Source organism: Malus sylvestris, chromosome 9 (genome assembly GCF_916048215.2).
Source record: "Malus sylvestris chromosome 9, drMalSylv7.2, whole genome shotgun sequence".
In the NCBI taxonomy this organism is placed as follows: Eukaryota; Viridiplantae; Streptophyta; class Magnoliopsida; order Rosales; family Rosaceae; genus Malus; species Malus sylvestris.
In genome coordinates, this window is record NC_062268.1 from 18,255,342 (window position 1) to 18,326,564 (window position 71,223).

At 38.6% G+C, this 71,223-nt stretch overlaps 5 protein-coding genes, 1 long non-coding RNA gene and 1 pseudogene across 12 annotated transcripts; 5 read left to right on the top strand and 2 right to left on the bottom strand.

Annotated features, from left to right (window-relative positions):
- Positions 1–809: 809 nt before the first annotated feature.
- LOC126582234 (uncharacterized) lies at positions 810–4,655 on the bottom strand. Its single transcript, XR_007609312.1, has 2 exons — positions 4,580–4,655; positions 810–993 (listed from the first exon to the last, which is right to left on the bottom strand). It is a non-coding gene; the product is annotated as an uncharacterized LOC126582234 (long non-coding RNA).
- A 799-nt stretch (positions 4,656–5,454) lies between these two features.
- Positions 5,455–8,585, top strand: LOC126582233 (nuclear poly(A) polymerase 4-like; annotated as a pseudogene).
- A 3,407-nt stretch (positions 8,586–11,992) lies between these two features.
- LOC126582232 (nuclear poly(A) polymerase 4-like) lies at positions 11,993–18,059 on the top strand. Of its 2 annotated transcripts, none has more exons than XM_050246290.1 (12): positions 11,993–12,586; positions 12,675–12,752; positions 13,649–13,756; positions 13,963–14,025; positions 14,126–14,287; positions 14,946–15,059; positions 15,177–15,239; positions 15,335–15,664; positions 15,809–15,973; positions 16,062–16,874; positions 17,264–17,337; positions 17,428–18,059. In XM_050246290.1, exons 1-12 carry the CDS (start codon positions 12,452–12,454, stop codon positions 17,450–17,452), a joined length of 2,130 nt encoding a protein of 709 aa, XP_050102247.1. In that variant the 5' UTR covers positions 11,993–12,451; the 3' UTR covers positions 17,453–18,059. The 2 variants fall into 2 exon arrangements, with proteins under 2 accessions (XP_050102247.1, XP_050102248.1); XM_050246291.1 differs by having other exon boundaries at positions 11,995–12,586; positions 17,267–17,337.
- Positions 18,060–20,391: 2,332 nt separating this feature from the next.
- LOC126582773 (hexokinase-1-like) lies at positions 20,392–25,687 on the top strand. 6 transcript variants are annotated; one of them, XM_050246966.1, is made up of 9 exons: positions 20,392–20,755; positions 21,231–21,381; positions 21,471–21,653; positions 23,607–23,681; positions 23,840–23,995; positions 24,179–24,277; positions 24,375–24,513; positions 24,666–24,747; positions 24,985–25,130. In XM_050246966.1, exons 1-8 carry the CDS (start codon positions 20,487–20,489, stop codon positions 24,731–24,733), a joined length of 1,140 nt encoding a protein of 379 aa, XP_050102923.1. In that variant the 5' UTR covers positions 20,392–20,486; the 3' UTR covers positions 24,734–24,747; positions 24,985–25,130. The 6 variants fall into 6 exon arrangements, with proteins under 6 accessions (XP_050102923.1, XP_050102924.1, XP_050102920.1 ...); XM_050246967.1 differs by having other exon boundaries at positions 24,895–25,010; XM_050246963.1 differs by having other exon boundaries at positions 20,393–20,755; positions 24,375–24,505; positions 24,985–25,418.
- Positions 25,688–26,627: 940 nt separating this feature from the next.
- Positions 26,628–27,598, top strand: LOC126582776 (uncharacterized). Its single transcript, XM_050246969.1, has 2 exons — positions 26,628–27,163; positions 27,261–27,598. Exons 1-2 carry the CDS (start codon positions 26,680–26,682, stop codon positions 27,350–27,352), a joined length of 576 nt encoding a protein of 191 aa, XP_050102926.1. The 5' UTR covers positions 26,628–26,679; the 3' UTR covers positions 27,353–27,598.
- Positions 27,599–28,513: 915 nt separating this feature from the next.
- LOC126582777 (uncharacterized) lies at positions 28,514–29,935 on the top strand. The gene is made up of 2 exons (XM_050246970.1): positions 28,514–28,650; positions 29,112–29,935. Exons 1-2 carry the CDS (start codon positions 28,614–28,616, stop codon positions 29,597–29,599), a joined length of 525 nt encoding a protein of 174 aa, XP_050102927.1. The 5' UTR covers positions 28,514–28,613; the 3' UTR covers positions 29,600–29,935.
- A 3,619-nt stretch (positions 29,936–33,554) lies between these two features.
- Positions 33,555–39,281, bottom strand: LOC126582775 (uncharacterized). The gene is made up of 2 exons (XM_050246968.1): positions 38,553–39,281; positions 33,555–33,729 (listed from the first exon to the last, which is right to left on the bottom strand). Exons 1-2 carry the CDS (start codon positions 39,228–39,230, stop codon positions 33,583–33,585), a joined length of 825 nt encoding a protein of 274 aa, XP_050102925.1. The 5' UTR covers positions 39,231–39,281; the 3' UTR covers positions 33,555–33,582.
- Between the last annotated feature and the right edge of the window lie 31,942 nt (positions 39,282–71,223).

Consider the following 71,223-nt stretch of genomic DNA (forward strand, 5'->3'; position numbering starts at 1 on the left):
TATATATATATATATATATATATATATATATATATATATATATATATATACACTCCATCTATTTGTATATATGATTTTTTATTATTTTATGACTCAAAGATTGTAAGGATAATAACCCCAAGGATAAGTGATAAATAAATTTGGCCATAGTGGAACTAAAAGGGTAATTCTATGGTCACTATCAGTGAACCACTATGTTGTAATCATATTTTTCTCCGTTTGTAAGACAAGTTAGCAACCATAATATTATTGTTTATACATACATCATGTGAAGGTAAAAAACGACTGAATAAAGTCAAACATGAAAGTCAAACCTGAAAAAGGACCTTTTGAAGTTCCAAGAGCTTCCTTGCAGTTGACGTTATTCCTTGTAGTTGACAATTCTTTGGATGCTCCGATCCGCTGGGATGGAGAATTCAGAGGGACCGAGTGCTGTGGCGGCCAGTCAGTATAGCTTGACACAACCAATATCGTTAGCGGGGCCTACCGAAGCCGATATCCAAAGCACGTTAGAGTTGGGGAAGGTTTGTACTATGGCATTCGTTTTGATTTGCAAATATATTTGGTTCTAAATCGCAAAATACAAATTTCAATAGTTGAAATGGTTTTTTTTTTTTTTTTTGCCAATCAATAGGTGATATGTTGAAATGATCACTTTTCGAGACTTTGTCAATATGTCATGAATATTATTTCAGCAGTTTGAATTTCTCATATCTTTCGTTTCATCCTATTTCCCAATTTTCTGGTTATGACTGTTTATATCATATTTAGAGCCTCATATTTAGACCTCGTATAAATACTCGATGGACTTAAATGTAATTATGTAATAAAGGAAAGGGCAAATATGTAATTAGGGGAGGAGACTTTATTCTATAAAAGGGCCTCCTCACCCTCACAAACCCTAAGTCTCTCCTATCTAGAGCAAAGCTCTCACACTCTCTCCCTCACAAATACTCTTTAGATAAATACAATTAGTGTGGACGTAGCCCAAACCTTGGGGTGAACCACGATACATCTTGTGTTATTTACATTACATGCAAATTCACGGTCGGATTTACGTTGTTCCAAGACCTTCGGTTTTGTGCATCAACATTTGGCGCCGTCTGTGGGAATCGATACGAAAAGTTGTGTCGGTTCTCTTTCATTTTTTCATATCCACCGTGGATCTGCAAAATCTACAAAAAAAAATCCAAAGCTTTCCCAGAAATCTAGATACCCCCGCATAAACCAATCTTTCTCTCTGCAAACAACCACTACGTAGCAATCAGAAAACATATCAAAACAAATTACAGGAACCAAAACAAAAAAAATCCAAAAAACCCATCTCACTGTCTCTTTGTGCTTCACATGCTCTCATCCTATCAAAATCCATAAGAACCAAGACAAAGAAGCTCATTGGCTTAGGGTGTTGGTGTTTTTGGTTCAAGTTTTGTACGTTCTGAGCTGCCTCGTCTCCGCCAATGAGATCATCCCAGCTCACCTATGTGGCGCATTTCGTCGTTTCTCTCGCGAGCCAAAATATAGGATTGAATTCCTGCATGAAGACTCACATTTTTCATCCTGAGGCAGGAAATCCAAGCCGCCGTTGCCCAAAACGGTGGAGTTGAGAGCTCTCCATGCTGTTTTGGTTCAAGGAAGCAGCCACTGGCCGCCTGCATCTCCCCGATGCGCTCCCACCCTGACATACCCTCAAATTTTAATAATTCAGACGCCATTCGGGCTCCGTTATCATCCACAAAGAACCAGCTAGCGCTGATTGAAGGCCATGTATAGCATATACATGCTATGTGGCAGAAAATTATACTTGGTTACTATCTTACGTCTCTCATTCCCAGGGCGACAGAGTCGGTGCAAAGTTAATTCGTGAAGTTTCACTAATTTGAATCATGGACCACAAGCCATGACTTTGGAGGAAGAAATCTGCAGATAAAACCAATTCAGCAGCAGCAGAAGGAGACAAAGTCAATGTCTCAGTCAAAAGAAATGAAGATGAGGTATTCTGAAACCAAGTATGCGTCCCCTCTGTTCATCGCCGACCATTCGCCGATCATTTTTCCAACTCGGGGAAATACGAAGTTTTTCCTTAGCTTTAGAGGCGTGGGCCCCTACCACCTGTTCGACGGGGAAGGAAGACTCCACTCCGTTAGGATCTTTGGAGGCCGAGCGGTACTCTGCAGCAGGTATGTCAACATCGGTGCTCAGTGCACCGTTGAGTGTGACACTGGCCACCCTATTATTCCCAACGTCTTCCCCGGCTTCAGCGGCCTCACTCGACCCGACGAGGTCAGATTTCCGACGATGCCAACGCGATCCACCTCCGTCATAAACCGTTGCCTGAGCCGGAGCTGCACTAACAGGGCCTTGCTCTTCCATGGTCGCCCACGCCACCCTTCGCAGCCACAAACCCGTACCTCTATCCAAGCCGCCGATGGACCCCAGGCACCTGCACTTATGTTAAAGCAAGGCACAGACTTTATGAAAAGAAAAGGAAACAAAAGCAAAAACAGAAAAGGAAAAAGAAAGTAAAAGCAAAGCAAAGCAAAAGCAAATCTGCTTCTGCTATTCCACATGCTTGCAAAGCATCATTGGTTCAGTTTTTGGAGAAGCGCAAGGAAAGGGAAAAGAGAAAGCAAAAGAAGAAAGCAAAGAAGAAAATAAAAGCAAAAGCAACGCACCGACTGCTTTATTTATTTCTGAATGATGTAATTTATTTTTCGTACCTTTCGGAGACATCTGTATAAACCCCATCAGAGGGTAATAAAATAAAATAAAATAAAGCAAAGCCCAAAATAAATTGGCTGGAATGTTGTGTGGAGAGCGAAGGCCCATAAGCCTAAAATAACACCAACTAGGTCATCAAAAGTACACCTGATACTCCACAATTATTCGGCAACCCGTCGCTACTACCACCAACCAGGTGATCAAAAGTATGCCCAGTACTCCAAAATTATTCGGCAACCTGCCACTATTACCACCAACCAGGTGATGAAATGTACAACCCGTACTCTAATATCATTTGGCAACTAGTCATTCATGCCACCAACCTGGTGATGAAATGTACAACCCATACTCTCCTTCATGCCACCAACCAGGTGATCAAAAGTACGCCCAATACTCCAAATTATACATGAGCATTACTCATGTCATTCATACATAAACATTCATGAGCATTACTCATGACAATCAAACATAAACATTCATGAGCATCATTCATGTTAACATTCATGAGCATCACTCATGACAACATCCATGAGCATCACTCATGTCAATCAACATAAACATTCATGAGTATCACTCATGTCAAACAGCTTCAAAAGCTTCATTTACAGAGCTCTAGCTTCAAAAGCTTCATTTACAGAGCTCTAGCTTCAAAGCTTCACTTGCAAAAGCTTCAGTGCAGGGTATACAAATACCACCTCCGAACAACCGCCACTTCGGCCCATACATGGATTCAATTTGAAGTCTCCAGCCAACAAACTCTATTAACCGAAGACTTGGGGGACTACATTATGTACGCACATATTGGGCCTCAACTGGGCCTCATGAAAAATATTTGGGGGACTTAGCCCATTACTTATGTATTGAGGAACAAGCCCTTATTCTATAAAAGGGATTCCTTCACTTTCATTAGAGAGCACCCATTGTTCATGTACTGAGGAGCGAGCCCTTATTTTATAAAAAGGACTCCATCACCATCATTAGAGAGCAACGCCGCCAGCTGAGCAACCGCCTCGCCGCGAGCATCACTCCTAACCCATCACTTATGTATTGAGGAGCGATCCCTTATTCTATAAAAGGGACTCCCTTACCACCATTAGAGAGCATTGCCGCCTACTGAGCAACAGCCTCGCCGTGAGCATCACTCCTAACCCATCACTTATGTATTGAGGAGCGAGCCCTTATTCTATAAAAGGGACTCCCTCACCACCATTAGAGAGCATTGCCGCCTACTGAGCAACCGCTTAGCCGCGAGCATCAACTCTAGCCCATCATTTATGTATTGAGGAACAAACCCTTATTCTATAAAAGGGACTCCCTCACCATCATTAGAGAGCATCAACTCTAGCCCATCATTCATGTATTGAGGAGCGAGCCCTTATTCTATAAAAGGGACTCCCTCACTTTCAAACGCCGCAAGCCGAGACAACCAAGGCAACATAAGCCACGAGCCGAGCAGCCTCGCAGCGTGTGCTACTTCTAGTTGAGCGTCATTTCAGATTGAGCACTGCCTCATATCGAGCATCTGTTCAAAACAACATCTAGTTACTTCGTCCCACACATGGACTGAATTTCAAGTCTCCAGCCAAAAGACTCCCTTGACTGAAGACTTGGGAGACTACTGTTTATACCATATTTAGGGCCTCATATTTAGACCTCGTATAAATACTCGGGGGACTTAAATGTAATTATGTAATAAAAGAAGGGGCAAATATGTAATTAGGGGAGGAGCCTTTATTTTATAAAAGGGCCTCCTCACCCTCACAAACCCTAGGTCTCTCCTATCTAGAGCAAAGCTCTCACACTCTCTCCCTCACAAATACTCTTAGATAAATACAATTAGTGTGGACGTAGCTCAAACCTTGGGGTGAACCACGATACATCTTGTGTTATTTACATTACATGCAGATTCACGGTCGGATTTACGTTGTTCCAAGATCTCCGGTTTTGTGCATCAACAATGACAATTTTGTTTCTGGGATTATGTGTATTTTTGAAGTTTTTGACTGAAGCTGGGATTTATGAGACTAAAGAGGAAGCTACCAAGAAAGAGGTTCTTCAGCGAATTGGGCAGGTGATTACGGATGGTTTTAAACAAACTATGTGCTAGAAGGACTAATTGAATACTCAATATATACAGCTTCAGTTTTAATCAGGTGGTTGAAATTTTTTGTTTCATAAGTTTGATAAGCCGATATGCAGATTATAAGTGTCATTCGTAAATACCATATAATCGTGCAACGGTCTGTTTTTCCATTATGTTAATTGGAATCTTTGATGGATTGCCATTATCTTGGTTGAAGTCCTTGATGAGTATTAGGTTGGACTTAACTAAATTGTGGGTTTAATTTCGTTTAATGTTTACTGTGACATGTTTCTTCAATTCTGCGCTGAGAAAACCAATTTCACCCTCCTACTATTACATTACGTAGTTTAAAGTCCTGCAGAAAAAAAATGCTTTTGTGTTTGATACAACATATTTTTTTTGTTTTCATTCTATGCAACTGCATATATGTGGAATTTTGGTGATCTAGTACATTTGAGACGATCTTAAGATAACATATAACTCGAAATTCATTTAGTAGATATTCTGTGTTTATTGATATTTGTTCATGATTTTCGATAAAACTAAAGGATTGATACTTAATAGTCGATTGAAAATTTATGAAAATTGTGTATTCTATCTTCTGATGTTAGATTGTCAAGGACTGGGTGAAGCAAGTTACTCGCTTGAAAGGATACACAGATCAAATGGTTGCGGATGCTAATGCTCTTATTTTCACATTTGGCTCCTATAGGCTTGGGGTAATAATACTTCCTCTTGACTCTGCTTGCAAATTTTTTATCGTGGTTTCAACTGGTTTGATGAAAAATGGTTGTCTTAAATGAAATGTCACTCGCTATTTAGTCTTCATCGACTACTTAGTATTTTTTTGTTTTGCTCTGCTGATTTTTTCCGTTGATTTTTATTTTTGTTTGCTCTACTATTTAGAACGTATAGGTTACTGTTGTTTTTCTGTACGTGCATGGTCCCGGGGATGACTTATACACATTATGCGTCGGGCCATCCTATGTCAATCGAGAGGTAAATATTGACTGCAAGCAGTTTCTCTTAGAGTTTTTAGTCTTGCAATTGTTCACTGTGTATCTATATATATAATACTGTTATATTATCTTTAGGAAGACTTCTTCTATATACTGCAAAACATTCTGGATGAGATGGAAGAGGTGACCGAACTACAATCACTTCCAGATGCTCATGTTCCTGTAATGAAATTTAAGTTTGACGGAATACCAATCGACCTACTTTACGCGAGCATTTCTCTCTTGGTTATACCAGAAGTAAGTACTGAACTCCCCTGTGCTGTTGACGAAACTCTCTATGAAATCAGCAAGTAGTATGGAACAACTTTTTTTCTGAACTGAGCATGCTATTTTATATGTGGATGAGATGTTTATTGGAATCTTTGATAGTTTTTCCATTACATTATTTGAAATCTATGATAGTTCTGAGTAAATTGTGGTTTTGAAGTAGTATAGAACAACTTATAAGCACATGCAAGGTCCCTTCTTTCCGCAATCCGGGATTCACTCTCACCACATCCCCTACGTGTGGCGAACTTTCAACCCTAACATGTGGACATCATAAATTGGATGATGTGGAACACATGTGGCTGGAACACGTGTGACCGTTGGGCTTCAAACATAGTACAACCTGCTCTAATACCATGAAGAAGTTAAGGTTCCATCAATAGCCCAATTACTTATAAGCACATGCAAGGTCCCTTCTTTCCCCATGTAGAATTCATCCTCCAATAGGATCAAGTGTCGAAGAGTATTTTCGACTCTGTGGATCCTTGAGTGCCCTCCTCAAGTCCGCTTGTATCGTTCTTTGCCTCAGTAATTCTGTTTTCAGTGATGTAGATTTTAGGACTTTGATAGTTTTCCTTCACGAATTCCATCAATTTATGCAAATCATGTGGATAAATGGAGATGAAGCTACTTCTTTCGGCCTTTAGGACCAATAGAGTCTCCATTTTTATTTTTTTCGGGTGATTCAGCCAAAGCATTGGTGCTGTATGATTGCTTTCTGTGCCTCTGTGGACTTGGTTGAGAGTTCTTAGCATATGTTGAGGTATAAATTATAATAGGACATCGTCTTATATAGACTTTGGTTCAAGTTCATGTTACACAGGAATAGGAGGACGTCGTCTTATATATACTCTTTTGTAAACTAAATACTGAACCACTCAAAATTAAAGAATCTAGAAACCTACACACTCAGAACGATAATTAGTTCGAAAAATCCATATGAAAATAACACAAGTAAAAAACTCCCTGCTACGAACAACGGTTAGTATATTTCTGCGACAAAACATTCAATTTGTCATGTCAACGTTTTGTAGTATGTCTGCATTTGTTGTCTATCTTCTTCTCTCCATCCTTTTTCATTATTGCCTTAGAGAATTTTAACTTATTTATTTATTTAAAACAGTACCTGGACATTTCTGACCTATCTGTGTTGTACAATGTCGATGAGGCCACTGTTCGATGTCTTAACGGCTGCAGGGTTACCAATCAGATTCCAAAACTTGTTCCAAATGTTGAGGTGAAGTGCTTTCTAGTCATGTGTTTAGTTCATCTGTCAATCACCTGTTTTATTTAGATTTTTTTCAAAAGACCTACATATGCTGCTGTATATTAACCACTCTCATGGCAATGTTTATTGTTGTAGCATTTCCACAAAACACTAAGATGGTTGAAGTTTGGGCGAAGAGGCGCGGTGTTTATTCGAATGTGAGTACCTCCTCGCAGCACAAGTTCTTTCAACTTTAATAGCCTGCTTCGTTTAACATATTTGTCTTCAGGTTATTGGCTTTCTTGATGGAGTGAACTTGGCTATTCTTGTTGCCCGGGTATGCCAACTTTACCCCAATGCAGTTCCAAGCATGCTGGTTTCTCGATTCTTTAGGGTATACTCCCTGTGGCGTTGGCCAAATCCTGTCATGTTATGTGACCTTGAAGAGAACGAACTTGGTTTTTATGTCTGGGATTCGCTTAAAAATCCTAGTGATCGGACTCATCATATGCCAATTATAACTCCTGCCTACCCTTGTACAAACTCTAGCAAGAATGTCTCACAAAGTACCCTGTGTGTTATGGAAGAGCAATTTCGACACGGAAACAAAATATGTGAGGTGAGAAGAATAGTGTGTAATTCGACAAAAAAAAAGAAAAAAAGAAAAGAAGAATAGTGTGCAACGCTAAGTTACTTTTTCATAATTGACTGTTGGTCGCTTTTTCCTCATCATTTCTTGAATCCAGGAAGTGGAAGTGTATAAAACAAAGTGGTGTGCTTTGTTCGAACCATACTTGTTCTTTGCAAGCTACAAGAATTATCTCCAGATCGAAGCAGTTGCTGCTGATGCCGATGACTTGCGCTCTTGGAGAGGCTGGGTGGAATCCAAACTAAAGAAACTGACTCGAATCGTAACACTCTTATCTGTTTTCGTTGGTCTCTTCGAATATATAAATACCCTGTTGGCTGTTGTCCCTAACTTTGTTGCATCTGGTTACATTCGCAGATTGAACGCGATACATTAGGTATGTTGCAATGCCACCCTTATCCCCATTAGTATGTCGACACAACCAAACACTATGCGCATAGTGCATTTTTTATAGGTTTGCGCAGGAAGCCAGGGGACAAGATTCAAGGCCATGAGCAGTTCGATATACGAGGGTCTGTTGATGAGTTCAAGCTTTTCGTTAACATGTACATGTTTTGGAAACCGGAGATGGAAATTTATGTTTCTCATGTTCATAAAAGGCTACTTCCCGCTTACGTGTTTCCGGATGGTTATAGATGACCTGGATCATCTGCAGAATTGGGATGATAAATTGTCTCACGATGATGGTGAAGTTTGTGCATCTGGTTCTGGTGAGAGTGGCCTCAATAGGAAGCTTTATTGGATAGTCAGTAATCATAGAAAACTAGGAAAACAAAATTTCAGAAAAAAGATAAATTTTATTTCGGCGGAGCTTTGAGTTAACCAGTTGTGTAGATTGATGTAAATTACACACAAAAAGTGAAAATACTTTGTCAAGAATTGCTGCATTGTACAGAGTACTATCCTCTAGACATTTTTATGTGTACTTCTTAGTCGGCTTGACAATTTCTTACACGACTCATTAATCCGATGCGAAATGACACGAAAAAATAGATTTCGGGTCAACCCAAGTCGTTATCGGGTCACTTGTTAAAAACCTGTTAAGATAATAGATATGACACGAACACGGCCTGTTTGCCGCATCTATCTCATAGACATTTCGTCCTTCTCTTTCTTCATTCAAAAGAGAATCATCTCAAATTCGAGTCACTCATTCCTTTTTTTTTTAATAAAAAACAAAGGATTGTTATGAATAATATTTATTATATGACTGTTTTCATTCCGGGTCACTATGTAACAGAGTTGGCTTTTGGGGAGTGCAACCGGTTCTATTGCACAGGGTCCCAAAATTTGGGGCCCCCAAAAATATTTTTTTATTCAATATAATAATATATAAAATAATATATAGAAATACTAATCAAATCAATATATATCTGATGGGCTCCAAAAGCCATCACACTACCACCTAAAATATGTAGGTAAATTATATAAAATAATAATTAACAAAGGGCAAAGCTAATCTAGCCAAAAAAAAAGAAGGCAAAGCTAATCAATTAAAAGTGGAGAATTCCACTGACCGAGGCAAACAATTCACAGACTCAGACTTCTTCCCTCACGCCAAAGTCTAATCGCTGCTTCCCTTTTTTTTTTCTTCTTTCACACTAGAGCACCAGAAGTCAGAATTTCAGACGTTGTCACCAGTGTCCCACTCTACTTCCCATTCTCTCTTCGTCCCATTGTTATATTTCCCACAAATTATTAAACCCTAATTTATAAATTTATGAAATTGAAGAGAAACTTCCAAATCATGAAGACAATTCAACTGATCAGAGTGATGTAGACTTCGATCAAAGTAAGATATTTACTAATTTAAGTATATTGACTTGAAATTTGAAGATTTGGGTATTTCTCATCTATAATGATTTTCTTGTTCTTTTGTACTTTTCAAGGCAAAATCAAGAGAAAATGAGTCACAAAAAATTGCTAGAAGCGAACGCATTACGGATTATCAAGTTTCATTGTTTATACTTACTATAATTTTATTGTGATCTTATTTGAGATATAAAAGATGGCTTATAAGAAAGGCCCCTTTTATGAATTTCGCACAGGACCCTCGAAATCTCATAGACGGCCCTGCTATGTAATATCTCAATAATTGAATATCTTCCTATGTAAATCCTACATCTATAACTAGGCACTCTAATAAGAAGGAAATACACTCACATTTCTCCACCCAATCTCTATATTCCCTCTTGTTCTTTGTATTTCTTATAATTTATTTCCAACACGTTAGGAGGAGAAAATGACAGATTCAAGAACATTGTGAATAAGCATTGGTGCATCCGTTCTTGTCTCATAAATGATGTAGATTAATTTGTTGCATGCCTAAAGCATGACATATATGTATAGGTTCTAAACTTTGGGCTTCCCGTAGAGATAAATAAAGTTCATACCTTAATTGAAAACTAGCATATGGGCACACACAAAGTGTGTGAGAAAATTTTTTATTTTTGTTTTTGAAATAGAAGGAGAAAGGAAGAGAGTGATAGAGAATGTGGGATTGATAAGTTTTTATTTTTTATTTTTTAATTAGAGATATGTTAGGATTACATGTAAGTGAGGCTTTGAAAAAAAAAATAGCAAAATTTGGTTGTGTAAAATTACATTTCTGCCCCATATTTCTTATTCATGTTCTGTTTTAATTAGAGGATTAAATTGATAATTTCATAGGATTTTGGTTGACAATGAATATTTTATTAATTAGTAGAGATAACTCGTAGTTCACCTCGGCTCCAATCGAGCCACGCCGACTCCACTATCAGGCAACCTCTGCTGCCATGTCCACCATACGGCCCCTGCCCACTTATCTCGAGCTGCCCCATGGTAACACTGTAAAGAATTGCTCTATAGGTTTACTTAATCCCCTAGGAAAGATAGAATTAAATAAATTTTATAAGTAGTTGACTCCATCTCCAAAAGGTTTTTACTAAAAGTCAGAGGATTCAATGCAGTTGAAGAACCAATTTGTGGTAGATTTACTCAACTTGGACTTCTCATCTCCCGCACCTCCTAAAGCGTAACACAACATGTGTGTGGTATTTGTGGAGTAAAAAATAATATATAAATTCTTGGAGTTGACACGTAAACTTTGACCCTAGAGATGATAATGTCTTCATTAAATTAGAGAGACTTCTCCAAGCTGACCTGAATTAACTACGACTTCTCCAAGTTGTCCAGCATATGGCAAAGAAAAAAGTCAAAGCTGTAAAAGAGATGATTAATAACTAAATCATTATCTTTATACCTTCCTTATTGAAGACATACTCAATCAAGCAAAGAATCACAATCAAGCAAAGAATCACAATCAAGCAAAGAATCACAATCATATCTAATCAAGAATTTCACAACAATTTAAGGATATTATTTAATTAATAATATTTCAGGATAATTCTTTCCTACTGCATTCAACAGATGACACACTTTTGTCAATTGAACATTAACACATGGCATGACAATCCCTACACATGTGGCCGTCTATCTCCCTATAGGTACTTCATTCTCCACCAAATTCTAGTAAGTTTTTGTTGTGCAATTAAACTTTAAACTCTCTCATTTCAAAGAAGTTGTCTTCGACATCGAAGATTTATTAAGTAAAACCTCATTGATCAAATGTATTTAATTGTTTTGTAACTATAAATTCGTCAAAAGTAAAAGCGAATTATTGCTACTCACAAATTCGAATTTCTCGTAAAAAAATTTTGCTATTAGAAAAATTTGACAAAAAAAGAAAAAGAAAAAAAAGCTTGCTATTGGAAAGAAGAAAAAAAGAAAGAAAGAGCACTCCCACGTCGCCACGTGTAACGAGGCCGAAGGATCCGTTAAAAGTGACAAGAGTTTCCTTGTAGTTGACGTTACTACTACGGTGCAGTGTACAGAAAACCCGAGTGCCGGTGGAACGCGAGCGCACCAGTTTTCCCTCTTTCTTTATTAAAAGCGCCCCCCGCGTAACCACCGCAACGCCGTTAAAATATAAAAGCCCCCACAATTCAAAAGCAAATAAAACCCCAAGATAAAAAATAAAAAAAAAATAAAAAAAATGTCAAAAAAAAAAAAAAAAACCCATAAAAAAATCCAACCGACCGCCAACCAACACCTCTCTCGATCTCTTTCTCTCCCCCCCCTCTCTCTCTCTCTGACTTCTCCAACTCTCTTTTCCGACGCGTTTTAGGGTTTGTTTTCCGTCTGTAGAATTGAATCCCTTAGGGTTTCCTTGTTCCGTTTTGGATCTGAATTTTCACAAATTTCCCAATTCGTTTCGGTTTCGAAATTCTGATCTTTTTGGGAAAGTTGTCGGCTTTCGATTTCCTTCCGTTATTAGGGTTTCGGGTATTTCTTCACTATTAAAAACCTTTCGTCCTGCCTTATTTTCTCCGCCTTTCGTAGATTCTAGGGTTCGGGTTCAAGATCCTGTCATCTTTCTAGTGGAATTCTAGGGCTTTCTGATATTTATTCGAAAGGATTTTTCTTTTTTATCTTCTTTTTCAAATTCGTTTTGGGATGCTGAGATGGTGAGTTCAGAGGGATTGAGTGCTCCGCTGTCGCCTCTTCAAGCGGCGGTGAGGCAGTACGGAGTGACAAAGCCAATATCGACTGCGGGGCCTACCGAAGTCGATATTCAGAGGACATTGGAGTTGGAGAAGGTTTGTGCTATCAAATTTTGGGAATATTGATTATTTTTTTGGTTCTTAATGTTCTGTTTGTGAATATTTTGTTTCTGGGTGTTTGAAGTTTTTGGTTGAAGCTGGGCTTTATGAGAGCAAAGAGGAAGTTGCCAAGAGAGAGGAGGTTCTTCAGCGTATCGGGCAGGTGATTATTCGCCCTTTTTAAACAAATCGTGTGCTAATGAACACTTAATACAGTTTTAGTATTGTAGACTTGTTGAGTCAATAGGAGAGAGTGATTAGGAATTTATGGTTTAGGACAGTAATTATTTATCATTACTTTGATAATTGTTTTGATGCATACTCATGTTCCAAATCAGAATCTAATATGCAGAATATAAATTTCTCTCAGTTGATTGCCTTCTTTTGTTTGTCCTAATTGTAGGTGTGATTGATTTTAGTATTATCAAATTTGTTTGTCTTATATTTTCCAAGTTGCCTAATTTTTCAGTTAAAGTGCCAATCGTAAACACAAATATGCACTGGTATGGTGTTTATATCCAATGGGTTTGGATGTGTAATTAAACTTTGTGGCATACCTGAACATCGAATAGGTTTTCTGATGTTTAGAATAAGAACAACTAGAAGACTGAAAAGTCTGAAAATATTCTGGACTTCAGTAAGGGCAATGATCTTGTATTAGTGTATGATGTCAAAGCTTCAAATGAGTAAAAAGTTGCAGACGGAGGGTTCTAGAGGTAAAGTTAGAGTACGTGTCTTGTATAAATTATAGTATCCCCTTAAAAATTATGACTAATAAAGTAGGAAAAGCTAACCTGTGATGCATGAACAGGATGATAGCCTGGACATGCAACTATATTTGTTACTGAAATCATTCCCTTGGAATAAAGGTCATGGTTTTGGGTTTGATGTGTTTCTGATTAAAGGTCACGCTTTTAGGTATATCAGCCTTATGAGATCTGCGATTAATGTATATGTTAATTGGCATTCACATTGTGTTTTTGTTCCTTTTATAATAATCAATTTATTTTTACTGATTTGTCATTTTCAACTTTCCCATTCCCATCTTCTGATTGTTAGATTGTCAAGGATTGGGTGAAGCAACTTACTCGCTTGAGAGGATACACAGATCAAATGGTTGAGGATGCTAATGCTCTTATTTTTACATTTGGCTCCTATAGACTAGGGGTAAGTATGGTCGCTTTTGATTTTGTTTGCGGAATTTCTTTTTGTGGTCTGAATTGGTTTGTGAGAGAGAGGGAAAAAATACTTGGAAATTCAAAATGCCTCTAATGTTGCCCCATCAACTTTTTACTAATTTGTTATTCTTATTTGCCAATGATTTTGGTTTTGCATGTTCAGATTTTACTTGTGCACTTTTATTTTTTATGTAGGTGCATGGTCCTGGTGCTGACATAGACACATTATGTGTTGGGCCATCCTATATCAATCGAGAGGTAACCATTGACGGGAAACAGGTTTTCCATGGAGTTCTGAGTCTTGTCATTGTTCACTGTATGAGTGTATATTTATTCAGTACTGTTATGTCATCTTCAGGAAGACTTCTTCTTTGTATTGCACAACATTCTGGCTAAGATGGAAGAGGTGACCGAACTGCAACCAGTGCCAGATGCTCATGTTCCTGTAATGAAATTTAAGTTTGACGGAATATCGATTGACCTCCTTTATGCTAGTATTTCTCTCTTGGTTGTACCAGAAGTAAGTATTGAACTCTTGTTAAACTTAAAAAAAAAAAACCAAGTGTCATGGAATTATTGAAGTGCAACACTTTATTTTTTCTGAAGTTGATGTGCTATTTTGTGGATGAGATGGTTTAGGGATTTTCTTTTTCCTCTCTCTATGTTTGCTGTTTGTTATTTGTTTGATGTCCCATGCGGGTTGGCCACAGGCTTGGACTGCATTTGCTGTCTTGGATAGATTAATTTGTCTCGTTCTTACCCTGATGCCTCTCCTGGATGAATAAGGACCTGTGTGCTCTCACTGCAAATCAAAATGAATGCAAACCATGTATATGTTAGCTGTTTCTATTTAGTAGAACTCTGCAGTATATACAAAAATATAATAAAACATTCTTCACATGTAATTCAAGAGAAATATAAGTGTTCAGTTAGCTATCTGAATGAATAATCTTGGCTTATAAAATTCCTTTACGGTGATTGTAGGAAAATAGGTTTTGTACAATACCAGGTTCAGTGACTTATTTTCTTTAGCTAATTTTCATTTTGTCAAGGTGCATTACATTTTAGAACGGTTTTAATTTGTCATGTTAATCACATTTTTTTTTTTTGTAGCGTTGGCATTTATCCTCTTCATATTTTTTGCCTAATCTCTCTAGGGATTCTTTTTTATTAAACAGGACCTGGACATTTCTGATGTATCTCTGTTGTACGATATCGATGAGCCTACTGTTCGAAGTCTTAATGGCTGCAGGGTTGCTGATCAAATTCTAAAGCTTGTTCCAAATGTTGAGGTGAAATGCTTCCTATCGAATGGGTTTATTTTTTCTGCCAATTGCCGGTTTTTATTTTGTTAAGACATATATTTACTGGTGTATTGAACCTCTCCTGTGGTACTTTTTTGGTTGTAGCATTTTTGTACAACACTCAGATGCTTGAAGTTTTGGGCAAAAAGACGTGGTGTTTATTCCAATGTGAGTGCCTCCTCACTTAATAAGTTATATTATGTTTTTTATTTGTTATTTTTCATCATTTAAGCTGACTGCATCCTGTTTTGAAAATATGTCAGGTTACTGGATTTCTTGGCGGAGTGAACTGGGCTCTTCTTGTTGCCCGGGTTTGCCAGCTTTATCCCAATGCAGTTCCCAGCATGCTGGTTTCTCGATTCTTCAGGGTCTATACGCAGTGGCGTTGGCCAAATCCTGTCATGTTGTGTCCCATTGAAGAGGATGAACTCGGCTTTTCTGTTTGGGACCCTCGCAGATATCCTCGTGACCGGACTCATCATATGCCAATTATTACTCCTGCATACCCTTGTATGAATTCTAGCTATAATGTTTCACAAAGTACTCTGCGTGTTATGGTCGAGCAGTTCTGTTACGGAAACAAAATCTGTGAGGTTTGTACTTGTTCTGTTCCCTTGCCCGCCCTTTTCATGTTGATGACTTGCGTGCTTGGAAAGGCTGGGTGGAATCTCGGCTGAGGCAGCTAACTCTAATGGCTGACTATTTTATCCTTTTTTCTTTTAATTTTTTAAATCCAGGAAGTGGAATTGAATAAAGCTCAATGGTGTGCTTTGTTTGAGCCGTACTTGTTCTTTGAAAGCTACAAAAACTATCTCCAGGTTGACATAGTTGCTGCTGATGTTGATGACTTGCGTGCTTGGAAAGGCTGGGTGGAATCTCGGCTGAGGCAACTAACTCTAATGGTAATAATCTTTATTTTTGGCTTCTCTTAAAAATAGAAATGTTAGTATATTTGTGGCTCTTATTTTGGTGTGTCTTTTACATTTGCAGATTGAACGAGATACTTTAGGGATGTTACAGTGCCATCCTTATCCCCATGAGTATTTTGATGCTAATAAACAATGTGCACATAGTGCATTTTTTATGGGTTTGCAGAGGAAACAGGGTGAAAAGGTTCAGGGTCAGCAGTTTGATATACGAGGGACTGTTGATGAGTTCAGGCATTCCATTAATATGTACGTGTTTTGGAAACCAGGGATGGAAATTTATGTTTCTCATGTTCGTAGAAGGCAACTTCCTCCTTATGTGTACCCTGATGGTTGTAAACGACCGCAACCATCTAGAGTTATCGCCCAGCAGCAGGCTAATGATGGCGAAGTTTGTGGGAGTGGTTCTAGCGAGAGACACCTGAAGAGGAAGGATCTTGATGGGGTGGAGGTGAATCAAGATACTACACCACAGAAACGGCAATCTACTAGCCCTCCGCCCCATGATTCAGTTTCTCCTGTAATTATCAGTCACAACGCAAGCAGTGCATGTCCAGAGCCTTCGGATAAAGGTTTTAGCATGGAAGTAGTAGAGTCAAATAAAAGAACGCTGTCTGGTGAAATGGAGCCTGAATATGCCTCCAATTCCAGTACTATTACACATGTTTCAAGCAAGGGCAGTTGTGATGATGCTGGATTTGGATTAGTGGCTGGTATCTGTGAAGGGAACACTAGGAACGTCGACGGAAGCAGTGTTGGGAGTAACAACCCAGGATATTTGCAGGGTGATGTATGTGGGGCAGACTCCAAAGGTCTTTCGGATAATGGATGCATAAATGGAAACCTACAGCAAAATGGATCCCGTGAAGCATTAGAGGTTTTGGATTTAAGTTCCTTTACTTGGACTCAGTTTTTTGGTGAATCATTTGCATTATCTGGTTGCTTTCTTTTGCAACATAGTATTCTGCTAGTTGGATGTCGTCTTAATTTCTTCAATCTAACTCGGACTCTATGACCAAATGCACCAATGGCATAAAAGTAGCAACATCTGAGGTATCTTGAACACTAATGCCAGTCCTGCCAGGATCTGCGTTGGTCCTCATTTGTGTTGCGCATGTTTAAACATTGGACATTTGGGAATACCCTGCACCATAACTAGCTCGTTTTCATTTTCATTAAGATCTCTTATCTTGGAGCTTTAGTTTGCACTGACCAATCTACCTAATTTCTTTTTATCTTTATTTTTTTGTTTTGCATTTTACTAAGAAGGTGAACGCTGCATTTGGGATGGTACTCAATTCCAGTGAGGGAGTAAACTCAGAACAAATAACAGGGTTGAGGCATGTGTATTGAACTTCTACATTCATTTTTCTTGATTATTTTGACGTATTGTTATCTTTATGCTTCGCCTTTTGCTGTGGTAATGACAGGTTTAGCCTAACATCAACGGCCTGAGCATGTTGAATCTTAGTGGATTTCTCTGAAATTTGGGGACTCAAAAAATGAGAGACGACGAAAGCCAGCAGCTCGGGTAAGTGTTCTTTTTATTGCTGGCTTTCATTTCGTTTTTTTCCAGGCATGCTTGTCCATACAACCTTGCGGATGAAGCCAGGGGATTCGAACTGGAAGTCATCTTTATGTACAATTTTCATCTTTAGCATGTGTGAATTATGTTTATCTGCTTAAGTTTTGAGCTTTGGATGCTCTTAAGAGTCTTAAGAGAATTTATTCAGGTGCTCGCTGAACTTCTGCAGATAGGCATTAGGTTTTTACTTTTCGTCGTCTGTGCGGGTGTGGCAAAGGGTTTTTACCCTTCGTCGTCCTAGGTTCTCCAGATCCATGAAAAAAACCAAAAAAATTGAAAAAAGAAAAAAAAAAAACGTTTGTAGTTTCTTCTTTTGGATCAGTCGTCGTGTTTATGTTGGCTTGTGTAATGTGCTCAATGTGCACTGGTATTAGGACCTTTTTGTTTCGAGTTTGAGAGGGACCATTGTTGATGTTATGTCTAATCTTCAACCTTTGTACATTATATGCTATGTAATGAATATTTAAAATGACCCCATCGCCATCTTTCGTTACTTGTTCGTTAGAGAGAATGTCTGGTTTAGATTGTGTTTATTTATTAATCCTTCCAAAATCAGAATACTGTACGGTTTGCACTCTTGTAATCCATTGAACTAAAGACGCCATACTGTCCGGTTCGCCACGATTTAAGAGATTCATAACCGTCGGCGTTCTGACTTGATTTCAAATCTTGATAAAGCGTTTTATCCTCATTGGAATCAAGCAACCTAAATGATATCTGGAATTTGAGAGTTTTAACTGGGATTGTGCAAATATGTGGTTGAATTCCCATTAGAATTACACGTGTTGACAACAATGTTGGATTTTGGTTATTTATCTCCCAACAAATGCCAAACTTGAAGGTTGTATTGTTTGGACAATATATTTTGGGAAACAATGGTTTTATCAATATTGGCATTTGCTTATTTGTGTATAGTCGAATCGGACTTTTATTATGTTGAACTCACACTGAAGTAGTTCAAGAGGTTCCTAGAAAAGTTAAAAAGAGGATAACCACCCAAACATGTAGGAAAAAAGGAAAAATTCCTCATCAACCTCCGGTGCCAAAATCGATCCCATGGACACCGTTTGTGGGACTAATTTTTCAAGGTCGAAATAAGATAGATTGAAATACAGGTATCTTCGAATGAACTAGCAATCCCACCATATCTTGTTGTACTCCGTAAAGGTAGCAAAGTTTGCGCAGTTTGCTGAGATTGACCATTCTTGGTCCGTAAGACACAGAATCTTAATCCACTGGGGACCATACAGGTTTTCTATATCCTTGGGGATTCATACAATATAAGGATTGACATGAGCCGCAAGTAGTCACAATATCTAATCCTAAAAGGATACAATATCTAATCCTAGATATCCTCTTAGATTATTCCGGTTTAATAGGAATTCTATATCCTAAAAAATCTATTTCCCGACTAGTATAAACACCCTCATCTAGGGTTCATCTTGGGTAATGCAATAAACGCAATTCACTCGTGCATGCTCTTTGTTTATTCTCTTGCCTACTGCTTGAGTCTCAATATTGCTTACTAACTTGATAGTCATATACCTTTTGATTGGTACCTTAGGTTAATCATGGTTATTTGTCCTCTTATAGGTATCAACATTTTCGTAGCTCCTCCGTCCACAATTTTGATTCCAACACTGACCAACTATTAGTGTAGTGCACCGACCAACTAGTAGTGTAGTGGTATTTCTCAGTTCTTACCAAGAGTCTCAAATTTAGATTCTCTCTTTCCAGACAAAATGATTCACCAGTAAGAAACAAACACGTTAATCGATACTTAGTTAATAATTCAATCATTTGCAACCACATCATTGAGTTTGTAAGTTTGGTTTAAAAAATTTGTTCTCCCTAGCATGAACTTCTAAAATTTGTTATACACATCATTCACTATTCCTAAGATAACCCCATCATTTTTATAGAACAAGACTTGGTTGCTGAATTTTCCTACTTACACCCAATCCCGAGTGGACACGTGTCCAAATTTTAATTTTTTTTAATCAAAACTTGGACACGTGTCCACACCACAAATGATTGGGTATAAATAGTAGAGGCTGCTGAAGCCAAGTTAATTCCATTTTTATATTAAGATGGTGTTGATTTCAGTTACCCTTTACATTCTATGTAATCATCCTTTCGTCATTGGATTAAATATGAATACGTAAAACAAGAAAAAAATGTGTATAAAAATTTTCCTTATTGAAATTAAAATGATTAATAGTTTCAGTCACATTAAGCCATTTAATAGGAAATTCTAAATCCATATCCTTCATTTAAAATATTTTCATATAGTCACTTACACTATGTTTGGATGAAGAAATTTAAGATTACTAAGGAATTTTAAAATGACGGAAATTGAAATGACAAGATTTTATTTTCTAGAATTTGTAAATTTTCTTGTTTGGTTAACCTAAAAGAACAATGGAATTGAATACGGAATTTGTTATTTTTAAACTCTCAATCATAGAAATTGGGAAATGATACATATTTACATGGAATTTGAACTTGGGAATTGGAGGTCCCATATTCCAAGTTTTTTTTTCACGTGGAAATTCTAAATTTCTATGTTTATGAATCCAAACAAGGGAATTGATGCACGTTAATTTATAAATCCTGACTTTTATCAAAATTTCAAGTTTATTTCTTTCATCCAAATATAGTGTTAGTACTACGGTTTAGTGGTAATATTCTTTATTTGTAAATAAGAAACTTTATATTTGATTTTTGCCATAAACGAATTTGAATCACATTATTGCTAACTTATTTCACACCCCTTAATATAGATAATAATTCATCCTTTATTTTGACCCGTTAAAATTTGCATCACACTCCCCCAACCAAAAAAAACAGAGCATTTCATTTATTTGTCCACAAACAACTCCAAACCCGAAATAAACCGAAACAATGGGGAGGAAGACGGTGATAATCGTTACCGCAACGGCCGTTTGCGCCGCGGCGGCTGTTTTGGTGGTGCGCCACCGCATGCGGAGCTCGGGACGGTGGGCCCGGGCATCCGCCATCATCAAGGAGCTCGAGGAGAAGTGTGGCACCCCCACTGAGAAGCTGAGGCAGGTGGCTGACGCCATGGCTGTGGAGATGCATGCCGGCCTCGCTTCCGAAGGAGGCAGTAAGCTCAAGATGATCATTAGCTATGTCGACAATCTCCCCACTGGGTACATAGCTATTCAATCAATCTAATGACCCCTTTGATTTCCTGACATGCATATATGTGTAATGCATATTCTGGACCGACTTGTACCGTTTGATCTGTTTTGGGTTTGATTGATGTGGGGAGTTTTTGTTTTTACTTATATTGATTTGGGTCTCCATCGTTGGATTCAAAGTCCATTTCTTGATCTCTTTGGTGTGTATATTTTTGGGGTAAGCTCTGAAGTTTTAATCTTTCTTTATAAATGGAGTGAAAGTTTCGGTTAAATGTTCGCAGTTGCGAAAAGGGTTGATCAAATTTTGTCCAAATCTTGTTTTTGAAGGTTGATCTCTTGATCAATTTTGGTGTAGAATTTGATGTGTGAATTGTACATTGTGTTTGTTTCGTAGTACTTGGACAGTTGTGTCATATTGAAAGTTTCTGCTGTCAGATTTTGACATCTCCTCTTAATATCTATATACATGTATTTCCTATTTCAGGAATGAGAAAGGGTTGTTTTATGCATTGGATCTCGGAGGAACAAACTTCCGTGTGCTGAGGGTGCATTTGGGGGGAAAGGGTCGTGGAATAGTTAGTCAAGAATTTATTGAGGTCTCAATTCCTGAAAATCTTATGGTTGGGACTTCAGACGTAAGTAAATTGTCGCTAACTAAGCCAATGTTAATTAATGTTTTTATGTGAAAACACCTCCCAAATCTAAAGAATGATTGTGATTTCAGGCACTCTTTGACTACATTGCGGCAGAACTTGCTAAGTTTGTTGCTAAAGAAGGTCAAGATCATCAACCCCCTCCTGGCAGGCAGAGGGAACTAGGTTTTACCTTCTCATTCCCTGTGCTGCAATCATCAATTAATTCGGGGACCCTTCTTAAGTGGACGAAAGGCTTTTCTATAGATGATGCAGTTCAGTCCTCATTACTTTAGTACTTTGGCTCCTTTAATTCTCTATTACTTTTGTTCTCCGTAGTTTAATGTTTTCTATATTCTCCAATGGTAATCTCTTGTGAAAAAGTGAATATCGGCACTTATAATGTGTAGGTATATTAGGGCGAGGGATTTAGTAATACATTTGTCCATCTACTACAACAACAACAAAGCCTTTTCCCACTAAGTGGGGTCGGCTATATGAATCCTAGAACGCCATTGCGCTCGGTTTTGTGTCATGTCCTCCGTTAGATCCAAGTACTCTTAAGTCTTTTCTTAGAGTCTCTTCCAAAGTTGTCCTAGGTCTTCCTCTACCCCTTCGGCCCTGAACCTCTGTCCCGTAGTCACATCTTCGAACCGGAGCGTCAGTCGGCCTTCTTTGCACATGTTCAAAATCACCGGAGCCGATTTTCTCTCATCTTTCCTACAATTTCGGCTACTCCTACTTTACCTCGGATATCCTCATTCCCAATCTTATCCTTTCTCGTGTGCCCACACATCCCACGAAGCATCCTCATCTCCGCTACACCCATTTTGTGTACGTGTTGATGCTTCACCACCCAACATTCTGTGCCATACAACATCGCTAGCCTTATTGCCGTCCTATAAAATTTTCCCTTGAGCTTCAGTGGCCTACGACGGTCACACAACACGCCGGATGCACTCTTTCCATCCAGCTCGTATTCTATGGTTAAGATCTCCATCTAATTCCTTCGAACTCGTATCCAACCCTACTTGAGGTGCGTACGCACTAATCACATTGATAAGTTCTTGTCCTATTACAATCTTGATTGCCATGATTCTATCTCCTACCCTCTTGACATCTACAACATCTTGTACCAAGGTCTTGTCCACGATGATGCCAACACCGTTTCTTGTTCTATTTGTGCCCGAATACCAAAGTTTAAACCCTGAGTTTTCTAGATCCTTTGCCTTACTACCAACCCACTTAGTTTCTTGTAGGCACATAATATTTATCCTTCTCCTCACCATAACTTCCACTACTTCCATAGATTTTCCCGTTAAGGTTCCTATATTCCACGTTCCTAAACGCATTTTGCTCTCTTGAACTCTACCCTTCTGTCCTAGCTTCTTCACCCTCCCCCGTCTAATAGGATCAAAGTACTTCTTTTGTGTGTCCCGGGTAAAGTTGATAGGAGCATATGCTCCCAAACAACTTTGAGTGGAGTCGTTCGAAAAGAAGTTTCTATGGCCCCCTTGCTCATTTAACACTGCATCCGGGTGCCGATGGAGATACAGCGACCCTTGCTCACTTATCACTGTGCTCAGGCCACACAGCGCGCCACTTACGGGTGACGCCCTAGCTTTAGCGCGATTTTGTTTTGGATTCATTTTCATAAGGATTCGACGTGATCATGGACTGCCGGCTGTCGACTACCTGACGCCCTCCCCCTCCTCCTTTATCCGGGCTTGGGACCGGCCATGTAAGACATAGGCGGAGTTATTTGTCCATCTACTACAGCTACTATTTTACTCCACTTTCCCCTGTTAAAGAAAGTTATTTCACGCGAGTCCTTGAATTCATAAGATAAAGAATTCCATGTATCAGTAACTTGTGATTGTGGTTCAGTTTCTGAGAAATAGTTGTCCTCATAATCCTGAAACTTCAGAATTGTTAAAGTTAGCTTTTGTTTCTTAACAATTGTAGTCGGTGTCACTTCTAACTATCTTTTCAGTGAGCTTCATCAACTATAAACAATGCACAGCAAAAATACTCTAGTCCATTTCCCCGGCCAGCCATTTCATTCAACAGTGCAAAAATACTCTAGTATATTATGTTCATTTGAAGCAATAAGCATATCTAGTATTTAAATTATTGCGTGATGTCCAATAATAAACATATTCTAAAATCGTGAAACCTGTTTTGCACTCGTATTTCAACCTTCATGACCAACTCTTGATGCTGAATAGGTTGGCCAAGATGTAGTGGCTGCACTCAGTAAAGCCATTGAAAGAACAGGCCTTGATATGTGTGTATCTGCTCTGGTAAGTAAAACTTGATGAGTTATTTTCAGTTATTAATAAAAGGCCTTTGTGTTGATTCTATGAATATATTTATTGGCTTTGCGTTGGTACGACATAAAAATGCTTTTTCATATCAATTATAATTTAAAATTAAGTGTTAGTGGTCACTTTATCACCAGGTTAATGACACGATTGGGACATTAGCTGGAGGTAGGTATATCAATCAGGATGTTGTCGCTGCTGTGATTTTAGGTACAGGGACAAATGCAGCATATGTGGAACGTGCACAAGCAATACCAAAATGGCATGGTCTGCTACCTAAATCAGGAGAGATGGTTAGCAACTCCTTCATGGCTTCACGGCCATTGACCCGTGTCAATTTCATATTCAATACTTCAAAAAATAAAATAAAAAATCTTTTCAAACTTTTGTTTAGCCTTAGGGTTGTGCAATTATGAAAACCAGTAGCAACTGAAAATTATAAAGTGAATTTCGAAGCTGCTGACTGTGGACTGTAGGTTATCAACATGGAATGGGGTAACTTTAAGTCAGCTCACCTTCCATTGACAGAATATGATCATTCATTGGATACTGAAAGTTTGAACCCTGGTGATCAGGTGATTGTAATTATATACTTCTTCAATTTGTTTATCTTTTCTTTTCTAACAAACTCTATAATACACTTATTTTAATGTCGTTGAACTGATTCTTTAGATTTTTGAGAAGATAATTTCTGGAATGTACTTGGGAGAAATTGTTCGCAGAGTTCTTTGTAGGATTGCTGAAGAAGCTTCCCTTTTTGGTGACACTATTCCACCAAAGTTAAAAGTTCCTTTCAATATGAGGTTGTCCCGTACGTAGACCATGTAGTTGTAGCTGTATATGTTGACGTTTAGTGCATTTAGTTTTACTTTCCTTTCATTTTTTAGATTCTTTGGATTTATTATAGCCTTTGGGATTTCTTTTCCCGCTAAGCAGTTAAAATGTGAGCTTTGAATCACGCAGGACACCTGACATGTCTGCGATGCATCAGGATGCATCCTCTGATCTTAGGGTGGTACGAGAAAAATTGAAGAATGTATTGGAGGTGTGTTTAATTTTCACTTCCAACTATTAATATCAGATGTGGCCTTCGAAAGACGTATAAAGAGGTTGAATCTAAAGACGATGCTCTTATCTTCACATGAATGACTTTAAATGTTGTTGGCCATACTAATCCAATAAGTTTGTGTAGATTTAAACTTTTGAAGTGTTCTAATTCTGCTTCAGATATCAAATACTTCTCTTAAAGTAAGAAAAGTTATTGTTGAGCTCTGCAATATAGTTGCTACACGTGGGGCACGCCTTGCTGCTGCTGGAGTCTTGGGTGTACTGAAAAAGCTGGGAAGAGACGCGGTCAAGGATGGGGAAAACAAGAAGACAGTGGTAGCTTTGGATGGTGGATTATACGAGCATTACACTGAATATAGCAAGTGCATGGAGAATACTCTACGAGAATTGCTCGGAGAGGAAGTTGCTGAAACTATTGTTATTGAGCACTCTAACGATGGGTCTGGGATTGGAGCTGCCCTTCTCGCTGCCTCTCACTCACAATACCCTGGAATTGATGAATCCTGAGTTTATCAGGATAGTAGTAGAGCTTTTTGCTGAAGAAGGTTTCACATTTTTGGCGTTTTAATCTTTCTCCAAGTTCCAACTAGAACATCTCCCATTTTTTCATCTTATAACCTTCCCTCTTCTGCTCTGCTCACTCTTCTGCTCTGCTCATTCACCTACCGAATGTGTTTTTTTGGTGAATTTTAGTTTGTGGCTTTGCAGAATGTGTAAGAGAGGTGGATTTATTGTAAAAAGGCAGGACCTGTAAGCGGCCATGCTATTACTGCTTCGGCCTGCAAATTACCATTTCGTTTTCACCTCGTGGTAATTCTTAATTCTTATGTTCAAAATAATAAGTGGTGAAACGCTACTTGTAATCGTGACGTTATTTCAATATACTTTTGGGATCCCGAGTCTCTACATTTACCGTCCGTGCATTTTTACGGGTCACTAACATAAGTGAATCCCAAAAAGATTCAATTGAAGAGCAAAAGGAATATTAGTTATTGGAATGGAATTCTCAATTGGACAATTATGAATCACAAGTTGAAGCTTTTCCAACACACAAACGTGAATTCTTTTCTAATACGACGTGGATTGTTTTATTTCAATTAGATTAATTGAATGAGTAAGATCTGTCTAAATGCACGTAAATGCAAGGAAAATAAATTTAAACTACAGCAAGCAAAATCAGCAATAATTATTGATTGTAGTCTTCTTTTACGATATATGTCATATGATGTAATTGTCTTCACATTATTACGACACTCAACAAACGTCGTATCAAATATAAATCACGGCACACATGTATGCCATTATTGTTTTCTAGTATTACAACACTCCATTAACGCCGTATCTAACACCAATTAAGATGCGTAAGGCACGCCTTGAAGAGCATTTATGGTGTATTTTGCTTTAATTATTCACGACTACTAGAGCACGTCGTATTCGACAAAATTTCTCTTACTACAGGAGCTTTTACTGATTGGGGGCTCATGCCTACTAACTATCAGACAAATAAAAACTTGTAACACATGTTATGTTTGTACTTGAATAAATTAATTAATTCCACACATCCGGCCACATAATGCTTTAATAATTCCTTTGATTAAGCCACAAAATGCATTAATCGTTTGATTGAGGTAACTCTCGAAGGTAAATGAAGGAACTGACAATCAACATAATGGTGTCAATTAACAATCAATCACACCCTATAATTTGTCCACAATCAGCTATTAGGCATCGACATTAATCGGTTTCCTTAATTAGTGTATAAATTATGGGCTCAATCTAATGCATTAATGTGCTTCCAATCCTATAAAATAGGGGCTATGTGTGCAACGACATCTCAACGATACAAAAAAATTCCAGTAGTGGGTTTTGAAAGACACTGAGAGCGAGAGACTCTGAGATAAGATTAACTATGGAGATGAAGGGAAGCAATATAGGGTTTGTGGTTACGATGTTCGTGATGGCTGGGGTTGTTATCGGTCAATATGTCGATCCGGACTTTGTCGATGACTCACTTACTGATGCCGACTTCACAACTTTCGGAAACTTTCGAAACCCTAGTCCTGCAGTCCCACCACAACATCAAAACCCTATTCCTGTTATCCCACCTCGTCTTAGAAACCCTCTCCCTGTAACCTCACCACCTTCTCAAGACATTCTACCTGTCTTCCCCAAGTCATCACCTCCCCCACCTTTTCATCATGCTCCTGGAAAAGAACACTCATGTCTGAGAAGATGCCGGAAAAACTGCACCAACGACAAGGTGATTCTTAGAAGGGCATGCTTTGAGGCCTGCCCTTCTAATTGCAGGATTTTTCATGAAGGTTCAAAATCACTAAAAAAGTGTTTACTTTCCTGCATTGAGGCTATACCCACCTATCCTGCCGCTGCTTTTGGTACGTTCTTTTAATTCATTTCTAGGTTTTTGTTCACTTTCTTTTTTCTTTTTTGTATTATTTATCTAATTGCATGTTTCTTTTAACATTTTGACAGTTGCTGAAAAGAACCATATTTTAAAGAACATGAAGGGCCAATTGGATACCTGCTACAATATCTGCATATCAAGAATTAGAATCGATAATTAGATATCGAATAGTAGAAAATGTAAGAGAGAAATCCACTCCCAAACAATATTGGGATGAAATCTTTTTGTCTAATCATGAATTGAATAAGATAATTATTGTCTTTCTGGACATTTCGGTATTTAATTAGTTCCTTTTGTGTAATATTGTGTGATTTCTGATCTGTAATCTGTCTCACATAAATATGTCATCGGTTTTTTTTATTTGTTTACTCTTTATTGTTTGTAAACTCTGTTATCAATAAATATGTCATCGTTTTCCGTTAAAAAATTTCTGAATGCTATGGTAAAGCTTCAGAATTCTTCTCCTCCTCGATCCGCATAAATACAGAATATTGACGATTTTCAAATTTTAACGTTCTCATTTTATCTATCTGCGCTTCTCTTCTTTACTTTAAAAGGGAAAATAAATGTGAAGCTAGAACTGTTTGTGTTAATGGCGTGCTCGATATCAAATTATTATTGTGTTAAGAGTAAGCTGTAAGAATATGAACATGAGATAAGATGATCGGACATTAGCTATTTAAGACCAATAGGAATAAGAAAGCCTTATGGGAAGATGAATATCAGTTCTTGTCAATAGAGGATTTTGTTGCAGTAGTAAACTGATATGAATTGGGAAGACATAAGTTGTTTTCCATAAGGATTCTAATAGGGAATCCACATTCTAATATGAGAAGGATATGTGTGTGTATATATCTATATATATGGCAATCTCTTCGCTCACAGGTACACGCTCTTTTGGAACTGAGTCTTATTCTTGGTTTGAGCAATAAGTATCCTGACAGAGAGAAGAAGAACTGATGTGCTTTCAGATTGGACGAGATCGATCATGGTAGCATTCAATGGAAATTCTTCAGGTTATCATACTTTGGTCTTATATGGATTAATGTTTTGTGTTTTGTTTGTTTGTAGTTTGAGTAACTGAATCTTTCATGAGAAGGTGAACATGTGGTATCAGAGCCTTAGGTTCATGTCCTTAAATTCAATCAACAAAATCGATAGAATCCAAAAAAAAAAAAAGTTTTTTCCTTCTTCAGGTTTCGAAACTGGTTTTGGGCTTAAAGTTAGTCATAGTGAAAATGGTGCGTTTTAATTAAATATAATTGTTTGATTTTTTGACCGAAACCTATCCAATTTGGGGTTTTCTGGGCTAGGATAAACACCTTTCGTTTTTACCTTTTCTTTTCTAGATTTCGACTTTGATAATCTGAGTGCTTCATGATGGTTCAAACCATGCCTGAGTTTTATGATATCTGTAATAAATGCTTTCGCTACTGGATGTTGATGCTCTTTTCCATGGTATGTCCTTTGAAACTCGATTCAGAAATTGAAAATCCAGTTGTTCTTCAGATTATACTTGTGTTGCATAGATTCTTTTCTCGACATGATTTTAATAACATAAGCTAATATGGTTCTTGTTGTGATTGAAATTTTGTGTTTTCATTCACTATTTAATCATCTGTGGAAGAAAACCGTCTAAGGCTTAGATCTTCTTCAGAAATTTTTGAATTATTGCAAGATTAAAATTGATATGCTGAGTTTATTTTGTATGAGAGAAATTCCTTTTATTTGGATGGAATGATTGTCCTAGGCTACGTAAGCATTCTGAAGAGATCTCTTATTCAATATATATATTTATCACCTTTGGTTTTTATGGTTATGTATATGGATAATTGATTTTAATGATATGATGTGCAATAGACCGAGAATAGAAATTAGGATCCTAAGTGTTCGTATGGTAATTTCATTGTATTCTTCAGTGTCTGCAATATCAATGAAGACCTTTAATTTGGCCAACATCCCAATCCTCATTGGTGGCTGTAATTACAAGAAGTGGAGAAGAGATATAAGTATGCTGTTGACACTGAATGAGTTTGATATAGCAATTGACAACCGCAAGCCTGTCATTAATGATCAGAGCACTAGAGTTGAAAAGGTAGATTATGAGAGATGGACAAGAGCCAATAAGGTGGCATTTTCCATTCTAGAGAGTGGCATGACTGATACAATTCGAGGAGGAATTAAAAAATATGATTTGGCTGCTGACTATCTGAATGCCATAGAAAAGAAATTTCAAGAATCTGAAAAAGCCGAAGTGAGTCAGTACATGTCTTTATTGACTACTTACAAGATGGAGGGTACTGGCTCTATAAGAGATCACATAATGAAGATGACCGATGCTGTAGAAAGACTCAATGCAATGGAAATAAATATTGGTGATAAGCAGCTAGTATTCATGATTCTTTAAGCACTTCCCAACAAATATAGCCAGTTGAAGATCTCCTACAACACTTAAGACAAACTGAGATGTTGCTCAGCTGATTGCACAATATGTGCAAGAAGAAGCTTGTCAAAAACAAGAAAAAGGCAAAGACATTGAGGATATCAACTTTTTGTAGACTGCAAATGAGAAGAAGTTGTTCAACAACAGAGGCTCTTCTGGTTCCGGTAAGAATTCTAAGCCATTTAAGAATACTAATAAGTTCAGTAATTCTGCTAAAGTAGTGGACTCCCCTAGAAAATCTATCAAGTTTAAGGCTAAACCTAAAGATGTGTCTAAGCTTAAATGTTTTTGGTGTAAAACTAAGGGTCATTTAAAAGTCAACTGTGAAATTTTCAAAGATTATGTGAAGAGCAAAGAAAATGAACAAGTACTTGTCTGTGTTGAGTTAAATCTTTGCGAAGTACCTGTTGATTCTTGGTGGTTTGATACTGGATGTTCAGTACATATACCTAACTCTTTAAATGGTTTTCAAAAACAAAGGGAAGTTGGAAATACTTTATATAATGTTTCTGTAGGGGAAGGGACTAGAGTTGCAGTTCATTCAATAGGGGTTGTAAATTTAAAATTAACTTCTGGTTTTGTTTTAAACTTAAATGATGTGCTCTATGTGCCAAAGATGAGAAGAAACTTAATTTATGCTTCCAAAATTGTTAAAGATGGTTTTGCCTTCTTTGATGATGATGAGTGTTTGAAAATCTTTAAAAAGGACTGTCTAGATTCCGTTTTAGGTACTGCCCTTCTATTAGACAATTTGTGGAGTCCAGAATGCTCAATAGAGTCAAATAATCACTCAATTTTGAATGTTAGTTCCAAAAGGATGCTAGAAACTGACACTTCTTATATTCTCTGGCATAAGAGGCTAGGGCACATCTCTAAAGAAAGAATAATCAAAATTTCAAAGGCAGAATTGATTCCAAAATTAGATTTTACTTCAGCAAATGAGCGTGTTGATTGTTTGAAGGGCAAAATGACTAATTTTAGAAAAATGGATGCTAAGAGGAGTAAAGGGTTATTAGAAATCATACACACTGATATTTGTGGTCCCTTCCCAATCAAAACAATTTGTGGCAATAGGTATTTTGTCAACTTCATTGATGACTTTTCTAGGCTCGGTTATACTTTGCTTATTACTGAGAAATTAGATGCACTTAATTGTTTTGTCATTTATAAAACATAAGTTGAAAAACAGTTAGGGAAGGTCATAAAAGTTGTTAGATCAGATAGGGAAGGTGACTACTTTGACAGGTACACTGAACCTGGGTAGCAAAATGGTCCATTTGCTCTCTATCTCGAGAAGAATGGCATTGTGGCACAATACACCACACCTGGAACGCCTCAACAGAATGGTGTTTCTGAAAGAAGAAACCGGACTCTCATTGGTATGGTTAGAAACATGATGTCAAGATCAAAATTGCCAGGATTCTTGTGGGTAGAAGCTTTGAAAACAGCCAATTATATATTGAACCGAGTTCCAAGCAAGGCAACATCTTCAACACCTTATGAGTTATGGCATGGAAGAGTTCTTAGTTTTACTTATTTCCATGTTTGGGGTTGTAAAGCAGAAGCTAGGTTCTATAATCCTAATGAAAGAAAACTGGATTCAAGGACTCAGTCATGTTATTTCATTGGTTATCCTGAGAAATCAAAAGGATACAGGTTTTATGTCCTTTAAGGTCACACTTGGATCTAAGAAACACATAATGCAATTTTTTTTTAGAAGATCAAGATGTCTCACATTTGTCAAGGAAAACTTTTATATTTGAAGAGATACATCAAGATGGTGATGACCATGTAGCAATGGATTACACTCAAGTTCCATTGTTTTCTCATCCATTGTCACCTGCCATAGAGGATATGAGTGAAGATTTAGGGATTCAAGTTGACAACACTATGGAGGTTGACTAATTAACATAGCCTGCAACATTGACTTCCTTTGGAGAATCACAAGCATCAGTTCCACCTCAAGCTGAAATCAGAAAATCTACAAGAGCTCAAAAATCTACTGCAATCAGTGATTATGTGTACTTACAAGAGAGTGAGTTTGATATAGGTGACATTGATGACCCTTTCACATACACTCAGGCAATTGAAAGGTCTCAATCAGTTCCATGGAACAATGCTACGAATGGTGAGTTAGATTCAATGTTCAAGAATCAAGTTTGGACATTGGTGGAATCAAACTCTAAAATTAGGCCAATAGGTTGCTAAAGGGTTTACTCAGAGAGAGGGAATCGACTACAATGAAACTTTATCTCCAGTTTCTTCTAAAGATTCTATGCGAGTTATAATGTCTTTAGCTGCCTATTTTGATCTTGAGTTACATCAAATGGATGTAAAAACTTTTCTTAATGGAGACCTACAAGAAGATATCTATATGAAGCAACCTGTTAGATTTGTTGAAAGGGGGAATGAGAGTATGGTATGCAAGCTTAATAAGTCAATATATGGCTTAAAACAGGCATCAAGGCAATGGTACTTGAAATTTGATCAAATTGTCTCTGCACAAGGTTTTGTAGAAAATAAGCTGGATGATTGCATATACATTAAGTTTTTAGGTTCTAAATTCATATTCTTAGTTCTTTAGGTTGATGACATTCTTCTTGCTAGTTCATGTCCTCAATTGCTTCAAAGTGCTAAGAGAATTCTGAGTGATAACTTTGAGATGAAAGACCTTGGTGAAGCACATTATGTATTGGGAATAGAGATTGTTAGAGATAGACAAAGGGGGCTTCTTGACTTATCTCAAAAAGGATATATTGACAGAGTATTGGAGAGATTTCATATGGAAAGTTGTAATAATGGTCAAGTTCCAGTTAATAAAGGTGACAAATTCTCGAAAAGTCAGTGTCCAAAAACTGATTTCGAAATGAAGAAAATGCAAGCTAAACCTTATGCCTCATTGGTTAGAAGTCTCATGTATGCAACCATATGTACAAGGCATGATATTACCTTTATTGTTGGCTTGCTAGGTAGATTTCAAGCAAATCCGGGTGAAGCACATTGGGTGGCAGCCAAGAAAGTTCTGCGATACTTGCAGAGAACCAAGTCATATGTTGTTGTATGGCAGAATCAATTCTTTGAAACTTGTGGGATATATAGACTCTGATTTGGTTGGAGATGTGGATGACAGGAAGTCAACAGGGGTTATATCTTCATGCTCAATGGAGGGGCAGTTTGATGAAAAAGTGCAAAACAAACTGTTATAGATTTCAAGCAGCATGGTTGAAAATTTTCTTAACAAATTTAAGGATTGTGAATTCAATTCAGAAGCCTGTTAAGATGTTTTGTGATAACAACTCGGCTGTATTCTTTGCCAAGAATAATAGGCGTACTTTGGCTTCACGTTTGATGGATGTGAAATTTCTTAAGGTCAGAGAAAATGTCAAGAAATGAGTTATTGAAGTGTAGCACATAAGTACTGCAATGATGCTTACTGATCCGTTAACTAAGGCATTGCTTATTGGAGAATTTAAGGAAACATGTTTCTTTGATGGGAGTGCTAGAAAGTTTTGATCAGTGGGAGTAATCAAAGATGTTTTGAGGTTTCGGGGTTACAGCTATGAAGAATTTAGAATAATGAGTGCAGTTCTGACAAACTAAGGTTACATTACAGCTGGTTTGCTAGTTTGATTTAGTGTTTTAATAAGTGTCCTTGTCCTGAGACTTAATACTTTAGTTTTGAAAGTATTGTAGTTTTGGTGATGGACTATGTTAGAAGTTAGATCTTTTGAAAAGTGGGAGCATAATTTGGACTGTTTATGTTGTTTTGAGTCATGAGTCATATTTACAGATTGAATACATGTGAACTTAGATTCAATACTGCTTTTTGGTTGTAGTCTGTGAATCTTGGTTTCTGTATTTTGAGATGTAATGGGACGTTGGTCATGATGGTGGAATCTTGGATAAGGCTATGTGATCAACAACAACAACAACAAAGCCTTTTCCCACTAAGTGGGGTCGGCTATATGAATCCTAGAACGCCATTGCGCTCGGTTTTGTGTCATGTCCTCCGTTAGATCCAAGTACTCTAAGTCTTTTCTTAGAGTCTCTTCCAAAGTTTTCCTAGGTCTTCCTCTACCCCTTCGGCCTTGAACCTCTGTCCCGTAGTCACATCTTCGAACCGGAGCGTCAGTCGGCCTTCTTTGCACATGTCCAAATCACCGGAGCCGATTTTCTCTCATCTTTCCTACAATTTCGGCTACTCCTACTTTACCTCGGATATCCTCATTCCCAATCTTATCCTTTCTCGTGTGCCCACACATCCCACGAAGCATCCTCATCTCCGCTACACCCATTTTGTGTACGTGTTGATGCTTCACCACCCAACATTCTGTGCCATACAACATCGCTGGCCTTATTGTCGTCCTATAAAATTTTCCCTTGAGCTTCAGTGGCCTACGACGGTCACACAACACGCCGGATACACTCTTTCCATCCAGCTCGTATTCTATGGTTGAGATCTCCATCTAATTCTCCGTTCTCTTGCAAGATAGATCCTAGGTAGCGAAAACGGTCGCTTTTTGTGATCTTCGCTAGATTGCTCCGGTCATTAGTGTGGATAAGTATATAAATGGATAGAGATAGGAAAGCAAACACAAGATGTACGTGGTTCACCCAGATTGGCTACGTCCACGGAATAGAAGAGTTCTCATTAATTGTGAAGGGTTTACACAAGTACATAGGTTCAAGCTCTCCTTTAGTGAGTACAAGTGAATGATTTAGTACAAATGACATTAGGAAATATTGTGGGAGAATGATCTCGTAATCACGAAACTTCTAAGTATCGGAGTGTGGTGTCGTCTTGACTTGCCTTATCTGTCTCATAGGTAGATGTGGCATCTTCTCTGGAAGTACTCTTCCTCCATCCAGGGGTGGTATCTTTAACTGGTGGAGATGCACAAGGTAATGTATCAATTTCACTTGAAGCTTACTTGTAGTTTCAGGCTTGGTCAAGCGCGATACAAACCATGTAGTAGGAGTCCCCCAAGTCGCCGAGCTAGGGGGTCTGCTGAAAGAGGTGACAGACAAGGTAAGCAATCAGAGCTCCGACTGATTGTTCACCTTCTCCCCATCTTGCAGCAGCATGAAGGATAAAGAGAAGAAAAATGAGAAGAGATGATATGAGATACTTTTGCTTTTGAAGAAGTAACTTTCCACAGGCTTATTCTTGAACTGAGCTGGAGGGTTTTCTGGTTTCCTCCAGAGTATAAGGCCGACTGAAGAATTTGAGGGTCAAAACAAGTCCATCAAATCTAGAGTACGTTCCACCTTGCTGATATGGGATACTTTTGCTTTTGACAGAGTAATGGATGTATCGGCACGTGTGCTGTTACACTTGTCTCCACATGCTTCCTTGTATCCTTCGCACTTGCCCTATCTGTTCCTCAAGCAGATGCGGAATCTTCCCTGGAAACATAAGATGTTGAAGATGAGTACTCGAGAGCAATGCCAGGTAAGTAATCAGGTAAGGGGTTCCAGGCAGTCAGTTCCTGGCTGGAAGCTTGATTCCAAGTGCTGACTGATTGCTCTCTTTCTCCTTGTCTTGCAGGTAAAAACAAGGCCAAAAGAAAAGACAGGGAAAAAGCATGATATGGGATACTCTTGCTTTTAACCCTGATGATATGAGATATTCTTGCTCTAGTATAGCTTGTTTGCAGAGGTATTATCGGGGGGAAAGAAAGCTGAATATTTCGAAAGGCTTCGTTGGGAGTGCCCTCTCAGATATGATGAAGGGTTGAGCATTTTTGCAGGTCTGCCTGTCCGTTGGGGATGGAGGTCGACATATATAGGAGTCTCCCTAACAACAAGTAGTAATGCTATTCCTTTACCCTGCTTGGTCATAGCACGGTAGTGGGAGCTGCCAGTTTCACATGTTTTAACTCTGTCAGAGCACTTTGAAAAAGTGGTCTGTGGTATCTGGCTCCCGAGATTCGGAGAACGATGCCTCTTCGATTTTTGAGAAAGCAATCATGATAGGGGTCTGACTCTCGAGATTCGGAGAGCAGTGTCTTTTCGATTTTTGAGGAAGTAATCATGTTGGGAGTCTGGCTCTCGAGATTCGGAGGGCGGTGCCTCTTCGATTTTGGAGCAAGCAATCTTGTTGGGAGTGTTTTCTCGAATGTGAGTAAAGGTTGGGCATGTTTGCTAGTCTACCTTGCCACAAAGCACAGAGGTTGACACACAGGGACTTTCCAATTATCCAGCAGTGGTACTGTTCCTTTACCCTTGTGGGTAATAATATGGTAGCTAGACCTTCAAAATTTATGTGTCTAAACTTTGTTAGTGCTGTTTCTTTGCTATTCTTTTACCTTTCTTGGTCAGAGCGATGTAGTGGGAGCTGCAAGCTTCACGTGCTCAACTTTGGCAGAGAACTTTGGCAAAGTTATCTGTGGTACCCATGAGTTATTGTTGCGTGTGGGAAGTGGGTGATTGAACAGTAAGATTCATGTGCTTTCTACTTCACCAGAAGTCTTCGACAGAATGCCCATAATTTCTGCAAAGCTGAGTGTGCGTGTGACAGGTGCTGACAAGGCTAGAAAAGTAGGTGCCTCTTCGATTTCTGAGATCGGCCCTCGTGGTCTCTGAGCAGCCCAGCTTTTGAGAAAGCGAGCGCCTCTTCGATTGATTCGGAGAACGATGCCTCATCGATTTTTGAGAAAGCAATCATGCTGGGGGTCTGGCTCTCGAGATTCGGGGAGCAGTGTCTTCGATTTTTGAGAAAGTAATCATGTTGGGAGAGTGGCTCTCGAGATTCGGAGGGCGGTGCCTCTTCGATTTTGGAGCAAGCAATCTTGTTGGGAGTGTTTTCTCGAATGTGAGTAAAGGTTGGGCATGTTTGCTAGTCTACCTTGCCACGAAGCACAGAGGTTGACACACAGGGACTTTCCAATTATCCAGCAATGGTACTGTTCCTTTACCCTCTCTTCGATTTTTAAGAAAGTAGTCATGTTGGGAGTCTGGCTCTTTAGATTCGGAGGACGGTGCCTCTTCGATTTTGGAGCAAGCAATCTTATTGGGAGTGTTTTCTCGAATGTGAGTAAAGGTTGGGCATGTTTGCTAGTCTACCTTGCCACGAAGCACAGAGGTTGACACACAGGGACTTTCCAATTATCCAGCAGTGGTACTGTTCCTTTACCCTTGTGGGTAATAATATGGTAGCTAGACCTTCAAAATTTATGGGTCTAAACTTTGTTAGTGTTGTTTCTTTGCTATTCTTTTACCCTTCTTGGTCAGAGCGATGTAGTGGGAGCTGCAAGCTTCACGTGCTCAACTTTGGCAGAGAACTTTGGCAAAGTTATCTGTGGTACCCATGAGCTATTGTTGCGTGTGGGAAGTGGGTGATTGAACAGTAAGATTCATGTGTTTTCTACTTCCCCAGAAGTCTTTGACAGAATGCCCATAATTTCCGCAAAGCTGAGTGTGCGTGTGACAGGTGCTGACAAGGCTGGAAAAGTAGGTGCCTCTTCGATTTCTGAGATCGGCCCTCGTGGTCTCTGGGGAGCCCAGCTTTTGAGAAAGCGAGCGCCTCTTCGATTTCTGAGATCGGCCTTCGTGGTCTTTGAGCAGCCCAACTTTTCAGAAAGCAAACGCCTCTTCGATTTCTGAGATCAACCCTCGTGATCTCTAAGCAGCCCAACTTTTGAGAAAGCAAACGCCTCTTCGATTTCTGAGCAGGCGCCTCTTCGATTTCTGAAGCTCCGTCGAGTGCAGATTTTTATAGGGGCTGGCATTAAGTTCCAAAGCACACTTGAATCTCCACCAGTAGAAGCTTCATTCTTGCACTTCTAAGATCTTGATTTGTCCGACCTCTTCTCTCTTCAACACCTTTGAAAATGTCTGGCCCCTCCGACCGTCGTTTTGACTTGAACCTTGTTGAAGAGGCAGCCCCGCCTTCTCCAGACAACATATGGCGCCCATCCTTCGTCTCCCCAACTGGTCCTCTTACCGTTGGGGATTCCGTGATGAAGAATGATATGACCGCTGCGGTGGTGGCCAGAAACCTTCTCACTCCCAAAGATAACAGACTACTTTCCAAACGGTCTGACGAGTTAGCTGTTAAGGATTCGCTGGCTCTCAGTGTTCAGTGTGCAGGTTCTGTGTCTAATATGGCCCAACGCCTATTTGCTCGAACCCGCCAAGTTGAATCATTGGCGGCTGAAGTGATGAGTCTCAAACAGGAGATTAGAGGGCTCAAGCATGAGAATAAACAATTGCACCGGCTCGCACATGACTATGCTACAAACATGAAGAGGAAGCTTGACCAGATGAAGGAAACTGATGGTCAGGTTTTACTTGATCATCAGAGATTTGTGGGTTTGTTCCAAAGGCATTTATTGCCTTCGTCTTCTGGGGCTGTACCGCGTAATGAAGCTCCAAATGATCAACCTCTGATGCCTCCTCCTTCTAGGGTTCTGTCCAGTACTGAGGCTCCAAATGATCCCCCTCCGGTGCCTTCTCTTTCTGGGGCTCTACCGACTGCTGAGACTTCTCCTAAGCAACCTTTGTGAAGGCTCCCTCTTGTGTGTTTATTTTGACTCATGTATATGTACATATTTGTAGCTTATCGGGGATATCAATAAATAAGCTTTCCTTCATTTCAACGTATTGTGTTAAATACACCAAAGCCTTCTTCGTTAAGTTCTTTGAATTTTCTTTTGTTGAAACTTGTATGTTGAAGCTTTCTGAGTGGAGCATGTAGGTTGGGGTAGTGTTCCCTTAATTTTCCGAGTGAGGAAAACTTCTCGGTTGGAGACTTGGAAAATCCAAGTCACTGATTGGGATCGGCTATATGAATCTTAGAACGCCATTGTGCTCGATCCTGTGTCATGTCCTTCGTTAGATCCAAGTACTCTAAGTCTTTTCTTAGAGTCTCTTCCAAAGTTTTCCTAGGTCTTCCTCTACCCCTTCGGCCCTGAACCTCTGTCCCATAGTCGCATCTTCTAATCGGAGCGTCAGTAGGCCTTCTTTGCACATGTCCAAACCACCGTAACCGATTTTCTCTCATCTTTCCTTCAATTTCGGCTACTCCTACTTTACCCCGGATATCCTCATTCCTAATCTTATCCTTTCTCGTGTGCCCACACATCCAACGAAGCATCCTCATCTCCGCTACACCCATTTTGTGTACGTGTTGATGTTTCACCGCCCAACATTCTGTGCCATACAGCATCGCCGGCCTTATTGCCGTCCTATAAAATTTTCCCTTGAGCTTCAGTGGCATACGGCGGTCACACAACACGCCGGATGCACTCTTCCACTTCATCCATCCAGCTTGTATTCTATGGTTGAGATCTCCATCTAATTCTCCGTTCTTTTGCAAGATAGATCCTAGGTAACGAAAACGATCGCTCTTTGGTATTTCTTGATCTCCGATCCTCACCCCTAACTCGTTTTGGCCTCCATTTGCACTGAACTTGCACTCCATATATTCTGTCTTTGATCGGCTTAGGCGAAGACCTTTAGATTCCAACACTTCTCTCCAAAGGTTAAGCTTTGCATTTACCCCTTCCTGAGTTTCATCTATCAACACTATATCGTCTGCGAAAAGCATACACCAAGGAATATCATCTTGAATATGTCCTGTTAACTCATCCATTACCAACGCAAAAAGGTAAGGACTTAAGGATGAGCCTTGATGTAATCCTACAGTTAAGGATAAGGCTATGTGATCACTTCTTATAATTGGTGAAAGCTATGTTTGATCTTTGTCTCATGTTCTAGTGGGAGATATGAACATAAGATAAGATGATTGAGTCCAATAGGAATAAGAAAGTCTTATAGGAAGATGAATATCAGTTCTTGTCAATAGAGGATTTTATTGCAGTAGTAAACTGATATGAATTGGGAAGACACAAGTTGTTTTCCATAATGAGTCTAATAGGGAATCCACATTCTACTATGAGAAGGATGTGTGTGTGTGTGTGTATGGCAATCTCTTCTCTCACATGTACACGCTCTTTTGGAACTGAGTCCTATTCTTGGTTTGAGCAATAAGTATCCTGACAGAAAGAAGAAGAATTGCTACATTTTCAGATTGGACGAGATCAATCATGGCAGCATTCAATGGAAATTCTTCAAGTTAGCATACTTTGGTCTTATATGAATTGATGTTTAGTGTTTTGTTTGTTTGTAGTTTGAGTAACTGAATCTTTCATGGGAAAGGTTAACATAAGCCACACTTAATATCTATTTGTACCACAATTTTATACCATCTTATGTGGTATCTTAGGTGAATATCCACATCATTTAAAATAATACAAAATAATTAAAAAGATCAAAAAAGGAAAAAGAAGAGAACAAACCCTAAAATATAGCTTGGAAAGTGAAACCCATTTTTAGGTTTACTTCTGTCATCTCTCCCCCTCCCTTCCCCCTCCTCCTTCCTTCCCCCACTCTTTCACAATCATCGTTTTCCTCGTGAAGGATTCATTAGCGCTCCATTGATCTCCCTATTTTGATTATTGACATAGGACGTTCTAACAGAAAAACATAGAATTTCCTCAAATTAGACATATTTTCTTGCCAAGTGTTTTGGGCTCACAAGAACACATCGAACCTTAGTTTCCTCTAAGACTTTGATGGCCGTTGAAGAACAAACTCGGTGACCTCAGCTTCCTTAAGTTTTTGTTTTTATTTAATTTCATTTTAGCTTTATTTAAATAATAAAATCTTTATTTTATTATTTAATTTTTATCTACATGGCACAATTGACTGTCACATCATTATTTAACAGTCAAATTGACATTTTAAATAAAAATGTATGAATTTGTAAAAAATACAAGTAAATATATGAAATTAAAATGTTTTAAAGATGATATATGAGGTTGCAATTGCATCCAAACTTAAGAAGGTAAAATGTAACTTACAGTACAGAAAGCACCATTTATTTCCCAATTACTTGTACATTCTAATTTTATTTTTCGTTCGTATATATAACATTCATACTCTTCTTCCATAATTCGTAGTTCTTGCATGTTTATGGTTGAAGGTAAATATTAATCTTTTAAGTTGGATTCAAGACAATTTCCTTAGGGGTGGGAAATTTTGCCATAAACTGATTTACCAACCGAACCATATCGGTCGGTTCATAATGGTATGTTATAGTTTTGGCATTTTTTCATAATCAATTGACATTATACTTAAGAGACAATTAATGGTATGACTTTGGTATTGGATTTTGTATACCGATGGTATGCCATACCAACCAATATATATATATATATATATATTCTATTTAGATATTTTAGGTATTTTTTACATGCTTGACTCCTCAGTTTAGGGTTTTAAAAAATAAATGACTCATCAGTTTTAGGTTTAAAAAATAAAGGTTGTTCAATTTTTTTTTCTAACTCTTGCACGACTTCGAGCAGCCTTGATCTCTTAGTTTTCTTCTTCTCTTCAACGCACACCACCCTGGTTATAATGGGATCTTATAACCAGAACCATACTTTTGAGTTTTGAATTTTTTGTTTATGCATTAGTTGCTACAATTGAATTTAGACAATTATATTAGTTAGACTTTTGAGTTTATGAACTTATAACTATTTGAATTATGTTTGCTGACAATTGTTGTTTGCTTATTAAGTTTTGATTTGATTTCCATTTTAATTTTTTAAGTCATGATTATGTTGGCTTATCATCAATTGAAAAGTAGCGGCATCAACTTCTTTTTCTCTTTTCTGGTTTGTTGTTTACGAGTCGATGCATGGTCTTAAGCTGTTGTTTTTTTAGCTTATTTGCAAACCACCAGTTGTGCCATTTACCAACCGAACCAACTAATAATTTTGGCTAAACCAATTTTTGGCAACTGCAAGAAAACGGTTGGCTAACGGTAAATGATTTTCAGTAATTATATATATATGGTTGGTAGGAGGCACAAAGAATTTGGCACGGTTTGCCAATCGAACCCAGCCCTATATTTCCTTTTCTTGTCGAATAGTTAGAAACATCTAATAAATTTAGTTTAAATTGTATTTAATTATGGTTTTTATGATATGTATATTGTTATAGTATATTCAATGGATATAGATTGTGACACTTGTCATTCATATGTACAATTAGTTAATGAAGATTATTAGATTTTATTGCTTATAAATATACAAGTGTGATGTAATAACTTCTTCATTAAGAAATATAAAAGATAACAGATTTTCCTCTTCTCTTTTCTCTCTCTCTCTCTCTCTCTCTCTCTCTCTCTCTCTCTCTCTCTCTCTCTCTCTCTTCAAATCCTCTATTTCTCTCTCTAAGATTCATATTCAAGAACTATCAGATTGATCAGCTAAGGTTAACATGGTATTACTCGCAGGAATTGCAAACGCATCCTTGATCCTCTGACGTGCATCCGCTATTCTTCATCTCTCTTCTCTGAGTTCTTTATCTCAGTTTCTTCATTTCTCAAGGTTGGTGAATTTTGTCGCAATTTCTAGGTTTTGCAGTGTTCATACTCTTCGATTTGTAGGGGTTTCTACTACGATTCTCTGTCCTTCATGATATTAGGGTTCGAAAGGATTTGTGTGATAGTTCTTTTTGCTTATCTGAATCAATTGATTTTTGCAATCATGGTTACTGCTTCACAACTACAGATTGTTCAATCGCCGATTACTTTGCTTATTTCCACTATTTCTATATATGTGAATGTTAAACTTGATGATTTTAATTACTTGAACTGGCAATTTCAAATGCAATTACTACTTGATGGTCATGGAATTTCTGGATTTGTTAATGGTACTCATCCATGTCCTGCTAGATTGGTTAATTGCTATGCTGAATCCAGTGTTGAAAATAATACCTCTAATTCTTCCACACAAGTTGAAAATGATGAATATGTTGTCTTCCACCACCATTTGTCACAACTCTTGAGAATGTGCTAGTGTCTCCATCATTACCATCCGTGTCACAACAACCATCACAATCTTCATCAAGTTCACTATCTGTACTTGCTACTTCACCCTCCCATATTCGTGTACTCTATGTTGCTTCTGAGTCCATTACTGGCACTGCAAGTGAATCTTCCTCACTCCCTATGGATCATTTGTTTGATCCTGAAAGTCTTCAAGAGGTTATTCCCCTTGCTTCACTTAACATGCATCCAATGCAGACTATAATAAACTTCCTGGTTTTGTAGATGCACATAATCCACATTTCGTATGCAAACTTCATAAGTCTCTATATGGCTTGAAGCAAGCTCTAAGAGCATGGAATGAAAGGTTTACTGCATTTCTACCTACCATTGGTTTTCAATCCATTTATTCAGATTCTTCTTTGTTTGTAAAGAAGATTGGCAGTGATATTGTGATTTTACTTTTCTATGTGGATGACATTATAATCGTAGGGAGCTCTTCCTTTGTTATTCATCAAGTTATTAACTTTCTCACATCTGAGTTTGATATAAAGAACTTAGGTGACCTACACTATTTTCTTGGCATTCAAATCACCTCAATCAAATCTGGGTTGTTTTTGTCTCAGTCCAAGTATGCGTAGAATTTACTGCATAAAACAAAGATGTTTGATTCTAAAAGTTGTGATACACCTTGTTTACAATACAATAGGCTTCTCAAGGATGATGGGGTTCCCTACAACAATCCCACTGCATATCGAAGCATTATAGGTGCCCCACAATATCTCACGTTTACAAGGTCTGATATTGCTTTTTTAGTGCACTAAGTTTGCCAGTTTATGCAAAATCCAATAGTTTCACACTATACTGCTGTCAAGTGCATACTTAGGTACTTGAAAGGTACAATGCATCATGGTATTACTTATTCAGAAGGGGATTTGTATTAAAAGCTTTCAGTGATGCTGACTGGGCTGGAGATCTAAATGATCACAGATCAACCACAGGTTTAGTTGTGTTTTTAGGATCCAATCTTATTTCCTGGTCTTCTAAGAAGCAACAAATGGTATCATAATCTTCCACAGAGGCAGAATATCATGTAATGTCCACTACTTCAACTAAACTATATTGGATTCAACAGTTGCTTTTATTTATACAGATTAAAGTCATTGCTCATCCTGTGTTATTTTGTGATAACTTGTCTGGAATTGCCTTATCTTTTAATCTTGTTCAGCATAAAAAAACCAAGCATATCGAAGTTGATGTTCATTTCATTTGAGAACGGATCGCCAAGAAGCAACTTGGAGTGCAGTTTATGTATTCTCGAGAGCAGTTTGCAGATATACTTACTAAGGGTCTCAGTGTATCCTTGTTTTGAACCCACTGCAACAATCTCATGCTTGGATTACTCAATCATGATCTTGATTGGGGATGTTAGAGTATATTCAATGGATATAGATTGTGACACTTGTCATTCATATGTAGAGTTAGTTAGTGAAGGTTGTTAGATTATGTTGCTTATAAATACAAGTGTGATGTAAAAAAATTTTCATTAAGAAATATAAAAGATAACAGATTTTCCTCTTCTCTCTCTCTCTCTCTCTCTCTCTCTCTCTCTCTCTCTTCCAATCCCTTATTTCTATATCTAAGATACATATTCAAGAACTATCAAATTGATCAGCTATGGTTAACATATATTAGAGTGTGAAGCTCTAATAAAAGGTGTTAAGGCTCCAGTTTGCAAGCCTACTAAGGTTCTTCGTACCACTACTAGAAAGTCCCCTTGTGGAGAAGGTATGTTTTTCGATCCATTTTCTGGATTTGATCCAAGTTCAGAGCAAATGCAGAGAAATGATAAAGCCCAGGTTCGATTTATATAAATTGCCCTCTATTGTAAGCCTATTTGACTGAACTGTATTTAGGACTAGAGAGGGAGAGAGGCCGACAACAAGAGAGATTTAATTGTGAGGTGTGTGTTGTATCACCCTATTATGTCTATTTATAGTAGTAGGATAGGTTAAATCCTTACCCGAATAGGATTACAACTCTAATAGGATAATATCTACAAAAGAGAATATTCCAAGATATCCCTAGATACACTAAGATTTACACAATCACATTTTTATTCTAAATATGACTGCAAAACGCCCCCTTGAGTGTGGAAATACTAAAAAAAAACATCGCGTTAGATCTTCAGCAGTTGAGGTAGAATAGTTGATGAAGTCGGCGACACAATGGGCAAATGCAAGTCTCTAATATAAAGAAAGTATGCATAGGTAGTGAAGCTCACAAAACCTTGCTATGGTAAAACCTAAGGCAAGTGAAAACCCATAGACTAAAGAGAAAAGTTAGAAGTATGTATAATGTCTAAAAGAAACGTCAAACAAGACGAAAGTAGTGAACTCAATGAAGTATGATCATCCCAGGATGGGTGCCTCATCAAAACCTCGTTAGGTAGCAAAACCCCAAGAGGAAAAATGCTCCTAATCGTAGGAAAATGAGTACATAAAGATCAAGTGAGTATGTTTCATGATACTCCCCTTAAGTTACACACAACTTCCAAATAAGAGAACTACAAGCAATTCAACTTAGATAATTTACGCATACCGATTCTTTAGATGAGCTACTGAAAAGTAAATTTGAGTAATGACTTGGTAAAGAGATTGGTCAGGCTATCATGGGAATGGATTTGCTTGACTTCAATGTTTTGATGTTGTTGTTGCTGGTGAGAATAAAAGAACTTCGGCGCTATGTGCTTAGTGTTGTCTCATTTGATGTATCATTTCTTTAACTACTCGATACATGTTGTATTGTCTTCAAAGATCGTCGTAGGAAGGTCAACGATGGTAGTAAGACCACTAGTGCTTTGAATATGTTCTATGACTGCTCTCAACCAAAAGCACTAATGCAATGCTTCATGCAGGGCGAGGATCTCAACATGGTTCAAAGAAGTTGCAACTAGCATTTGCTTGGTAGACCTCCAAGATATAGTGGCGTCTCCAACGGTAAAGACATAGCCCGTTTGAGAATATGCCCTATGTGGATTAGACAGATAACCAACATCTGCGTAACCAACAAGGCAGGAATTAACCTGAGGACCGAGGGGGGTGGTGACTTATCTCGAGGATTCGTGGGTGTAGAACAATCCTGAATCTGTCGTACCATTAAGGTAGTGAAAAATGTCTTTAACACCATTCCAGTGTCTGCGTGTAGGTGCATTGACATATCTAGTCAAAAGATTAATAATGAATGAGATGTCAGGTTTAGTGCATTGAGCCAAGTACAATAAAGCACAAATTGCTCTTAGGTATGGAACTTCAGGCTCTAAAATCTCTTCCTCATCCTCTTTGGGACATAAAGGTTCTCGTTTAGTATTTAAAGTCTGAACGACCATAGGAGTACTCAAAGACTTTGCTTTATCCTTATTAAAACGTCGCAACACCTTTTGGGTGTAATTCGATTGATGTACTAGGGTTCCATCCAAACAATGCTCAATCTTCAGGCCGAGACAATATTGAGTTTTCCCAAGATCTTTCATCTCAAATTCCAATTTCAAGTGAACGGCAATTTCCTCAAGCTCTGCAGGAGTTCCAATGAGGTTCATGTTATCGATGTAAACTGCAACGATCGTAAATCCCTCGCAAATCCAGAATGTGACTTCTTTATGAACACGCATGGGCATAGTTCGTTGTTCACATAACCCTGACTTGTCAAATATTCACTCAGAAGGTTATACCACATCCGGATGGATTGTTTCAATCCGTAGAGTGATATCCTCAATCTAATAAAGAGAGTGTTCCGTGTTCTAGAACTATTTGAACCAGTCAATGGAATTTCTTTTAGAACTTTCATGTAGATTTCCGTATCTAGATCCCCATAGAGATACGCGGTTACCACGTCCATAAGCTGCATGTTTAGTTTTTCAGAAACTACTAAACTAATAAGGTAGCGGAATGTTATGACATCCATTACGGGAGAATACATCTTCTTGTAGTCAATCCTAGGGTGTTGAAAGAAGCCTTGCACTACGAGGCATGCTTTGTATCACATTATTTCATTCTTCTCATTACGCATCTTTACGAAAACCCACTTATAGCCCACGAGCTTCACATGTGGTAGAGTATAAGCTACATGCCCAAACAGCTTATGTTTCGCAAGGGAATCGAATTCAACCTGGATTACTTATTTTGAATATCATCGCCAAGCATAATATCAGTAGCTACTGTGTATGCAAATGCATCATCGACAATCATCTTATTCCGATTCCAAACCTCATCCAATACTACATAGTGGACTAAAATATCGTGATTCTTGGGAGACCGGGTTATCTTATCTAAGGCATCACCATAATCTAGAATAACCTCATACGTTGGAACATATGAGTAAGCGATGGTCAGATTCAGACTTGGGTCACTAGTTTGTGCCATTTTCCTCTTCCGAGGTTGTGAATCCTTTGAACCAGGGGATCTACCACGCTTCAAGGTATGAGCAGATGATTGGCTAGCCGCCAATGTATCGGGCCACGTGGAAGTTGCAGCCGCCCCACCCTCGGGGATGATTTGGCCTTCCCAGGCAGTATTATGGTATACTCTAGGTACATCGATCCTTGTAGGTGCGTTTGTAGCAGGTATATGTGATCTTGTCACCTTTGCTAGATCAGTAAAAGAATCCGACATGCTTTAAGTGATGCTCTGAAGATCTAGAATACATTGCACTTCAGTTTCATACTAGGCAATGTAGGGATCTAAATGAGACAAAGTAGGAGTATACCACAACAATTCGCGGTGTTTTACAGGAATGTTAGCATTCTTATCTCCTATTAACAACGGGAAGACTGTCTCATCAAATTGACAATCATGCCAAAGCAATAATGTGCTCTGGAACCTGGGCTTAGGGTCGGCCATATGGTGGGTTTCTATGCCGTGAATGGTTGTGATGTACAATTCATTAGGGAGACGTTCCAGCTTCTCGTGAATACGCTTATGACCATACTCGTGTAAAGTGATACAAAGAAATTCAGAACCATTCTCTTAAGTGGTTTCAACATGATATTGATTATCTCGAATGTCTCTAAAACTCAGCAACGTTCTTCCAGAATGTGGAGAATAAAGGGCCTCTTTAATGGTTAAGACAATACCATTAAACAACATTATATGGGCCTTTCCATATCCTTCAATCAGGTTGGATGAGCTTGAGAGGGTTGCCAGATGTGTATTCTTAGGTATGAAGTTAGTAAAATAGTGTCGCTCATGCAATATGGTATGAACAGTAGCACTATCAGCCAAACAACTAACTTCCCCACTAGTCATATCTAGAAATAAATTAATTGAACTGGTCACATACATAAATATAATTCCATTCATTCAATTAATCAATTGAGAAATAATATTCATAAAATTATTATCCATAATTCAAAACAAACAAAAACCAAACAAATTATTCCAATGACTTAGAAAAATTGTCTAAAAATTAAACCATAAACCTAAAAAATAAGGAAGGGGTCCGGCCACTCCTAGTGGGTTCGGCCATTAGGGGTAAAAATACACCTAAAAACAAGTCTAGAAGAATAAAACTTATTCGTCCATAGGAGTTGATGCCTCCTGAAAATCTAATATCTCCATGGATGTAGTAGCATCTTCGAGATGTTCCATATTGGCAAAGTTAGACTCACGGGGGGAATGACACTTGGCAATAGCCTCGGGTAGCTCTGCATACCCATGACCAATGATCATTTGATCCACAATGGTAACATATGTCCATTTCTATGAAACAATAGCTTTTCCCTTATTCTTGAAGTTTGGCGCTTCTAGGTCAAATTTCCTCCCTTGGTGGGCCTTAGATCTGTTAACCTTGGGCCCATGGGTGGGCTTGCCTCCCATTACCACGACCACGATGATATTTTCGTCGTTTATGGCTGCTAGAATTAGTCGCATGCGCTTCAGGCAGAACGTTCAAGCCAGTGGGTCGAGCTTGATGATTTCTCATCAAAAGCTGGTTCTGCTTTTCAGCAAGAAGTAAAACAAAGCAAATCCAAAAATTTGGTGAACTTATATGCCCTATATTGTTGTTGCAGGACAATATTTGTGGCATGGAAGGTCGAATAGGTTTTCTCCAAGAGATCTGCATCTTTTAAGTCCACTTTACAGAACTTAAGCAGTGATCAGATTCTATAAACTTTAGAGTTGTATTCATTCACGGATTTATAGTCTTGGAAGCGTAGATGCTACTAGTCGTGTCTTGTTTCAGGTAAGTAAATGTCTTTCTGGTGATTAAAACGATCGGCCAAAGCAAGCCAGAGGGTGTGTGGGTCCTTCTCAGCGAGGTACTTGGTCTGTAGTGCATCATAGATGTGTATTCGAATGAAGATCATTGCAGTAGCTTACTGAGCTTCATTGATAGGTTTGTCGTTGGTAGGTTCCACGATGGTGGCTCTAATACCCTTTGCAGTAAGATAAAGCTTTACGTCTTGAACCCACTTCAGGTAGTTTCCTCCAGATACTTTCAGAGCGATGAAATCGAGCTTGTTCAAGTTCGACATGTCCCTAAAATGGAGGGTACAATAAAACGTGATTAGTCATATGGTAATCCATAGACATACATCGTAGAACATTCAGCTTCCATTGACATGTATTGGTTTAATTTAAACATGAAAGCTACAAGTTTCATGTGGTAAGTTTTGAATGAAAACTTCAGGTTTCAAATGCACTAAATATGAAACTACAGGTTCAATTAGTTTTATGAACGAAGAAGAGGTTCCCGCAAGAACATAGAATGCAATATGCTGATTTAAGTGTAGTGGATTTAAGTTGCTTCGGGAACTCAAGTGTGAGAGCTTCGGGACTACGAAAGGATGTCAACGGTTCAAAGTAGAAAAATAAATGATTGAATCGTTAATGTCCAGAAGTGATTTTCAGATCAATAATTTTAGATTAATTATCAGATTAATGAATTGCAGGTCACTTTTAATTAATTCAATATATCGAGACCAAACGAGGTTGATCGTGGAAGCAAAATAATGACAGACGGGTCATATTAGCTTCGGTTGGTGATAAACCAAGTGATTGTTAAATTAGAATTAATTGGCATAAACCAAAGTGCCCCATGATTTATACCGTAGGAATGCCAAAAATTGGCTTAAAGTAAAAAAAATAATGTGGCCCAGCCAAAAGTGGGCTGGCTGCGATGTGGGGACGAGCCCTGCAGCATGGTTGCAGGCCATTGGGCCATGGGAGGGCAGCAAGCCTTTAAGCTGTGTGGTCTGGGTGAGCCCAGCAGCAAAAGTTGTTGGTTTGGGCCAAAAACAAGGCACGGGGCAAGCCCAGCCTAAAACTAGCTTGCAGGTTGGTGAGGAAAGGCCCAACCAAGGCTATCTCCTTAGTTTTTGGGTCAGGGCAAGTCAAACCCAACAACATAAGATGCGGGCAAGTGGGCTGAGAATTTAACAAAGCCCAGCTAGTGATACGGGCTTGTTGTAGGCGAGCCTGGGGCACGGGGTGGACCTAGCAAGCTACGAGCTTGCAGCAGGTTTGGGCTAGGGACTTAGGACAAAGCCCAACAACTCAAAAGTTGTTGGTTTTGGGCTTGAAGGGGTTACAGGCCCATAGTAACGCTTACCAAGCCGAAGCCTAGTGTCCGTGTAGGTTCATCAAAGCCCAAAAAGTTGCTACCATAGTCCAGACGTCACAATGATGTCGTTCTGATGACGTGCTCCACATGGCTGGGCTGCATGCCAGCTGTGGTGGTCGACAGTGGTGCCATTGCGGCGAGCAGCAACTATGCCGTGTAATCCCTTTTATTGTTTTTTTATTTACTTTTCTAGGGTTTAAATAACCCTAAATTGCTTCTTATTTATTTATATGTTTTGACTCATAAATTCCACATAGCAAAATAAATGCGTAATGCATGAAGCGTGTATATATATATATATTGACAAGTATATGAATCATATACAATATATATTGGAAGGAAAATATAAATATAGGGCGTTCATGCATCATGGGGAATGTTTTCATGCTTCGTGGACGTTTCAAATATCTTACTTTATTTTAAGCGTACCTGATTAGCAGAAAACAAATAAAAGCCTTTGAATTTTGTAGAAGAAAACCTACTCCTACGATCCTTCAGTTCTTTAGCTTCTGGTAAGAGCATGCTGATAATGTATTGTAGGCCTATTTGACTGAATTGTATTTAGGATTTAGGACCAGAGAGGGAGAGATGTCGGCAGCAAGAGAGATTTAATTGTGAGGTGTGTGCTATATTACCCCATTGTGCCTTTATTTATGGTAGTATGATAGGTTAAATCCTTACCCTGATAGGATTACAACTCTAATAGGATAATATCTACTAAAGAGAATATTTCAAGATATCCTTAGATATACTAAGATTTACACAATCACATTCATATTTTAAATATGACTGCAACACCCTCTTATTTGTACAACTAACATAATAAAAGCCTATTATTATGCTGTTTAGGTTCATGTATCCCTTTGATTGATCTAAATCCATGGACTTCCCAATAATATCTCAATTAACATTTACTGGTTTTCCTTAGTATACAAACACAGAGCAGTGAGCACATTATACCCGAACTCATGCAATATGCTCAATTGGAATTGGTGGCTCTCCCAATTCTATATAAATAGGGGCCGGCATGCAATGTATTCTACCAAATTCACACAACATTTCCAGCGGAGAAGTAAATTTTTAAGCTGAGTGAGATTAATTAGAGCTTAATTAGCTTTGAATCACATAGAGGGATTAAGGGCTATGATGAGAGCATTGGCTGTGCTGTTGTTGATGTAAGAATCTATTTGGACTCAACAAGTTGTGATAAAGGAGAGGTTACATGTTGATAATATAATTCTATAGAGTTTGAATATGTGGAAAAGTTAACATCCTATTTTTGTGGAAGCACATTCATAATGCTTTGAAATAACCACTTAAGGTATTTCACCACTAATCCACTACTCCATCTAAACCGGGATTTGGTGCAATGGGACAATAACCATACTTCCACGAAAGATGGAAGTTGGCTGCCATTGCCACTATAAATGTAGGAATTCCCTACTCACTGGAGATACGTTCTAAGAAAAGGGTTCTATCACCATAATAACATAAAGGCTTCAAGTGAGTAGAAGATTTCATTTTGCTGCGGTAATGAATGTTCCAGGTTAGTCTCTTTGCCTCAATATTGATCGTGATCTAGACAGCATGCTAACAAGGGTTGGGTTAAGTCTTACAGTTGAAGGTTGGGGTTGTTATGGGCCAATCTGAATGTGCTGACACTGATAGTGATTACTTTGTTGATAATTACTCACTAATGATTCCATAGTCACACTTCTCAAAAATTCACCCCATGGCAATAAAATCCCACCACCACCACCTAAATCCCATCTTCCTGTTCCTCCACCTAAACCACAAGAGAGCTGGTGCCTCAGAAGTTGCCACAAGAAATGCTACAATCTGAAGTGGGCTGTTAGAAAGGTTTGCTTTCACGCCTGCCCTTCTAAATGCCTGCAGATTCGTGTAAGGCTCAGAAAAATCCCTCAAACGCCTCAAAGACTGTCTACTTTCCTGTGTAAATGTCATTCCCACACCCGCCGATTATGCACCTGCTTTTGGTACTAACACATTAATTCAATTGACTTCTTTCTCTCTTGGCTTTGATCAATTTATTTGTTAACCCTTTTTTCTTGGATTTTGTTATTTGCTTTGAATTATTCATCCAATTTATTTATCCTTTTTTTTTTTGGTGTCATTTGCTGAAATAAACATGAGGGGCCAATTGAATTCATGCTACAGGACTTGCAGCTCAAGAATAAAAATCAATAATTAGATATTTTAACATTGATGGGATGGAATAGTTGTACTCTACTCACGGAGGCTATTTGTCCAACCATTAATTGAAATTTTCTTTTTCATTTCTGTTCCTTATAATTATTTGTTTTTGTGTACATCCTAGCTCTAGTAAGGTATAATTAATATTACCACTATACCTAAAGTCTGCTGTTAATTGTTTCCTTTTGTGCACATTAGCACCAAAACGGAAGTTTAGGTGGCAAATACACATACCCCTATATATTAATGCGATAATTATTCATCAATTTCATTTCGGCCAAAAATATTTTTGTTTACAATGTCTTGTAGTTTAATTGGTTAAGAGCATTCACACTCGTACTTAAAGCCTCGAATTCAATTTTCACTTCTCTAATTTTGCTTACATTAAAAAGAATACTACCTAAACTATATAATTAAGCAGCAAAAGAAAATTTGTGCACAAGCACGGATCATATAAGAAGCAGCAAAAGATTTTACTGAAAATATGATTTTAGCCCTTGAAACTCAAGTTTCTTTACATAAAACCCATCATAGTCTTTTTACTTGAATAAAATCCAAAGACTAGGATCTACATAAGCAAATTCATTAATTATGTTTGACTTTACACATTTTGCATTTTCTAGATGCCTAAAGTACCCCTAATTACAATTTTAATGTATACATTTAATTCTATGCAAATTTGAAGGGAGGGATTAATGAAAAAAATGTATTAATGTTTAAATTCATTGCATATTAATATATCATAACAAATTGTATGTTAATGCTTCTGGCAAAAATAAATAAATAAATAAATAAATAAATAAATAAATAAATAAACATTAATGTTATACTTTCCTTTAGATTTTGTAATTGTTTTCCAAATTTGCATAAAATTAGACAATTTTAAATTAATCTTGTCATTTTCTTACCAAATGGAAACTGAAAGGGAACTATGGAGTAATTTACATATAAACATAGGTAAATTATTTGGACATATGTGTTAGTAATATAATATTCCTAGTATATGTAATAATACATGCAAAATAATTTACCTACAAAATAAATAAAAAATATTATTTGATTCAATATTAATTTATCTACATTTGATATAATAAAATATAATTGCACATATATATTACTAAAATGTGCCCAATATATGTAATAATTCATGTAAAATTATTTACCTACAAAATAAAGGTATGTAAGTTGATTAAAAAATAATATATCTACAACTTTTTGTTTATGAATTTTAATTTACCTCTTTTTTTTATTTGTACAAACATAATGTACCTATAGTATATAATTCCTACTAAAACTAATATATATTTGCACATGTATATATTAGTAGTAAAATGTGTCCAGTATATGTAATAATGCTTTAAAAAATTTACCTACAAAATAAAGGAATGTAATTTGATTGAAAAGATAAAATATCTACTACTTTTTGTTTATGAATTTCAATTTTTCTTTTTTTTTAGAAACATAATGTACCTACAATATAATTTACCTATTGTTTAATTCTTATAAAAAATTTAATTTACTTATACTTTACATATAAATATAGATAAATTATTTTTGACACACATATATAATAACAAATCAAAATGGCTAATGTATGTAATAATCTGTGTGAAATCATTTACCTACAAAATAAAAGAATATTAATTGATTCTTGTTTTTTTTTTATCAAACAATATTATTTGATGCAAAATAACTGATTATACAAAGGATCTTTTTTTTTCATACGAAAAATGTGCCTATAATTGCTTATAAATATGGGTAAATTAATATATATATATATATATATATATATATATATATAAATGTTAATAATATTTATGAAACAAAGAGGTAAAATTTCCATATGGGGTTAATTGCTAATCATAATTAGGATGAGTAATAATCTCTATTAATTAATGAAACCCTCTTTGTCAACCAAAAGAGGGTGAAAAGACAACTTAGTCTTCTATCACACACAAAAAAAGATGGGCAATAATGTAATTTCACATGTCCAAATTTTATTGTTTTTATTGAAATCTGACCTATAAGTGATGTTAAAATATCTCTAATATTTAAAATTTAAATAAAATAAAAAACCAAAAACAAAAACCTCCCACTCCCCCCCACTTTCTCTCTCTCTCTCTCTCTCTCTCTCTCTCTCTCTCTCTCATTTTCTAAAAAAATGTGTTCATACACACAAAGTGTGTAGGCAAATGCTAGTATTTATTAAGATAATTAGGGTTTAGTGGCATAAGTTGTAAATATGTTGTAATAATTGGTTATATATTTATCTACGTGGTAGTCTATTTGAAATTTGGGTATTATTTGAATGTTGTTGTAGGCCTATTTGATTGAACGATCTAGGGTTTAGAGAGAGAGGGGGGGCCGACCACTATTAGAGAGAAGAGAGATTGATTTAATTTGAGGTGTGTTTGATTCACCCCATTGTGCCTTTATTTATAGTCCCCATTGTGCCTTTATTTATAGTAGTATGAAGGGTAAAACCTTTCCCTTTAGGATTACAACATTTAATAGGTAATCTAATCTTAATAGGAATCTAAGATACATTCCCAAATTCCCTAGGATTTACACAATCACATTCCTATTCTAAATATGACTGCAACACTCTCCCTTGAGTGTGTAAATACTCAACAAACAATCGCATCAGATTTTCAGCAGATAAGGTAGAATAGTTGATGAAGTCATCGGCACAACGGGTGATCGCGAGTCTTAAATTTAAGTGAAGTATGGATTTGCAAAAACTCACAAAAACCTTGCTATGGTAAAACCCAAGGCATGGGGAAAACCCATAGACTAAGGAGAAAAGTAAGAAAATATGCATAATGTCTAAAACACTCGTCAAACTGGACGAAGGTAGTGAACTCATCGGAGTATGATCATCCCAGGATGGGTGCCTTATTAAAACCTCGTTAGGTAGCAAAAACCCAGTGGAAAAAATGCTTCTAATCGTAGGAAAAAGAGTACATTAAGATCATGTGAGTATTCTTCTAGATACTCCCCCTAAGTTAGACATAACTTCTAAATAAAAGAACTACAAGCAATTCAACTCAAATAATTTACGCATACCAATTCCTTGGACGAGCTTCTGAAATGTAAACTTGGGCAATGACTTGGTAAAGAGATCGGCCAGGTTGTCCTGGGAACGGATTTACTTGACTTCAATGTTCTGATGCTGCTGCTGCTGGTGTGAGTAAAAGAACTTCGACGCTATATGCTTGGTGTTGTCTCATTTGATGTATCCCTTTTTCAGCTGTTGAATACATGTTGCATTGTCTTCAAAGATCATCGTAGGAAGGTCAACGACTGATGTAAGACCACTAGTGATTCGAATATGTTCCATAACTTCTCTTAGCCAAAAGCACTCATGTGATGCTTCATGTAGGGCGAGAATCTCAGCATGGTTTGACAAAGTTGCAACTAGCGTTTGCTCGGTAGACCTCTAAGATGTAGTGATGTCTCTAACGGTAAAGACATAACCTGTTTTGAGAACATGCTCTATATGGGTCAGACATCTAGCATCTGTGTAACCAACAAGGCAAGAATCAATCCGAGGGTCATAGGGGAAGGCAACACTTGGAGATTCACGGATATAGAACAAACCCAAATCCGTAGTACCTTTGAGGTAACGAAAAATGTCTTTAACACCATTCCAGTGCCTGCGTGTGGGCGCATTGCTGTATCTAGTCAATAGATTCACAGCGAAGAAGATGTCAAGTCTAGTGCACTGAACCAAGTACAATAAAGCCCCAATTGCACTTAGGTAAGGAACTTCGGGTTCCAAAATCTCTTCCTCATCCTCCTTTGGATGGAAGGGATCTCGTTTAGCATTTAGAGTCCGAACGACCATGGGTGTACTTGAAGGCTTCGCTTTATCCTCATTAAAATGTCGCAACACCTTTTGGTTGTAGTTCGATTGATGTACTAGGATTCCATTCGAACAATGCTCGATCTCCAGGCCGAGACAATATCGAGTTTTCCCAAGATCCTTCATCTCAAATTTCGATTTCAAGTGTGTAGTAATTTCCTCAAGCTATGCGAGAGTCCCAATGAGGTTCATGTCATCGACATAAACTGCAACGATTGTAAATCTGGAATGTGACTTCTTTATGAACACGCATGGGCATAGTTCATTGTTCACATAACCCTGACTTGTCAAATATTCACTCAGACGGTTATAGCACATCCGCCCGGATTGTTTTAATCTGTAGAGTGACCTCCTTAACCTAATTGAGAGAGTGTTCTGTGGTCTAGAACTATTTGAACCAGTCAATGGAAGTCCTTCTGGAACTTTCATATAAATTTCCATATCTAGATCCCCATAGAGATATGCAGTTACCACGTCCATAACCTGCATATTCAGTTTTTCGGAAACTACCAAACTGATTAGGTAACGGAACGTTATAACGTCCATTACGGGGGAATACGTCTCCTCGTAATCAATCCTTGGGCGCTGAGAGAAGCCTTGCACTACGAGGTGTGCTTTGTATTACACTATTTCATTCTTCTCATTACGCTTCCTCACGAAAACCCACTTGTAGCCAACGGGCTTCATGTGTGGTGGTGTAGGAATGATAGGTCCAAATACCTTATGTTTCGCAAGCGAATCAAGTTCGACCTGGATTGCTTGTTTCCAGTTTGACCAATCGGTTCTACGTCGGCATTCATCGACGGAACGTGGTTCAATGTCATCGCTAAGCATGATGTCAGTAGCTACTGAGTACGAGAATGCATCATCGATGATCATCTCATTCCTATTCCAAACCTCATCCAATACTGTGTAGTGGACTGAAATCTTGTGATTCTCGGAAGGCCGACATGTTTCATCTGAAGCATCACCATAATCTAGAATAACCTCATGCGTTGGAACGGATGAGAGAGCGAAGGTTGGATTTAACCTAGGGTCACTAGTTTGTGCCATTTTCCTATTCCGGGGTTGTAAATCCTTTGAACCAAAGGGTCTGCCATGATTCAGGGTCGGAGCAGATGATTGGCTAGCCACCAATGTACCATGTCGCGTGGAAGGTGTGGCCTCCCCATCTTCGGGGACGGTCCAGCCTTCCCAGGCTGGTTGTTGACGTACACGAGGTACATCTATCCTTGCAGGTGTGTTTGTAGTGGGTATGTGTGATCTTGTCACATTTTCTAGATTATTAAAAAGCACCCGGCATGCTTTGAGAAATGCTCTGAAGATCTATAATTCGAAAAACCTCAATTTCAGACTTGGGAGTGCGAGGATCTAAATGAGACATAGTAGGAGCATACCACGACAATTTGCGGCGTTCTACGGGAACGTTAGCATGCTTATCTCCCCTTAGCGACGGGAAGACTGTGTCATCAAAGTTACAATTCGCAAAACGTGCGGTAAAGAGATCTCTTGTTAAGGGTTCTAAGTAGCGAACAATTGATGGCGAATCATAACCGACATATATTCCCATTTTTCTCTAAGGACCCATTTTGGTACGTAGCAGCAGTGCTATTGGCATATAAATGGCGCACCCAAACACCCGTAAATGCAAGACGTTAGGCTCGTATCAAGTGACCAACTGTAACGGTGAATGTGGTTGGGTAACGGTAGGCCTCAGGTGGACCAACATAGCTGCGTGCAATATTGCATAGCCCCAGGCAGATATCGGCAGTTTGGTTCTCATAACCAAAGTCTGAGCTATCAATTGAAGGCTCTTTATGAAAGCTTTTGCTAGGCTATTTTGGGTGTGAACATGGGGAACAGGATGTTTCACATTAATCCCTACTGACATGCAATAATTGTCAAAAGTTTGTGACGTAAACTCTCCAGCGTTATCCAATCGAATCGACTTGATCGGATAATCAGGGTGGTGAGCCCATAGCTTAATGATTTGAGCTAAGAGTTTAGCAAACGCGATGTTGCGTGTGGACAATAAGCAAACATGTGACCATAATGTCGATGCATCAACCAACACCATAAAGTATCTGAATGGTCCACAAGTTGATTGGATAGGTCCACAAATGTCCCCTTGAATCCTTTGAAGAAATTTAGGGGGGTTATGAATAATCTTTGTATATGAGGGTTGAGTATTCAACTTTGTTTGTACCACACTTAGGGCCTCCGTATTTCTCGTATAAATACTCGGGGGACATAAATGTAATTATGTAATAAAGAAAGGGGCAAATATGTAATAAGTGAGGATCCCTTATTCTATAAAAGGACCCCTCACTCTCCTCATTTAGAAAGGCCAATTCTTAGGCCTGACCCCTCACCCTTTCAAAGCCTCTCATATTCTGAGATTCAGAGCTCTCATCCTCACATAGAAGTTCTCTCTCTATCATCTTCAACATCTCAGATAAATACAATATCAGTGTGGACGTAGCCCAAACATTGGGGTGAACCACGATACATCTTGTGTTATTTACATTTCTTGCAGATTCACGGTCAGATTTACGTTGTTTCAAGACCTCTGGTTTTATGCATCAACATTTGGCGCCGTCTGTGGGAAACGACACAAAAAACTATGTCGGTTCTTTTTTATTTTTTCACCTCCACCATGAATCTGCAAAATCATAAAAACCCAAGAAACCAGTCCCATCTCTCCCCCCTCTCACTGACCCAAACTGATGTCGACTCTCTGCTTTCCCTCTCGTCAGTTCTCTCTACTCTCTCTGCAACGCTAAAAATACCACCTTAGGCAAACCTACCCATCAAGCTTCTAATGCCCAACAACTTCACCAGCATCACAGAAATTGCTCTCAAAACCATCCCATTGAAATCGTCCAGCAGGACCGCGAACAGCAGCCGGTGTCATTAGAGGAGCTAGAAAAAAGTTGCGATTGCTGTGGGAGCGTTGTGGGAAGTGGGTCCGGGTTTGCAGAGGAGGAGGAAAATGAGGTCGCTTTGAAATGATAGAAGGATGAAGACTGCTGCTCGCATTTGGGGTCGTTCTTGTTCATCTTCCCCAATCGAGTTTGGATTTCAGCCTCAGGTATTGGAGAATCTTTCTTAGGATTTCTGAGGAGAAAATGAGATTCTTAGTGGTGGTGGCGTCAGGAGGTTTGAACCAGTAGAGGAATCAGATTGTTGATGTTGTCATCATTGCAAGAATTCTTGGAGCTATATTGGTTGTTCCAGTATTGTAGATCAATCTGATTTGGGGAGACGAAAGGTGTCTCCAGCATTGAAGCAAGCCTTGACCATCCCGATTCGCCCTTGTGCGCACCAACAGAGGCGGAGAGCCGGGTTCCAACCACGGCCCAACAGACTCTCTACCATGTCCACCGAGTTACAGAGTGACAGAATAGACATAGATCCGATGGCACATCTGAGTCGATTCAAGCAACTTGGACGAGTTATGAAGCGGTGGCGCTGAGTCAAGTCGGATGTTTGGTGTGAAGATAAGCAACCACAGGGAGTCCACCATCCCACTATCTGAAAAAAAAAAAAACACTCACGAAGATAAGCTTTTTCAATACTCAGCATATTATTATTCCTGCCATCTGCCAAAAGAAAAGCAAAGCAAAAAAACAAAAGCAAAAGCAGAAAGCATGGCTACCCACTGAGATAATTGTAGAAAGTAGAAAAAAGCAGAAAGCACGGCAGCCCATTAAGTGCAGCAGAAAAAAAGAAAAGAAAAGAAGATAAAGAAAAAGCAGACAGGGTGATGGCATAATTATGGGTGTGAGCCATTGAGCATGCCCTGCCCCTGGCAAGCACATGTTATCCCATTATCCAACCATGTGCCATACTCACCTTTTGCAGCAGCTTTTTATTTTTGAATGATGTAATTTATTTTTCTTATCTTTCAGAGACATCTGTATAAACCCCATCAGAAAGTAATTAAAAAAAAAACGGCAAGCCAAAAATAATGGGCTGGAATGTTATGTGGAGGGTGAAGGCCGATATGCCCAAAAAAGCCAGGCCCTCTATTATCACCAACCAGGTGATCAAAAGTACGTCCAGTACTACAAAAAATTATTCGGCAGCTTGCCGCTATTACCACCAACCAGATGATCAAAAGTACGCCCAGTACTCCAAAATTATTCGGCAACCTGCCGCTATTACCACCAACCAGGTGATCAAAAGTATGCCAGTACTCCAAAAATTCTTAGGCGACCTGCTGCTATTATCAACCACTAGATGATCAAAAGTACGTCCAATACTCCAAAATTATTCGACAACCTACCGTTATTATCACCCACTAGGTGATCAAAAGTACGCCCAGTACTCCAAAATTATTCGGCAGCCGGCCGCTATTATCACCAACCAGGTGATCAAAAGGACGTCTAGTACTCCAAAATTATACATGAGCATTACTCATGTCAATCATATATAAACATTCATGAGCATCACTCATGTCAATCATACATAAACATTCATGAACATCATTCATGTCAACATTCATGAGCATCACTCATGTCAACATTCATGAGCATCACTCATATAAACATTCATGAGCATCACTCATGTTAATCAGCTTCAAAAGCTTCATTTACAGAGCTCTAGGTTTGAAAGCTTCATTTACAAAGCTCCAGCTTCGAAGCTTCATTTACAAAGCTCCAGCTTCAAAAACATCACTTGCAAAGCTTCACCTACAAAGCTTCAGTGCAGGGTATACAAATACCGCCTTCGAAAAACCGCCACTTAGGCCCATACATGCATTCAATTTGAAGTCTCCAGCCAACAGACTCTACTGACTGAATACTTGGGGGACTACACTATGTACCATATATTAGGCCTCAACTAGGCCTCATGAAAAATACTTAGGGGACTTAGCCCATTATTTATGTATTGAGGAGCGAGCCCTTATTCTATAAAAGGGACTCCCTCACTTTCATTAGAAATCACCTATTATTCATGTACTGAGGAGCGAGCCCTTATTTTATAGAAGGGACTCCCTCACCTTCATTAGAAAGCATCGCCGCCAACTGAGCAACCGCCTCGTCGCGAGCATCATTCCTTACCCATAATTTATGTACTGAGGAGCGAGCCTTTATTTTATAAAAGGGACTCCCTTACCTTCATTAGAGAGCATCACCGCCAACTGAGCAACCACCTCGCCGCGAGCATCACTCATAACCCATCATTTATGTATTGAGGAGTGAGCCCTTATTCTATACAAGGGACTCCCTCACCATCATTAGAGAGCATCGCCGCCTACTGAGCAACCGCCTCGCCGTGAGCATCAACTCTAGCCCATAATTTATGTATTAAGGAACAAGCCCTTATTTTATAAAAGGGACTCCCTCACCTTCAACGCCACAAACCGGGCCAACCAAGGCAACATAAGCCACAAGCAGAGCAGCCTCGCAACATGTGCTACTTCTGGTTGAGCATTATTTCAAATTAGGCACCGCCTCATATCGAGTATCAGTTTTAGACGACATCTAGTTACTTCGGCCCACACATGGACTGAATTTAAAGTCTCCAGCCAAAAGACTCTTTTGAATGAAGACTTGGGGGACTACTGTTTGTACCATACTTAGGGCCTCTGTATTCAGATCTCGTATAAATACTCGGGGGACTTAAAATGTAATTATGTAATAAAGAAAGGGACAAATATGTAATAAGTGAGGAACCCTTATTCTAAAAAAGGACCCCTCATTCTACTCATTCAGAAAAGCCAATTCTTAGGCCTGACCTCTCACCCTTTCAAAGCCTCTCATATTTTGAGATTCAGAGCTCTCATCCTCACAAAGAAGCTCTCTTTATCCTCTTCAACATCTCAGAGAAATACAATATCAGTGTGGACGTAGCCCAAACATTGGGGTGAACCACGATACATCTTGTGTTATTTACATTTCTTGCAGATTCACGGTCGGATTTACGTTGTTCCAAGACCTTCGGTTTTGTGCATCAACAAACTTCCCTAAAGAACACGCTTTGCATGGTAGGAGCCCAACATAGGGATGTAACTTATGCTTGTGTGAAGATTTGAGGATATAACGCATCATGTCACGTCCAGGATGTCCTAAACGATCATGCCAAAGCAACCAAGTGTCCGAGAACTCAAGCATAGGGCAGGCCACACTGTAAGCTTCTATGCCACGAATGGTTGTGATGCACAACCCATTCTACAAGCGTTCCAACTTCTCGTGAACATGCTTCTGGCCATATTCATACGCAGTGATACAAAGAAATTCAGAACCATGATCTTCAGTGGTTTCAAGATGATATTGATTATCTCGAATATCTCTAAAACTCAACAACGTTCTTTCGGAAAGTGGAGAATAAAGTGCCTCCTTAATGGTCAAAATTGTACCATTAGACAACATGATACTTGCATTTTTGTATCCTTCAATCAGGTTGGATGAGCCTGAGAGAGTTGTCAAATGAGCTTTCTTGGGTATGAAGTTAGTAAAATAGTGTCGTTCACGGAAGATGATGTGTGTGGTTGCACTATCTGCCAAACAATTAACTTCCCCACTAGACATACCTAGAAATAAATTGATTGAATTGGTCACATGTATAACTATAAGTCCATTCATTCAATTAAGCAATTAGAGAAATTAATATACATTCAAATAACAATCCATAATTCAAAACAAACCAAAACCAAACAAATTATTCCAAATACTTAGATATATTGTTCAAAATTAAACCAGAAACCTAGAAAAATAGAGGGTAGGGCCGGCCACTCCTAGTGGGTTCGGCCACTAGGGGTAAACACCCTAAAAAACATGTCTAATTTATTCATCCATAGGTGCTAACCCTTCATGGAAATCTGATATCTCCATTGATGTAGTTGCATCTTCCAAATGATCCACATGTGCAAAGTTAGACTCACAATTAGAATGATACTTGGCAATAGCCTCAGGGGAAGCTCAGCATACGCGTGACCAATGATCTTTTGATCCACAGCGATAGCACATGTCCAGTTCAATAGAAGTAGCCTGAACGGGAGCTTTGCCCTTGTTCTTGAAGATTGGGACCTTAAGGGCGAGTAGTGGACGCTACTGGGTCACATTTCTTCCCTTAGGTGTGGCACTCTGTTGACCTTGGGCCCGTGGTTGGGCTTCCCGTCCATTGCCACTACCACGATGGTTTTTTCGTCGTTTATGGCTGCTAGAATAGGTCGCATGCGCTTCAGGCGCGGCGTTCGAGCCAGTGGGTCGAGCTTGATTATTCTTCATCAAAAGATGGTTCTACTTTTTAGCGATAAGTAAAACAAAGATCAAATCCAAAAACTTGGTGAATTTATGTACCCTATATTGTTGCTCCAGGACAATATTGGTGGCATCAAAGGTTAAATAGGTTTTCTCCAAGAGATATGATTCAGTTAGTTCCATTTTGCAAAATTTCAATAGAGAACGGATTCTACAAACTTCAGAGTTGTATTCATTCACGGACTTAAAGTCCTGGAAGCTAAGATGCTGCCAGTCGTGTCTTGCTTCAGGCAAGTGTATATCTTTCTAGTGATCGAAATGGTCAGCCAAAGCAAGCCAGAGGGTGCGTGGGTCCTCCTTAGTGAGATACTCAGTCTGCAGTGCATTATGAATGTGTCTCGGATGAAGATCTTTGCAGTAGCCTTCTGAGTTTCATCAATAGGTTTGTCAGCGATAGGTGCCTCGATGGTGGCTCTAATACCATTTGCAGTGAGATGGAGCTTCACGTCTCTTCCAGAGACTTTTAGAACGGAGAAATCGAGCTTGTTCAAGTTTGACATGTCCCTAAAACGGAGGGAGAAAACGTGATTAGTCATATGGTAAGCCATAGACATATATCGTAGAATATACAGGTACTATAGACATGTAGTGGTTTAATTTATGCATGAAAACTACGGGTTTCATGTGGTATGTTTTGAATGAAAACTTCGGGTTTCAAAGGCACTAAATTTGAAACTACAGGTTCAATTTAGTTTTATGAACAATTAGTTCATAATGAGAGGTTCCTGCAAGAAACACAGAATGCAATATACTAACTAAGTGTAGTGGATTTGAGGTTCTTCAGAAACTTAAGTGTTGTTACTATGAAAGTATGTGATGGTTCAAAGTATAAAAATAAATTATTGAATCGTTAATGTCCAAAAGTGATCTTCAAGTCAATAATTTTGGATTCATTATTAGATTAATGGACTGCATGTCACTTTTAATTAATTCAATAAATTGGGCCATAGGGGGTCGATTGTAGAAGCTAAATAATATTAAAAGAATATTATTAGATCGAAAATATAGCCCAAAAATAATTTTGGGCTTGGTGCCGTGGGTTATAGGTCACGGGTTTGGGTGCCATACGCATAAGGTAAGGCCCAAAGATCCTTGGATGGTGTAGGCCACGAGGTGGATGGGAGAAACCCCAGCCATAGCTGGGTTTCATACTTGGACCAAAAGGGACACGGAGTAAGGCCCAATGAAGGCTAGCCTTTGATTTGTGGCTCAGGAAGCCCAGCCACAGGCTAAGGTTGGCTGCAGGTGGCATGTGCGGGGGACAAGGCCCAGCCCCATGGGCTGGCTGACAAAGACCTGTGAAAAGACCCAGCCGATTGGGATGGTGGAATCGGCAGCAAGCCGAGGCAACAGCAAGGTCCAGCAAGCATGAAGGCTTGCGGACACTGGTGTGGGTAGGGCTTCAGGCCCATGTTAAGAAAAACCCAAGCCAGGCACACGACCTGGTTTCCAACAGGGTGCCATGATGGTGGTGCCAAATTATGTTCTATTTCCCCTTCTTTTTTTTTCAAATCCCTTAGGGTTTAGGAAAAACCCTAAATATGCTTCAAATTTATTTTGTATAATTTGACTCACAAATTCCACATAACAATTTAATTGTGCGATGCATGAAACAAATATATATATTGACAAATATATGAACATATACAACATATATATATATATATATATATATATATATATATATATATATATATATCGAAAGGAAAATATAAACATATAGGGGTTCATGCATCATGGGGAATGTTTTCATGCCTTGTGGACTTTTCAAATATCTTCTTTTATTTTAAATGTACCTGATTAGTAGAAAACGAATAAGCTTTTGAATGTGGTGGATGATAACCTCCTCCAACAATGTTTCAATTCCTTAGCTTCTGGCAAAAGCGTGCTAATAACGTGTTATAGGCCTATTTGATTGAATGATTTAGGGTTTAGAGAGAGAGGGGGCCGACCACTATTAGAGAGAAGAGAGTGTAAACACTGAAATTCCTGCAATGAATGAGACAAGAACACGTGTACAAAATAATATTTGTATTAATGATTTAAGGGTTACAATCTCTTCTACAAATTTAACCTCTGATTCGATCTTAGTAATGTGTAGATTTATGGATTGTGCTATTGATCCAAGGGCCGTTAGGGCTTGATCTTGAAGGTTGACGAACGGATCTTAAAGGGGGCTTTTGGGCTTGATCTTGAAGAACGGTTGGATGTGTGGATTTGTTGATGTTGTTGATCCAAAGGGCCGTTGGGGTTTGATCTTAGGATGAACGGACGATGAACGATGAATACTTTCTTCGAGGGGCCATCGGGGCTTGATCTTGAAGGAGGATTTAACAGAGAACGAAGAAGGCTTCTTGATCCTTCGGGATTCGCTTGGGAGCTTTAGAGTTTCAAAGCTTCAAGGTTTTGGTGTTATGTGAATTGGTGAATCAAAATGAATGCATTGGCTTCCTATTTATAGAATTCCAAAACTTGATTTTTTAATTTAAATAATCAGATGAAATAAATCATTTATGCAGGTGTTGACTTGTGTCCTATTTGATGACTTTTCCGATGATTTTCGATTTTTCATTGAGTCACATGCTATGTGACAAATGAACGTTGGAATTTTAATTATTGATCAACATTCATTTCACCGAAATTTTGATGTCTACAAATGCCCCCACTTCAAGGCTCGTCGTGTACATGTGCTTGTCACGTATAGAAGATGCGTTTTGAAGTCCCTTAGTGTAGATGTCAATCCAAGGGTCGTCGATGCTTAATCTTGAATTGGGCTGGAAGTTTCTTCAAGGGCCGTTGAGGCTTGTTCTTGAACTTTGTTTGAAATTTCTTCAAGGACCGTCGAGGCTTGATCTTGAAGGTTGAAATTGGACCACAAGGAGCTTCACGTGGTAGATAATCTTTGGCTTTGGTAGTGGATGAATTGGCACGTATTTTGTTGCACTTGTTGACTTTCCACAACTTTATTCTTGAACTGGGTTGGAAGATTTTCTAGTTTCCTCCAATTGTTGACTTTCCACAGCTTATTCTTGAACTGGGTTGGAGGACTTTCTGGCTTCCTCCGATTGTTGACTTTCCATGGCTTTTTCTTGAACTAGGTTAGAGGATTTTCTGGTTTCCTTCGAAGGCTTAAACTTACTCTTTTTTTATGTGGAGCTGGATTTTATTCAAGGGTGATGGACACTTGATTTTGAATCGTTCTTGTGATTTCTTCAAGGGCCGTCGAGGCTTAATCTTGAATTGAGCTGGAAGCTTCTTCAAGGACCGTTAAGGCTTGATCTTGAATGTTGATTCGAACACATGGCTAGTAGGCATGAGGTGAAGGTGACGGCCTGTTTCTTTGTTCAATCTTTCTAATTCACACCTGAGCATTTTGGTCAACCATATGATCTTTAAAAGTGGTGGGCGCTTCTTCCAGTTGGTGACTTGATCTTTAAGGATTTGATTCAAGGGTGGGGAATCGGCACGTGTAGCTCACAACGCCTAGCGAGAGATATTTTTTATTTTGAAGAAGTAGCGGATGAATCGGCATGTGCTTTGTTGTGCTTGTCTCAACATGCTTCAATGTATCATTTTTCCTTGCCTTATCTGTTCTTCGGGCAGATGTGGTATCTTCTCTGGAAGCACAAGATGTTGAAACAATGGGTACTTTGATAGCAATGCTAGGTACTTTGAAACAAGATGTGGAAGCACAAGATGTTGAAACAATGTTTGACTTCAAGTTCTGACTGATGGCCCTCATTCTTCTTGACCTGCAGGTAAGAATAAGGACAAAGAACAGGACAGGGAGAAAGCATGATATGAAATACTCTTGCTTTCGAAGAAGTGGTGGCGATTTGATAACTTTGCACATCGAGGCTTTGTTCTTCGGCGATGGTGCCAGCGAAAGGCTATTGAAACTTCTCGAGCTCTTTGATTAGGGCAATGATGCCAAGCTTGGCTTTGATTTAAACTCCTCAATCTGGGTTATACGGTTCTGCAGGGAAGGGCGTCGTGCTATAGTGATCTGTTTCGGCTCATCATTGATCCTTCTGCTTCAATCTCTTGCAGTATTTGCCCTCGATGCAGGAGTGGAATGCAACATTTGCATTTAAATGGTCATTCGGAGCACTACTTCTCAGTGGCGATGAGCACTCGAGAGCAATGCCAGGTAAGCAACCAGGCAAAGGTTCTGGGCAACCAGTTCCAGATCGGAAGTTTGATTTCAAGTTCCGACTGATTGCTTTGATTCTCCTTGTCTTGCCGGTAAGGGCAAGGGTAAAGGAAAAGACAGGGAAAAAGCATGATATGAGATACTCTTGCTTTCTACCCTGGTGATATGAGATACTTTTGCTTTGGTGTCATTTGTTTGCAGAGGTATTCCCGAAGAGGAAGATAACTGAGTATTTCAAGAGGCTTTGCTGGAAGTGTACTATCGGAGGTGAGGAAGGGTTGGGCATTTTTGAAGGTATGCCTTGCTATGGATGACGAAGGTCGACATATATAGGAATTTCCCAACAGCCAGTAGTGGCACTATTCCTTTACGTTTTTCATCAACTGTTGGGTAATTGAAACAATAAGATTCACGCGTTTTCAATTTTTTCAAAAATCTTTGCCAAAGTTGCCCGTGATTTCTGCAAAGCTGAGGTTGTGTGTGAAAAGTGCTAACAAATCCATGAAAGCCGGTCTTTTGAAATTCAGAAAGCGATGCCTTTTTTATCTCTAAACAAGTGGCCTGACTTTTGAGGTTCAGAGGGTGATACCTTTTTTATTTCTGAACAAACGCCTCTTCGATTTCTGAACAAGCACCTCTTCAATTTCTGAACAAGGGCCTCTTCGATTTCTGAATAAACAGCCATGTTGCCCCTTCTTTTTTTATAGAGGCAACAATTGTGTTCCAAAAGCACACTTGAGAGTTGCTGCTTGTAGAAGTTCCCTTCTTACACTTCTAAGATCTTGATTTATCCGACCTCTTCTTTTTCTTCAACATCTCTAAAAATGGCTTGCCCATCTGACCGTCATCTTGATTTGAATATTGAGGAAGATGCTAACATGCCTTCTTAAGACAATATATGGCACCCATCCTTTGTATCCCCCAACGGTCCTCTTACAATTGAGGACTCTGTGATGAAGAACGACATAACCGCCACGGTGGTTGCTAGAAATTTTCTCACCCCCAAGGATAACAGGATCCTTTCCAAGCGGTCTGATGAGCGCTTCAAGACTCTTTGGCTTTCAGCGTTCAGTGTGCAAGCTCTGTATCGAATATGGGCCAACGCCTTCTTGCTCGAACTCGTCAAGTTGAGTCACTGATGGCTGAGGTGGCGAGTCTTAAGCAAGAGATTAGAGGGCTCCGACATGAGAACAGAGAGTTGCACATGTTTTCCAATAGTTACTCGACGAGCATGAAGAGAAAGCTTGACCAGCGGCAGAAATCCGAAAGTCAGATTCATAGTGACCATCAGATATTTGTGGCTTTACTCCAGAGGCACCTATTGCTTTCGTCCTCTAGAGTTTTACCAAGTGTTGAGGCTCTAAACAATCAACCTCTGGCGCCTCTTCTTCCTAGAATTCCGCCGAGTGATGAGGCGCTACCTAATCAACCTTTGTGAAGGCTTCTTCTTGTTTGCTTCCCCCCCCCACTTTTTTTTTGTAAATTTTCAGAGATATGAGTAAATGAGCTTTTATTTGACTCAAGGTATATCTATCCAATCGCGGCACCATCACCCTTTTTCAACTCTTTTTCTTTATATATATAACAAATATATTCACACATGGCACCATCTTTCAAGTAATGATGTCCATCATTACTTTCTTTACTTTCAACTCTTTTATATATAATATATATTTTTGTTTGCTTTCCACATGCCATCATTATTTATTCCAAATGTATGGAAGCAAGGCCCCCCCGTCTTGTTAGCTCTTTTATCAACTTTTTTAATTGACATTTCCGAATCTACTTTTGCCTACCCACTCCGTTTGATTAATAAATAAGACAAAGATAAAGGGACCATGTTCCTTGTTTTGGGAAGAAAAGCATATGCTTTAACATTGGAGAGTGCTTAGGTAATGCTACGACCACCATTGACCACCTCTTCTGCACTTTTTTTTTTTTTTTTTTTGCTTGCTGTCGCAAGTTCAGGTATGACTTTCTCTTTTTTTTGGGCACCAAAAGAATGTTATGTTTACATATATATATATACAAATGGGTGCGGAAGCCAAATATGTATAGAGAGACTAAAAGATCAAAGAATTTGATTAATATCAGATTATGATTAATGGGAAACTGGAATCCGAATGAATCAATTAAAAGAACATAAACAAATAAAACTAGGTTGAAAGTAGATGTAGTATACATGATGAAATAATGAATTAAAATTAATGATGCAAATATAAATTTGGAAGTAATTTTATTTTAAATTGGAAACCAACTTACAGTCGTCTACTGACGATTGATTAAGAAAACAATGGAGATCGCAGGCATCCTTGATTAGAAATTAAAAATTAAAAATACAAGTGTTTAATATTTTGGTAAATGAAAATGGTGCTCATAGATGGCTTCTGTTCTTAGGAGAAATCGCAGAAGATCTGAGTCCGTCTGAACTGAACTGCTCTCCTCAGTGACTCCGACCCCCTTTTGTAGAGAGAGAGGGATGATAAATGAGATCCGGGAATCCCGATGTCCTCTGCCTAATGCATGTGCTAAAGGCTGTAAAGGCTGAGAAATGATGAGGCTTTCACTGTGGAATCACGATGATGATGTCTGGAGTGGCAAATGAATAGTAAAAAGTGATTTTTACTATTCATGAATAGTAACTGGTTGGGTGAATGATTGCTGCTACTGCTGAATGCTGCTTTTACTGTGGAATTCACTTGAATTTTTCTGTGCGATTCACAAATCATAAGGGTCTTGGGCATCTGGATACGGGTCTTGAGCATCTGGATATTTTTCTACTTGATCCGCCCATTTCTTCGGTTGAGACGAAACGTCTGATGAGTCTAAGCTGGAAACATCTTCTTCTTCACTGGAACTTTGGAGCAGAGCTGCTTTTGCTATGAGCTTATCACCCATCTTCAGGAGCTGGGAAGATTTTCCTTTTTTCTTCGAGCTGGAAGATTTGGAGGATTTTGCTGTCTTGGGCTGGTTGCCTTTGAGGGAGGATGAGGGACTAATATCCGATAATGACTGCGTGTTTTCTGGGATTTCTGGCAATGCTTGGGTAGATGATGGTGTTGCAGTAGGCAATGCCTGTGTAGCTGGCGGGGATAAAGCTGGAGCGGGAGAGCTTGGGAATTCCAATGAGACTAGGCTGATGATTTTGCCACAGTCGAATTTATCCCACCACTTGACCCAACAGGCTCTGTAAATTTCTCCTGTTTCATATTCATAATTCCATTTAAAGATCCAAGGGACTTTGTATTTTGCCATAAACAATGAAAGGAGGGTGATTCTATAGTCAAAACGACTTTTGTCGAAATGCTGCTGGAAACCAGATGAAAGAAATTGCATAAGATTTTCTGGAAGTAAACTGGCTGTTAGGCCACGAGTGGACCACCAATTTGGAAACCAAGCTGGGAAATTTAATTTGAAATTTTTATCAAAGGTTACAAACCATGAATGAGAAAAATCAGGTGTTTGGTGAAAGAAAATATTGGTCCAAGCTTGGATGTAATCAAAATAATTATATCTGTTGTTTGGGCTGAGATCATTTTGGAGGGCTAATTGTTTGGTATGGTAGAGGGGGATTCCCCATTCTTGCTCAGTGATGAATTTTCCAATTTGGATTGAATGGTAAAGAAGTTT

Excerpts from the sequence above, each read along its gene's own strand:
- LOC126582232 (XM_050246290.1), top strand. The coding sequence starts at position 12,452 with ATGGTGAGTTCAGAGGGATTGAGTGCTCCGCTGTCGCCTCTTCAAGCG. Across the intron at positions 13,757-13,962 it reads TTGGCTCCTATAGACTAGGG|GTGCATGGTCCTGGTGCTGA; the intron begins GTAAGTATGGTC and ends TTTTTTATGTAG. Across the intron at positions 15,665-15,808 it reads ACGGAAACAAAATCTGTGAG|GAAGTGGAATTGAATAAAGC; the intron begins GTTTGTACTTGT and ends TTTTAAATCCAG.
- LOC126582773 (XM_050246962.1), top strand. The coding sequence starts at position 20,487 with ATGGGGAGGAAGACGGTGATAATCGTTACCGCAACGGCCGTTTGCGCC. Across the intron at positions 21,382-21,470 it reads TTATGGTTGGGACTTCAGAC|GCACTCTTTGACTACATTGC; the intron begins GTAAGTAAATTG and ends TTGTGATTTCAG. Across the intron at positions 23,682-23,839 it reads ATATGTGTGTATCTGCTCTG|GTTAATGACACGATTGGGAC; the intron begins GTAAGTAAAACT and ends CTTTATCACCAG.
- LOC126582776 (XM_050246969.1), top strand. The coding sequence starts at position 26,680 with ATGGAGATGAAGGGAAGCAATATAGGGTTTGTGGTTACGATGTTCGTG. Across the intron at positions 27,164-27,260 it reads CTATCCTGCCGCTGCTTTTG|TTGCTGAAAAGAACCATATT; the intron begins GTACGTTCTTTT and ends ACATTTTGACAG.
- LOC126582777 (XM_050246970.1), top strand. The coding sequence starts at position 28,614 with ATGCTTTCGCTACTGGATGTTGATGCTCTTTTCCATG. Across the intron at positions 28,651-29,111 it reads TGTTGATGCTCTTTTCCATG|TGTCTGCAATATCAATGAAG; the intron begins GTATGTCCTTTG and ends TGTATTCTTCAG.
- LOC126582775 (XM_050246968.1), bottom strand. The coding sequence starts at position 39,230 with ATGGATGAGTTAACAGGACATATTCAAGATGATATTCCTTGGTGTATG. Across the intron at positions 33,730-38,552 it reads GATGCGACTATGGGACAGAG|GTTCAAGGCCGAAGGGGTAG; the intron begins GTTCAGGGCCGA and ends TACGGGACAGAG.